General features: G+C 37.3%; 2 protein-coding genes across 2 annotated transcripts; both read left to right on the plus strand.

Annotated features, from left to right (window-relative positions):
• The first annotated feature begins 3,461 nt into the window (after positions 1–3,461).
• Positions 3,462–29,284, plus strand: KRT23 (keratin 23). The gene is made up of 8 exons (XM_081971012.1): positions 3,462–4,156; positions 14,520–14,602; positions 16,612–16,768; positions 24,033–24,194; positions 25,128–25,253; positions 27,333–27,553; positions 28,103–28,125; positions 29,027–29,284. Exons 1-8 carry the CDS (start codon positions 3,743–3,745, stop codon positions 29,125–29,127), a joined length of 1,287 nt encoding a protein of 428 aa, XP_081827138.1. The 5' UTR covers positions 3,462–3,742; the 3' UTR covers positions 29,128–29,284.
• A 25,295-nt stretch (positions 29,285–54,579) lies between these two features.
• On the plus strand, positions 54,580–68,548 carry KRT20 (keratin 20). The gene is made up of 8 exons (XM_081971011.1): positions 54,580–55,023; positions 61,008–61,090; positions 62,153–62,309; positions 63,402–63,563; positions 64,455–64,580; positions 65,303–65,523; positions 65,847–65,890; positions 67,808–68,548. Exons 1-8 carry the CDS (start codon positions 54,607–54,609, stop codon positions 67,903–67,905), a joined length of 1,308 nt encoding a protein of 435 aa, XP_081827137.1. The 5' UTR covers positions 54,580–54,606; the 3' UTR covers positions 67,906–68,548.
• Positions 68,549–72,089: the final 3,541 nt, after the last annotated feature.

The following is a 72,089-nucleotide window of genomic DNA, read 5'->3' on the forward strand; positions in this document are numbered from 1 at the left end:
GGAGGGAGGGAGGGAGGGAGGGAGGGAGGGATTGATTAAAAAGTAACAGATCAATGTTCCCAGGCTCATTTAATTGAAAGTATATTCCAATTTGGCGGAGAGAAAAGATTATTTCAAGAGAAGTTACTAAGCAAAGGACTCTGGACTAGACCACAAATAAAATAATATGAAGGTAACAAGAGAATCTCTGAACCCCTTTTTCCAGGCTTCTTGGTCTGTTGCTGATTCAGAATTCTGTCTGGGGTTTTCTTCTTTTTGCTGTCCGAGCAATAGTTGACTATGAAAGAAACAACCATGGCAATAGAGGAGAACTTAGTAAGCCGCCAACACAATAATTTCCTTTATGAGAATCCAGGTCTCCCAATATCAGGAAAATATGTTGTGCTCAAAGAGCCCTAATTCTAGCATACCTGACAACAACATCTAGAAACTTCCTTAGAGAGTCAGACTGTGAGTAGTGAATTCTGTAAGATACTTTCAACACTGTCCCCCAATAACTCTGTCAACAACTAACTATATTTAATCTGCCAGACAGGTGTGAAAGGCGAGTTGCCCAATTGTGCTCAAGCCAAAAAAAAAAGGATTTGGGCTACATTTCCTCTGTAGAAAATCACTAATTGACAATTACTACTACTATACTAAACAGATTTGTCAAGGCCATAATTTGTAAACTTGATGGGTCTGCCTACCTAAAAATGGCATGAGAATCAACAATTTTGGCAATGTTTTCCAATAACACAGACCCGTTGTAAGCATGGGACAAGACAAGTTAGAATTTGTTTAAACAAGGTGTTACACAGCCTGCCATTCTCTGTTTTATAATTAGAAACCACAGTGGATTTTTCTTCAAATTGTTGTTAGTGACTCTATCACACTTCCAGAAAGAAAAAAAACTGGAAAGTAAAATTACAGGGATCTTATACTTGAAAGCACAGGAAGAAAACATCATAGAGCAGATTCTGGAATTAAAGCTTCAATGTTTTGCCATCCCAGAAAAATATCTGCAGGTGCTACAATGGCCCTGTGTCTTACCTATCAGTATATTTGCTATCATTTTTTCCCTACATATGCTTTTTTATGCTTGTTTACATGTACTGGGTGCAAACTACATGAAGATGGATTTAAAATCAGCTCAGTACTTATAAACTTCCTCAGAACATATTTGGAGAAGGAGACAGCAATGTTTATTTTAGTGTTCTTTCCAAGCTAAGAAGCTAAATTGGGAGAAAACAGAAGAAATGATGAGAATTGTAGCCCAAGACTTTTAAAGGTCATCAGGTTGCAATTCATACCTAAGTGTAAAGAAATCCTAGTTGTACCAATTTTCTGTAAACTGTGGCAAGGAAATATCCAGAGCAGGGAGGCAAAACTCTTCATACATGATCTATAATAGGTACTGGGTAATCTTTATCAGTTCTAAGGAATACTCCCACATCCCAGTGTCCCTAATTAAAACCATCCGTTCTGAGCTCCAAGAGCTTCAACATTACAGCTCATTTGACCTTGAGAATGAAATTAAATCAGGTAGTCTTCAATTTACAACAATAATTGAGCCCAAAATGTATGTAGCTAAGCAAGACATTTATTGTGAATTTTACAACGTTACAACCTTTCTTGTCACAGCTGTTAAGTGAATCACTGCAGTTGTTAAGTTAATGACACAGTTGTTAAGTGAATCTGGCTTCCCCATTGACTTTGCTTGTGGGAAGGTCACAAAAAGTAATCTCATAATTCCTCGCTATAAATATGAGAGTTGCTACACATCTAAATTTTGAACATGTGATCAGAGATGCTGCAATAGTGAAAAATGGTCATAAAAGTATCGTTCTTTTCAGTGCCACAGTAATTTTGAACAGTCACTAAATGTTAAGGACTATTCTGTACACAATTTTTTGCCTGTGTAGTTAGTTCCATTCCTAGATTCTGGGTTTTGATTATAATAGAGCACTTTCCCCTTAACCTGGGCCTCTCCAGATGGCTTTGCAGATTAAGGATGATGGGAGTTGCAGTCCAATATATTTGGAGGGTGCCAAGTTATGGAAAGCTATGCTTGAGGGGAAAGAAATGTGCAGATGATGTTAAGTTTCTTGTCTGTCTGTCTGTCTGTCTATTTAGTAATTTTATATGCAGCACATTGCACATAGTAATTGATCACCGCCATGCCTGGTTAGTTAATTTGTTAGTCTCAGCCCCACATACAGGAAGAAAACTGCCAGCTATAGCTACTTCACTTAAAAATTTTTTTTTAAACTATTCTTATCTCCAAAGTAACTTCAAATATTTCTGACGTGGCAATTCTCGTGCTTAAGACTGAAGACTAAAAAATTACACTCTACAAAGAAAAGCAATAGGTGAAAATTGAAGAAAGTGTAACTTAACTTTTCATGGATTCATTCAACATGCGCAACGGGCTAAATTGGGTGTTGTACTATATATCCTGATCAATGGTGGGTTGCAGGCGGTACGCCCTGGTACAGGCATGCTGGAGCCTGCCCGGAGCACCGGATACCGTTCCAGTATGGTGCTCTGGAGGGCCCACCCATCTGCCCGAGGTCCTTACCGGTCTTTTAAGTCTTTGGCACTTCTGCGCATGCACATGGCACATACAGTGCCTGCGTGACCTCCGCTGAGTAGCTGGAGCACCTTGGAGGCTTGCGGAGGCGCTAAAATGCATGAGCATGCTGCACGTGTATATGCGCATGCTGTGCGCATCCATGTGGATGCCTCCGGGCCTGTTCCAACGGTACTGGTTGGAACGGGATCTGGAACCCACCACTGATCCTGATGTGAGATGCCAGCCATTATTTCTATATGTTGAATGAACCCTTTTTTGTCAAGCCATAATATTGTTAACTTGTTTTGCAATGTGGACACAGTAATTGTATCTTGGTAGCATGCTGTGTAAACCTGGCTAGAATATTACTCTGGAAGAAATTAAAATGTCTCCTTTTGCTGTCAGGAATGCCAACTGAGGGAAAAACGTCTATCAATGTATTCACATAAATTCACTGATTTATCTGACTTGGAATTGGTCCTATGGTGTACAGACAAATAAATTGAGAGGATAATTTTGTAGACTCCTGTAGAGAATGTGCATGTGTCAACGAAAGATTTATTGCACGGTTGCTTATTCTTGTAAGAGTGTACATAATAATTTGATTAATACATACAGTGTTTTGAGTGGTGGTGAGAAATGTTGTAAAATACAGCTGTTTAGAAGCTTTGTCCATTAAAGCATGACATCAGGAAATCTAATGCTTTTCAGGATCATGGGTATTTTTTGCTTTTCAAACAGCTTAACTTAATACAGAGTTCTGTGATTTAAAGTCACCTGAAGCAGAAGCTGGATTGTTTGGTTCTACTCCATACCCCTCCCTTCACTGGCCACACCTTACTGATAAAATGCCAAAGAAAGAAGTAGATGAAAAAAGAGGCGAGAGAGAGAAAGAGAGAAAGAAAGAAAAAACCGAAAGCTTTTACTAGGTCCCTTTTCCAAAGAATCACAACAATTGTATTTGCCGGCTAATCAGGCTTTTCAGAATTGACCAAGAGGAAACAACATAGCTGGTGATGACACAATCCTTGTTGGCATAGCCACTTAACAAGGTAACTCCCACAGGGAAAGGCTTTAAAAGTGCTTCAGGAAGGTTGAGACATTTCTCAGGCAGTGCCGGTGAGTCAAAAAGGAGAGAGGAAAAGAAGTGCTGGTAGTCTTAATAACCAGGTCTTAATTGACATCAGGATGAATTCTAGCCACGGCTTCTACCACTTTTCCTCTGGCTCCCTTGGAGGAGCTCCAGGATGCCTCCTCCAGCCTATAGGCGATTGCTACAGAACTTCCAATTTCCATGGAATAAGCAGCAGCCTTCCCATGCCTGTATCCTTTGGAGGCCCTGTCTGGCTGGCCTCTGATGCTGGGACAAGCTGGGGAGCCTTCAGTGGGAGTCAGGGAAACCTCTTCATGGGAGGGAACGAAAAGCGGACCATGCAGGAGCTGAATGACCGCTTGGCTTCCTACTTAGAAAAAGTACGATCTTTGGAGGAAGCCAACACACAACTGGAAGGCTGCATCCGGGAATGGCACCAGAAGAGGTCTCATGGCACCCAGCGGGACTTCAAGGATTACGAACATAACATCTCAGACATGCACGAGCGGGTAAGTCAGCAGAAATGCCAACTATCCTATTTTCTTCTCCAAATGATTGATTCAACCCAGCTGGCTAAATTAGAAACAGCTGAAATATTGCAGCCAAGGGCTATTTTTGTCATGTTAATAAAATAAAATATTGGGCACAAAAAAAATGGACTCAGAGAAGCGCAAAAGCTGAAGAAGCCTTAATATAATTATTTTAAAATGTAAGCACAGGCTGAAATTTATTCGTCTAATTATTATTTTTCCTGGGAACAGAGAGATGTTCACTTTTTCATGTAATAGTCTACATGTGGATGATAGGCTCTGAGGCAGCAATCTGAAAAGCACATTCATATTTATCTTTTATCTAGTATTTAATTGCAACATTTAGTTTTATATATCTTTTCTAAAAATAGCAATGGGAGCAAAGAAAGAAAAACTTGCATTCCTCGCATTGCAAAGTATTTACTGAATTTTACATAGAAGGTATTGCCATATTTTTCTTTAAGTTATTGATATAGAATGTACCTATTTTAAAAGATAATCATGAGGTGATCTATTCATATCATGATTTAGAGCATAGACTTCCTTAACAAATATTGAGAATAGATTTATGAATGAATTCTAAATCCTTGTTAAAACGAGTTAATAGAACAGCCACTGTTCTTTAGATGTGTTTTACTAGAAGGATTCTGTAAACACATAAAAGGAATGAAGCCATGCAGATTGCCTGTGCTCCTTTATCCCCAATATACACTGAATGGAGGAAACTTCAGGTGGGTTTATTTTCATTGTTATTCCTTTGGATTTAATTACTTAAATATGAGCCAGCTGCCAAAAAAGCCAATGCAGTCTAGGCGGCATTAACAGAGGGATAGAATCAAGATCACGTGAAATGTATAATCAGGAACACTGATAAAGTGGAGCTCCATTATTGCTTGTGTTTGGGTCAGGGCTGGCTAGGCACATGTTTTGGCCCCTGAGACTGGTATCAGTTAATAGGTCAGAGAGTGTAAATGTAGACATACAGGTAAGCAGTCAATCAAAGCTTATGATCATAGAACAACATAAGTAAAGTGAGATACAAACAATTTGTAAAGAACAAAAAAAAGTAAAACAAAAGTTACCCAGAAATCAAAAAGGCTTTTTAAATACACACACACACACACACACACACACATATATCACACATCACACACACAAATGTTTTAATTAACAATATACACATTTGCCCAGTCCATAAACATGAAGCTCCAGGCAACATACACACATATATCACACATCACACACACAAATGTTTTAATTAACAATATACACATTTGCCCAGTCCATAAACATGAAGCTCCAGGCAACATACAACCATAAACCAAATCAAAATATCCAACAATGAGAAGTAATAAAAGTAAATCACTGAATAATGGCATGAAGTTTTGTTTTCTTTGTTATTTATTTGCATTTTTATACCAGTTTTATATCTTTGATAGTTAACTGAATAAATTAATTTAAAAATATTCTTCTGCACTAGAGGCATAAGTACCGACACTCAAGGATGAGACAATCTAATTTCCCAACAGAGGGGATATTTGAGGCTTCAAAATCTTTTTGAAGGTTAACAAAGTCAGGGATAAAATCTCAGCATATACTCATCCATGGTTTTTTTAAAATCCCATTCACTCCTAGGAGTTTTAAAAAGGACTACTGTGCAAAAAAGAAAGATGGACCACTTCCCAAATTGGTGATTTGGAGCAGATTCCCTGAGATTATGGGAAAAATCCATAACACTCCCCCTTTGAAGATTGCTTGTTTCCCACTGTAAGAAACCAATGATTTTAAACAACATAAACCATAAATAATGGTTTGTTTTCTATGGTCAGCTAATTATGCTGATTTGTTGATCAGAGGCAATGGCAGGTGAGGCTGTGGTACTTTTATGGCTGAGGACATAGGACACATGTGCCTCACTTCCTGGGGTTTTTTTTTTTTTTTGCCTTATTCATAATACAATAGTAGCCCACTGCAGATCTCTTCACTCAGTGTTAAGTGTTTGTGAAAACTGTGATGGAATACAGACATGCAGCCACATCCAACTACATGTAATGCCTGAATAGAGTCTTGAACAAATAACCCATATGATAAACAGTAGTGAAACATTCCAAGAAAATTAAAAAGCAATCCCAGTGGATGAAATGCATTGCACTGGAAATGATCTTGGTCAATTCATTATATGAGCAAGCTGTGTTGAGAAAATACAGAAAAAAATTGATATTTTAAATTATCACTGGAAAGTTCAGCATTGTTTTACAGGTCTCACCACAATGCAGTCATAATTACTAGCTGCATCAGGTGCCAGATGCCAGAATGAACAGGAAGTGCATATGATGGTTGGAGGGCAGAGGAGTAGGTGCTGATGCTCTGCACCCATGAACTAATTAGTGGTTCTATGGTGAAGAGGAAATCTTAGTCCATCATTATAGTTGACATAAGATACAACTGCAGTTCTGAGCAGCTTTAATACGGAGGAGATCCATCTTGTCTTTTGCCCAAAGATGTTGCAATGCATGTAAAAAAAGAGCAGGGATGTTTTTATTTTGCATGGCTGCAACATTTCTAACTCTCTCTTTGTAGACATCACTGCCTTTGCCTCAGTTTATTTATTCTTTTGCACTATTCTTGCCTCTTGTTCTGAATACAGCACTAACATACATCTGAAGCAAATTGCTGCATACTTCGAAACTGAATGTTCCTCCATTAAATATATATATATATATTCCTTCTTCTAACTAAACGCCAGTGTGAAATTGCCAGAACTGCTAACTATTGCTGGCTGTTGTATCCTCACTTATCTCCAAGCTCAGGTCCAATAGTTATCTGTATTAGGGATGTTAGGGAATAGGAAGAAATTTCATCATGTGAGCACCAACCTAATTTGAATGGTACCCTATTAATAAAAATGAATCACCTCTTCTAATAATAAGTCAAAGGATTACTATTATTATTTGTCCATGTTATTATTACTGCTTCTTCTTATTCAATGATTCTGAGATATCCTTTTTCTTTTTTAGTAATCGTTCATCTGTCACTTATCACTGCTGTCTTGCTTTGCTTTAGGACTGATCTGTCTCTGTTTTTATATACATACATACATACATACATACATACATACATACATACATACATACATACATACATACATATATATATATATATATATATATATATATATATATATATATATATATATATATGATGTGTCTGTTCTCAACTGCTTTTTTGTAATGGGGAATCAGCTTTTAAAAACATGGCTAAAATGAAGTTTAAGATGCAAGGACTTTCATTTACCCTTTAATTCACTCAGCATAAGGGCAAGAAGAAATGAAGTTGGATTACAGTGTAATACCCACCAACAGAATTCATGTTTCCTGGATCTAGATGCCGACTAGAACAAAGCTGGGGGATCTATCTATCATCTATCATCTATCTATCTATCTATCTATCTATCTATCTATCTATCTATCTATCTATCTATCTATCTATCTATCTATCTATCATCTATCTATCTATCTATCATCTATCTATCTATCTATCATCTATCTATCTATCTATCTATCTATCTATCTATCTATCATCTATATCTATCATCTATCTATCTATCATCTATCTATCTCTATCTATCTATCTATCTATCTATCTTTCTATCTATCTATCTATCTATCTATCTATCTATCTATTTATATATAATCTATCTATCTATTGGAAAATCAATGTTTTCTTAAACATTGAGATTCATTTCTTCAGCAAATGACTTAAAACAATTGGAAGAATGCAGTACAAAAATGCAATGCCCTCAACTTTAAGAAAAGGATGTGCAAATTTGTATCTTGGGGGGAACACATGAAAACGCATTCAAATGATTTTTCATACTTTGGTAAAACCAACCGTAACTTACCGAATGTGGATATGAGCTTTATGCCAAAGAAACGAGAACCTTAGCAAAACTGAAACTGACAGATCTGTTTAATCTTATGTGACAGGCGTTTTGAAAAATCTTATCAGACTTTGCAGAGATTGTGGGCAAACATGTAGTAAGGGTTTGCCGGGGGGGGGGATTTTTTAATTTATAATTTGTTCTTAATATTTTTGTTACATGGAACTAAGTAAATTGTAACAAACTTGTAACAAGAAGATTATTTGTGAAAATGTTTTCAAATGCCTTTCTTAACAAAGGAAAATGGTATTCCCAAAATGTATATTTAAGAGGCAAATGGAGTCTAATTATAGCAATCAGATATAAAAACATTTCCTGCAAATGTTTGACATCCTTATAATTAAAAAGGAGTCCTTGTTCTCACAAAAATGAGAGGGAATATATATAAGTCCTTATACCCTCACATATCTCCAAGCTCAGGTCTAATAATAAGACTTGTAGTAAAACTTTTTTCAGCTAGACAATAATCTCTATAATTAATTAGAATAATGACCTATAACTTCACTTTATTTTGCCTTACGAGTTGGTCTTTGCATAAAGTTGCAGTTTAGTAATGAGAATAGAGAGGCAAAACCGAAGTCATTTGAAAAAACTTTGAAATATGAATTTCAGCAATGTTGCACCCAAGGCTAGATAATTTCAACGGCACAGTGATATCCCCTTATCTTTTTATTTAATTTTATGGGATTAGAAATGGATAGGAAAAATAGTGCCCATACATACCAAAACAATGTAGATATCGCTTGTGGCAACATTATCAGCATAATTTTCAAAAATCCCTTAGGTGTCCAATTGGTCCCATAGACATTCATAAAATTAAAGCAATTCAGTGCTTTATCTGGAAAGTGCTGATATGCTGAAAAAAGTCAAGACTATAGGAGGGGGAAAGTTAGTGAGGATGGTGGAAATCAATTCTTTATTGTCTGTTAAATGGAAGCTTTGAATAGCTATACCCATTTTGGCACTCATTTTGTTAGAATGCCTGTAATCTCATCTAACTTTTTCAGTGTATCCATTGGTTCAAAAAGGTTGCCTAATATTTGATTGGAGTGATATGATTCTGATCTCAAAAAAGAGGGCTGGACATTGTTTCAGCTTCAAGTTGGACCACTGTAGAATAATTTTCAGCACCTAGCAAACACATCCATTGTCAAGGAGGGTGATCTACAACAAGGAGGATGATCAACAAGATATACAAAATAAGTTTCATTCGCAATGGTTGGAAAAACTGAAAGACTAGGTTAGGCTTGTCATGAGAATCTATATGATTGCTAATAGTGAAAAATGACTGGATGGCACGTAAATAAATAATAATGTAGTTATCAGTTCATTCATTCATTCATTATGTGGGTGTACTTTGTGGCTTCTGCACACACCTGCAAACCAAACTATGCATGTATCTGATGCAGAAGTTCTCAAAAATTAGTTTGCCTTTATTCCAGTCTTACCACTCTTTCTGTCATGAGCCAGTAAATATATGCTCTGGACAGCTTAGTTGTAAAAACTCATCTTTGTTTTATTATAAACTTAATCATAGTATTTAAATAGAACAGCAGTTCCTGTCTTTCCTTGACTGAATGTCAATATAGACCCTTCCTGTTTACCACAATGAATTTCCTGGAGGAAATACTAAGAAACAATTCCAGAGAATTAGATACTCACACCCAAAACTTGGGCCATTTCTTGGCCTACGGCCTACACTTAGTCTTACATCTGCTGATATGACAGGTGCAAGAAACAATTGCACATCCACCTTTTCAAATATTAGCATGTTTGTATTTGGTAGTGCTGCAGATAGATTCTGTGATATGATGATGTACGGTACTTTCTTCTACTGTGTTTCTGGGAAGGGAATCTGAATTAATGGATAAACAGTCCATCACAAACATACTAATGGAAGTAAGGAATTTAATTCATCCAGGACAGTGTTCTGTGAATCAAGATTTCCATTTTAGTGAGTCACTTTGGCTTAAGAAGATATTCACCTTTCAATATACTCTTGGGAGGGATTTTCAGCTTCCTCTGGCACATCACGGAGGATTTACATAATAGGTGTTTGGCAAGATATTGTCTCAACATCACTCTAAACCACCCATAATCATAACACCACCCAATTTCCTTTTGACATGATTCATGATGAGTTTTGTTTCCATCTGGGTATCTGAAAGAAATTTCCCCAGGTCAAAATAGTTAATGACCCTGTGAGTCGGGGGAATGAGAAGAACAAGAGGAAAGACCCTTAAAATTCTTGGCTTTGTTTAATTCCATTGGAAATATTCCCTACGCAGATTTTTTGGGGGTTGTGGCAATATGTGGGGTATTAGAATGAGAAAAAGATAAACAGGTGAAGTGAGCATAATTTATATGTATGTCAGTGTAGCAAATGTAAGAATTTGACATTTAGGTTAAGGAATTTCATCTAGTATGATTTGCTATATGCCATGCTGCCAGAAGTCTAAATAAATTTTTTAGATGTTTCCTTAACCTAGGATTCAAAAAATATAGGTTTTAAGGTTACAGTTGCTACCCATTTTTATTCATATTATATCAGTTTTTAATGAAATATTACTAATCTCATTTCTGAACTGATACTGATCATTAGGAGCTCCTATTATGAGATATCTTTCTTATCTAAAAAAGTATCTTTCCTGTTTGATGAATGAATTTCCAATATAGATTCTTTCAAATCTCTAGTCTTTTGAGAGACTTTAGCTTTCAGTCAAGGGAAAGTTCTGTTTCTACCCATAATTTATATATAAGCAGAAATTCATTTTTTTTCTTTTGTAGAGATATAATATATAATTAATATATAAATAGGGACACGGTGGTTCAGTGTCTAAGACGCTGAGCTTGTCGATCAGAAAGGTCAGCAGTTCGAATCCCTAGTGCCATGTAATGGAGTGAGTTCCCATTACTTGTCCCAGCTTCTGCCAACCTAGCAGTAAAAATGCAAGTAGAAAAATAGGAACCACCTTTGGTGGGAAGGTAATAGTGTGCCTTCGGTGTTTAGTCTTATTGGCCACATGACCACAGAGATGTCTTTGGACAATGCTGGCTCTTTGGCTTTGAAACAGAGATGAGTACCGCCCCCTAGAGTCGGGAACAAGTAGCACAGGTGTCCGAAGGGAACCTTTACCTTTTTAATATATAATTATTGAAAGCCTTTGAGAATCATTATATTGTAGGGGCTTCTAATACAGCCCCTGTAAGTGGGTGTGATTTGCTGTTCTGCCAGGAAATAGCAAAGGATAAAGTCACAGGATTTTAAAATTAAATGTATGTATGTATGTATGTATGTATGTGTGTGTGTGTGTGTGTGTGTGTGTTACAACCCCTGATATGCCCAAATATGGGAGGGAGCTCACTCCTCCCTCTTTCTGTCCTTCGGCTCATCACAGAAAACCATCCAGGCAGAAACCCATATTTTTATTTTTAATGTTGCCTTTTTATATTTGTGTTGTATTTGTGCTGATAAATAAATAAATAAAGGGAGACTAGTATGGATCCATTTCAAGCTGAATCAGCTAAATTAAAAATAAAAATATGGGTTTCTGCCTGGATGGTTTTCTGTGATGAGCCGAAGGACAGAAAGAGGGAGGAGTGAGCTCCCTCCCATATTTGGGCATACCAGGGGTTGTAACACAAATACATACCTATTTCCCTGGCTAAGCTGATAAAGGAGGAGAGCCTGTGGTGTAGTGGCTAACAAATCTGCCTAACATGTAACACATCCCAGGTTCAAATCCCAGTAAGGGTATGGCTACCTGATGAGAGCTAAATAGCTTGAAATGGATCCATACTAGTCTCCCTTTATTTATTTATTTATCAGCACAAATACAACACACACACACACACACACACACGTGTGTGTGTGTGTGTGTGTGTGTGTGTGTGTGTGTATTCATTGTTATTTTGATACTCGGAGTCAGACTACTGGTAGTCAGGAATCTTTAATATATGTATGTTTATGATATGATTTTTTTAAAAATGAAATTATCACCACCCTTTCATAGTTACACGAGCATCACAATGCATGTAATAAGAGAGATGGATGGAGTTTATATTGTGACAACAATGTTTTTAGCCTGTTTTGGTACTCTAATCCTAACCCTGCAGGTGCCTCTACATTGTTGCCACTGCTGTTCCAGGTGCTCAGTACTTCACCTGTTTTCCAATATTATTATTATTATTATTATTATTATTATTATTATTATTATTATTATTATTATTATTATTATTATTATTATTTCTTGGATTTCTAGACCGCCCCCTCTCCCAAAAAGGGACTCGGGGCGGTGTACAGTCAATGCAGATAAAAATACAATCATAAAACAATTAAATGCATTTGGATGGAGGAGATAGGCTGTACAAGAAATAAATATATTCTAAAACCCTAAAAACATCCCCAATTAAAAACCCAAACCCAATTAAAATAAATCCCCGGGAGGTAAAACTAAGAAAGTGCCAGGCCAGCTGATTGAAATAGGTGAGTCTTTAACTTTTGACGGAAGGAACGGAGGTCGGTGGTGGTTCGAATGTCGGGGGGGAGGTCATTCCAGAGGGTTGGGCCCATCACAGAGAAGGACCTACTCCTAGGTGTCGCCCGCTGACACTGCCTAGCGGACGGCACCAGGAAGAGTCCCTCCCTGTGTGAGCGAATAGGTCGCAGGGACGTGTGTGGTAGGATGTGATCCTGCAGATATCTAGGTCCTATGCCATGGAGCGCTTTAAAGATAGTGATCAATACCTTGAAACGCACCCGAAAGGCCACAGGTAGCCAGTGCAGCTCGCGCAGGAGCGGTGTTACGTGGGAGTAACGTGTACTCCCCATGATAACCCGCGCGGCTGCGTTCTGAACTAGCTGCAGTCTCCGGATGCATCCCAAGGGAAGCCCCATGTAGAGGGCATTGCAGTAGTCCAGGCGAGACGTCACCAGCGCATGAGTGACCGTGCGCAGGGCACTCTGGTCCAGTAGGGGGCGCAATTGGCGCACCAGGCGAACCTGGTGGAACGCCCCCCTTGCCACGGCTGCCACATGGTCCTCCAGTGACAGCTGGGCATCAAGGAGGACGCCCAAATTGCGCGCCCGCTCCACAGGGGACAGTTGTTCGTCCCCTATGGCCCCTATGGTGTCGTGGAAACTGCTGCGCCACCACATTCTCAACAACCTTCGCCAAGAAGGGGAGGTTGGAGACTGGACGGTAATTAGCTAGCTCCATTGGGTCGAGCGAAGGTCTCTTGAGCAAGGGTCTCACCACCGCCTCTTTCAAGGCGGTTGGTAAGTAACCCTCACCCAATGAGGCGTTCACCAGGCCCAGAAGCCAACCAATAGTCTGTTGGTTACTGCTATTGCTTTCAGGATTATGGCTTGGCTAAAATTAGAAGGGTATTTTTTTCCCTTAATTTTAATTTCCTTAATTAATCTTCTCACCAACAGGCCTAGAGTTCTCCATCTTTCCATCCTTCACAAAATTCTTCTCAAACCTTGTATCAGTTTCCATTTTGATATGAATTTATCCGGAATGTGTTTCACAAATCATTGCACAAATTTGAACATATTTGAAATATTGCATCCCTTTTACAATCAATTATTGGAATCTGTGTAGTTATGCTTTACTATTTTGTGCTTTACTGAATTTTGTAACAAAGCTCTTTACTGGGAAAATAGGTTACCGAAAAGCATATGTGAATCACATGTTGGAAAAGTTAGTAATAAATAAAAATATGTTTTAGGGAGTAGTATTCATAAAACACGAACATTCTTAACGTTTTAATGTTCATCACATTCCAATCACAACCGAACATTAGCAGTTGCTTGCAAGCTTTCTTTCATCTGTTCTTATGGTGGAATATAATATTATGCAATTGTAATTAACATGTTTACCTTGCAATTATAATGAATATTTGACAGCTGGAAGAAGAACATTCACATCTGAAGCCAACCAAAAGCAAAACAAGAGGTGCTGAAAAGCTAATACATCCCAGCTTTGCATTTTGAGTTCCAAACTCTAAACAAGAAATCTTTTCTCAATTTTTCTTTCATTTTTTAATAGAAAAATTAGAAAATACTTACTGTAATTAAACATTGATATGGTTATATGCAGGCAGTGCCCAATCAAATAAATTAAAAACCCTATGACTACATTGGCATAATGTGCATTTTAATTAATTTCAGCATGTTTATTTTATGGCTAGCCATATTTGGCAAATCCAGCTGGTTTGCTTACATTTTGGTTCAGTGTATTTGCAAAATTAAGGACAGGGCTAATTCAGTGACTAAATTAATCCACGAATGCATTCCAGAGTGAAAAAGAAAATATAGTTCTCTTAGCCTACCATAACACCAAATCATGAAACTTTTAGTCTACCTCCATAGTGAGATTAATATTTTGTTATTTACAGATTGAGACTGGACGGGTTACCAATGCAGGCCTTGTTCTACAGATTGACAATGCCAAAATGGCAACAGAGGATTTCAGGCTCAAGTAAGTCTTTCCTTGAGCTTCTCGTCTATTCTTGGAAGCAGATGCAGACAAAAATGTAAAATTTGACTCTGATTCTTAACAATCCAAATATGACTAAAAAGATTATGCTTCAAGAGATTGAATTTGATTAAAATCACAATGGACAGTATAAGTTATACCATCTGTGGTATTGTGCTGCCTTTCCTGGATGCCAGGGGAGATGCCAGGGGAGATGCCAGGAATTATATAGGCAACACAAATTGCCTGCTTTTCTCATTTCCTCTTCTCTTGAAACAAGCTAATGACTGCTTGTTTAAGGTGAAACATCATTACAACTATGTTGACAGTATTAAGGAGATATATTTGAGAATCATATAACCATAGGTTAGGTTTACACAATATGCTTAGACAAGTCAATTAAAAACTTTATGCTTACAATTGCACAACATGCCATTCCTTTTCTTTTTGTTTCTGTTTTGTCCTCTTTTTTTCTGGCTTGGCCTGATATACAAGTACATCCCTTTTGGTTAATGTATGATTAAATGTGAGACTAGTCATCAAATAAATAGGTTACATAATATGGCTGTGAATTTGGACGAAGGTTTGGAATTATCTAGTCCAATTACCTGTCCACAAAGGTTCTGAAATTCAGGTTTATTGTTACATCTTTGAGAAATGACCCTCCAACCCTGTTCTCTATTTAGAAAAGCCCATCATCTCCTAAGAATTGAATGTGTTGTGCCACTAAACAATTTAATAGAATTCGTCTGGATGTTCAGCCAACTTTTGCTTTTAATACAAAATGTGTCATGAATTACATGCATCCTTCTAGACCCATATTTTGTGTAAAATTCTGTGCCTAGATATCACCCAGCTTCAACCAGCTTCTTTAAAGGATCTATCAAAAAAATTGACTTATATTTTCCTCAAGCTAATTTTAGTGTGCAAATAGTTAACCCTAATACAATTTAGTTAATTTCAGTGCAATGAAAGTTGTACAAGGTAACACTGTGATGACCTGCCCAGATCAAACTACAGGAGCACAGAATTATGTCTTATGCTCACTCAGACAATGACTCTTCTAGTTCAGCACTATGTGGATTAACCGTTCTCTATCTTGTGTAGTCCTGTTGTGTTGGACTCTATTGCCATAATTTTCATCATTCCCAAATTTATTTGCATGACAAATGTTAAACATTTGGAGAGCTATCAAAGGCTAATCTATTTTGACTGACAGTGTTTTTCAGTCTATCCAACTGCTGCAGTGTATCATAATCTGTCATGAAAAGTGTACTTCATGTTCCATATGAATGGAAGTTTATAATAGCATAACATACAATATTTATCAGGCTCTTTGGCAGCTACCTACAATGAAAAGCGATCTTTTTTCTAAGTATAGTTCTGAATTTCTCAAAGATCTGTTGAGATAAAAAGAGGTGGGTTTACAAGAATTCCAGTAACTGAACTATTTTCAATTTAGAACCAATATATCATCATGTATGTGAAGATGGAGTTATTCTGATTTTCTTTCTATCGGTCTTCCTAGGATTTGGGAAGGAGGCTAGTATATATATTGATAAGAGAGAAAGTATCTATATAACAGTCTCCTGTATCCTTATTAGTCTGCAAAGCAACTCTTACAATACTTTTGAAATCATGATTCTTCTAATGTCCAAAATAAAATAATAATACAGCCAAACTTATCACCCCCTTTATTTACCAATTTGTCTATTAAATTTGCATTTCAAATTAGTTAGACAGAAATCCTCTGGGACTAACTGTTGCTTTCTGAAAAACAGTAGAGTATTCAAATATGATTAGCAAGCTTTTCCATAATTGTGCTTTTCAATAAATGAAAATTATTCAGTGAAATATGAATGTCAATATATATTTTTAATGATAAAAGATACATGTTTTGGATACAGAAACAGTAATCATTAGTAAGCCATGATTCTAAAAGTTGTAGGTTCAATCCCAAAATGGAATTGCTGTTTCCCTCATTCAACTATATTACTTTCTCTTTGATTAAGGTATGAAGCTGAAAAAGCACTCCGGCAAAATGTGCAAAATGATGTTGAAAACATCCGTAAGGAGCTAGACAACATGACCATCATAATAACTGACCTGGAAATGGAAATTGAAGCTTTGCGTGAAGATCACATTCTCAAAAAAAAAGAACATGAGGCGGTAAGACAAACTTCTCTTTCTCCCAGCCATTTACGCACCTTACCAAAATCCTGACCATCTCATTATCTGTCTAGAAACCAATTTTGATAGCTCATGCTTATTTTAATTATAAAGTTAGAATAATAAATGTTGAATAAATCTAGAGGATACTAATAACTGTTTTGAGGACTGAAGGTTATGATTCAATATAATTTCCATTTTGTGAATTTTGTCTCTCAAGTCCAAAAAGCATCACTGCAGTTTTGGGACTTTTTAAGCTGATCTAAATATATATAGGTTGCCAATGAAATAAAGTGTTTACTTAAAATGGCAAGGATTAGAACAACTTAGTTTTGTAACTCTAACCACATCTGAGCAGACAAATGCTTAATATATTTAAATCCTGCCAATCCCAACACTCTGAATTTTCATTGTGCTTGTATAAGCCAGCACAGCATTCCTGTAGTTTGTATAGGCTAAAAGCCTTGATGAATCACGCCAAAGCCCATCTCACTCAACCTTTTTCTTTCTCACAGTAGCCAGAGACATGAATCTAAAGTGCTTTTCTGTTTGGGTTCCTCAGCAAATGTCCCCAAGATCAGAAATAATCTGAACTCATTAAGGCTTTGTCTAACCTCCTTTTAAAGTTAAACTTGTTATCAGCCACCAATGGGATATTGGTGCAGGGAATTCCATAGCACAACCGACTGTTATGAGAATGGCTTCCTTTTGTTGGTCGATAATCTTCCATTGATCAAATTCATGGGATATTTGTTGACAGAAAAACATTTAAAATATGAAGGAGCAAAGACAAACTTATCCCTATCCATGTTCCCTAAACAACACGGAATTTGAGAGTAAGGAGGGTGCTGTTTTACACATACTTGTTGCTGTTTATCATATTACTGCATTTAATTTCCTTTTAACTTGCAAATAATAACCCACTTAAACTGAGATCACATATGTACAGAATGCTGTTGGCTCTTTCATTCTCAAAAGATCATTGCTGCATATTTCAAAAACGAACTCCAGCTAACTCATACTATTACAAAGTCCTCATCTAAATGCCTGACTTTTAAAATTAATGTCCATGCCCCTTTATTGGGTGGGAGGAACCATTTATTCCAAATGGAACAGTTTCTGATATAAACCAGCACAGATGAAATACATTAGTTGCCCCATTGAAACTCCAATGCTAAATCCCACAACTAACTTCCAAAGGGAGCACCATGGAAATCAGAAAAGAAGTAAAAGATAGTGTTGCAAGAACTGGTGCTATTTAGTGCTTCAGAAATATTTTTAAAAGACTGTAGTTGGTTCCTCTCATGACAGTGACTCTGAATTTGGGGGCATTCTGCAACTTACTGAGTACAGCTTCGTTTCCTGAGGCAGCAGTTGGGGAGATACTGCAAGGCTGAGAACTTCACTAAACCAGTTTAGCGTGCCTCATAATTAGATTGTTTACATAGTAATTAGGTGTTTTCATCCAGCTGCTCCTTTAGTAATTATACAGAACCTTTACATTTTCTGGATAGAAATACAGATTTCTGTAAAATGGGTGATCTAAATAGAAGGAACACTTTCAAATTGAGAAGAGGAAATCTTGCATCCTACACTTTCTGTTTCAGATCTTCTCATACAATTTCTTTGCTTGTACAAGAGATGTCATAGTGACTCTGCATTTAATTGGTATGTGTGTCATCCTCACCATCACAGGGATCTCCAGTTAATGCCTCTTTGTATGCCAAACCACATACCTTCATGTCATCCCTTCTCTTCAATTTTTTGTCTGACATTTTTGAAGCCTCACCCTTGGAAAAAAACAGCCTGACTCAGATCCAAATTTAGCTTGTGTAGAATAGATCCATAAAATTAACAGGGCAGCTAAATTATCCCTAATTTAGGCATGATTAGTTTCAATAGTCTCCTCCAAGGATGACTAACTGAGGAATTCTAGGATTTGAAGAGCATTTTAAAACTGCTGAGATTGGGAAACATTGCTGTAGAGATATGTGAATCAGACTTCAAACCAGGCGTGGGTTGCAGGTGGTACGCCCCGGTAAAGGCGTACCAGAACCAGCCCGGAGCACCGGATACCATTCCGGTATGGTGCTCCGGAGGGCCCACCTGCCCGCCCTCGCTTCTTACATCCTTTTATGTCTTCACTGCTTCCACGCACACGCACAGCGCCTACAGCGCCTGTGCGATGCTCCGCTGAGCAGCAGAAGCATCACAGAGGCTCTCAGAAGCACCAAGATGCATGCGTGTGCTGCGCGCATCCACATGGACGCCGGCAAGCGCTTTCCAACTGTACTGGTTGGAACGGAATCCGCAACCCAGCACTGCTTCAAACCCATACTTGAACTAGAAAGAAGAGTCTTGCTTAGGAACTATTATGGTCTTTTTATTACAGATGCTAGAAAAGGCTTTAATAACAGAGGTAAACAGTTACTGCAGAGTCTAGTACTCAAAAATACCATATATATATGCAGATGCACAATCAGGTGCCTAGAAATAACAAGTTAGTAGAAAACACAAAAGGCTTGAGCAAAGATCAATGCCACAATAGAAGACAGAGATGCTGGTTAATGATAATTACATTAGGAGAGGTTAATATCAAGAGAAGAATCTTTCAGGGAGACTCAAGGCTTATTTAGAGTTGTCTACAATTGCCTATAGCCGTTGCCACATATCTATGCTGCAAAGGGGGTTGATGGGTAAACAGAATTTGCAGATACCTACAGATGGGCTGATGCCCACACCTCTCAACTCCCATTGTGCAAAGGTCTGTGCTGTGTGCTGATTGTTGATTGTTGATCTGACTTCTGTGCTTTGCTGTTTGAGGAACCTCTAGCAAGAACATTAAAATTCGTGGACATATAAAAAGAACGTCTATGCAATGATCCCCAAATGGCAGATGTATACTCTCATGTGCAATGCTAAAGAAATCTGCTCAAACCTTCATTCTCACTAATACTGTTGTCATTGCACAGATTACTCTGTCAACAATATTGAATAAGTCAGGCAATGGCTATCAAAAACATTTTATAGGCTATTCCATCTACTTTATATGAACGATCTGAAACTCTATGAGAAAACACCATCCAAAATAGAATCACTGCTCAACACTGTCCATCTATTCTGCTATGATATTGCAATGGAATTTGGACTTGAATATGTCACCTTCACCATTAATGGGAAAATAATGAAATAGAAGAAATCAAGATGCCCTAGGGAATTGATATCAAGAGTCTCAATGATTACAATCACTACAAATACATGGACATCCTTCAAGCTGGGAACATTAGGCACACTGAAGTCAAAAAGAATGTTAGAAGTGAATACATCATGAGAGTTAAGATCTTAACGTACAAATTCGGTGGAGGAACACCATCAAGGCAATTAATATCTGGGCATTAATACACAGCTGGAATAGTGAACTGGACTCAAGCAGAACTAAAACCCTAAATAGGAAAACTAGCAAAATAATGCATCATATCTTTCACCCATGCAGGAACATTGATAGACTCAATTTACCAAGGAGCATAGATGGGGATGAAATGTTGCAAGTAGATCAAACAGCTGAATAAGAAAAAAGGGCATTGAAGATTAACTGAAGGACAATGAAGAAGATACACTGAAGCTAGTATGCATTAAGGCTTACTGAGCACTGGAGAACCAAAATGGCCTACAAGAAAGACCAAATGAAGAATAAAAAGAGACATGATGCAGCAAAGTATTACTGTACATGTCTAACACATTAAAAAAATAGCAGGGCAAGCAAATAATAAGACTAAGAGCAATAAGTTGAAAAAAGAGACAGAGGGGGGAATTCTGGCTGCAGAAGATTAAGTTTAAGAATTAAATTCATACAAAGCCAGAATTAAGAAGCAAATGCCATCTCTGCAAAGATGTTGAAGAAAACAGTGGACCACCTAGTTAACTCTGCAAGTAGAATGTACAGATTGATTACAAATAACAGTACGACAAAGTAGCAACAATGATGCATTGGAAGGTATGCAAGAAATACAATTTGCCTGCAATCAAGCAAGAGTTGGTGCAATCCCAAAGCATCTGGGACACCATTTGAATACCATATGTTCTGATAAAATTATCACCATTGCAAAAGGTAGTTTTGCTTGGAAAACTTACATCCTGCATCAGACATCGCTATCAAACATCACCTTGGGAAGGACTTGATAGGTGGATATATGAGCCAAATTCAATCTAAATATCTGGCAGACTGTCTAAATATCTCACCTTAACTAAAAATAAGCAACAAACATTCTACTCACATACATAATCTGAACAGGTTTGAAGCTATAAAAGGCTAAGCAAATTGCATTTAAATGTCTTTTGCAAAATAATTAATCAAAATAGAGGAGGTTTAAAACTGATTTCCTTATCTAAGTGAAGAGGGGTGTGTGTGGAAGGATTATGGAAGGAAACATTTCTGAGTCCATTTCTTTCTTCTTGAGCTAAGTCAGTCAACTGGTCAATGTGTCTTAACACCTGTGTCTTCCTCAGTCTTAGGTCATCTATTAGAGATCCATGAGTTTGAGATTTCTATGTACTATCTTAGTTGTTCATAGCATTGCACTTTTCTGGATAGAGTTCTGCTGTTATTTTTGGGATCTGTTGGAGCCACTCTCCCAGCTTAGGAATCACAGCCCCAAGTGCTCCTATTATCACTTGATCTTTACTTTATATCCTCTCTATTCCTCCTTCAGGCTTTGGTATTTCTCCAGCTTCTTATACTTCTTCTTCCTAGTGTTGCTGTCACTTGGCATTGCTACATCAATCAACACCACTATTTTCTGGTCCTTGTCTACTACCACAATGTCTAGTTGATTGGCCAGTACCAGCTATCCATCTGGACTTGAAAATCCCATAGGATCTTAGCCCTGTTATTCTCCACACCCTTCTGTAGAATCTCCCATCTGGACTTGGCAGGTCTAACCCATACATTGTCAGGTGTTCCTGTATACAATGACAGCTACTTAGTTGTGATATTAGGTGTATGCTGTTCTTGTCTACAACTTATACTACCAATAAATGCGGGACTGCCTCTGAGATCTCTCTGCATGGTCTATACTTTGGACCTTGTCTAGTATGGTATACTCCTACTTCAATGGGATCTAGTGCTTAGTGACTTCGCTTGTGCTACTATGTTCAGGGCCTCAATGATGTCTTTTAGTATTACTCTTTTCAATCACTGGTTGGATTTCCCAATGTTAGTCTTATATATGGAAGTGTTATGTCATTTTTAAATGAAGATCAGAATCCTGTTTAACCAGCTAGAGATCTGGAATAGTATGTTGTGATCTTTCTGCAGGCTAATAGCTTGGATTTACTTAATTACTTTTTAATAGGCAGGAGTATAAACCAGAGACATAGTTGTGAGTTTATGCTGAACCACCCTGGCTCAAAAATAATCTGTCTTTCCCTGTTATCCTCACTGGTGTTTTTTTTTTTTTGCCAGGCTATCAAAGAAAGTTTTCCATGCTTAATTTTATTAATTGTACCTTATTAGCTCATTGGGAAGCCTTTGTGTTTTACTGAGATGGAACAGTGTATTCCAGGAAGCAGGTGGTAATGGTTACCATATAAAATAGATCACGGAATCATATCATCTCAACATTCTGATTTTGAAAGAAAACTTCCCATTGATCTTTCTCTTAATTCGTATTATGGATTGCAGATAGCATTTTCATCTTAAAACTTTGGAAAAACCATAGAAAGAGAAATAAAGTTGGAGAAACACTTTCTATTAATTGGTATTTGAACCTTCTCCAAATTAATGCCTTCTTAGAACACCAGAATTACAGTGGCAAAATTCCTGACAATAGAAACTTGGAAGAATATCTAGAGTTTACACAGGCTTTTCTTGTATCATTCAATATGATGCTCCAATATTCATAAAGAAGCAGGTCAATATAATATTTTCCTTTCATACTTACTTAGGTCCCTCTAAGGGGACCTGAGGAACAAATTTTCAGTTAAATTATGGTAGTTGTTACAACATTTCAGACCCTGAAGTTGATTAATCTCTGGCAGAATATAAATCAGTAAGACAAACTGGAAGAGGCAAGCATGCTATATCCTTGAGATCTTCCAGGTTTCCCCCAATAAACTGTTTACCATGCCAATATAACCTGGAGCAACTATATACTTTTCCCTAAAGGAGAAATATTATTTAACTTTAATAAGAAACTATGTGTCAAGATTGGTGCAAAGCATATTTCTATCTTTTTAATTAAGCCAGTTTCCAGGGTTGCGTTTTAGGTTCTTAACGTTTTTACCATCACACTCCCTTTAGTATAATCTCAATGTATACATCTCCCCTAAAATCCAACACTAAAATGAACAGATAAACTACTTTGGAAAAGGTGGATTTATTTTAGCAATGTACAACTAAAATACAGGTAGCCCTAGACTTTTGATCATAACTTAGCCTGGAGTTACAGTCGTAAGTCACTCTGTTGTTAAGCAAGGCATCATGAGACTGTGCCTGATTTTATGACCTTTCTTGTGATGGTGAAGTGAACATGGCATTCATAAATCAAATGTGATTGTAAAGTGAATGCACAGTCATAAAGTGAATGCAGATATTTGAAAAGCAAATGTGGCAGTTGTAAAAGCAAATCCATTGTTTGCAATGGATTGGGTTTTTTGCCAGATACCAGAAGATACTGTAAATCACAGTCATGTGACCAGAGGACACTGCAATGTGGGCCAGTTGCAAGCACCTAAAATGTAATCATATGAATGCAGGGGAGGCAGCGGTTGCAACTTTGAATCTGAGGCATAAATAGGTCCGTTGTAACTTCAGATGGCTACTAAGTGACTGATCGTAAATTGGGGATTATCTATATTCTTTGCACATCCTCTGGACTCTGCTGCACCTCCAGAAGAGCTCTCAGTGTGGGAAACCTTACTCTAGAGTACATGGACACATATAATTAGAACAATAATTAGAAAGAAGAAATCCTGGTGAGGTTAAATGCCTCAATCAGAAAAGAAGAATGAAGGTAGGATAGTTCACAAAAGGCAAATCCAGGATATAGCAGATGTGAGAAAAAGCAGCAACTTCCATTAGGATTGGAAAAAATAAACTTCTGATATCACAAAATCTTTTTATAAATATGCAGTGTTTGAAGTCTCCCTCCAGTTGTCTCCCTCCATTATTTGCCTTTTGCCTCAGATAGCAGCATACTTTTATTATAAATATTTTGAAGACAATTCAAATGTTGCTGAGGTTTTTCTTCATTTTTTTCATATACAGAATATGCAGGCATATGGCTCACCCAAAGACTTTCAAGTGAATGTGAAGGTGAATAAAACTCCACAAGAAGATTTGTCCAAGATCCTGGCAGGGATAAGAGCGGATTATGAAGCAATAATTGAAAAAAACCGTCAAGGTCTTGATTCTTGGTTCCAACAACAGGTATCCTTTCAGAAAACAAGATGGAGAAATCATATAGGGTTATAACTTTGATATCGTAGTTCTCTACGAGAGGAGTGGTCTCAATGTACAAAGGTTTCACACCCATTTAAAATGTACAAACAAGTTGTCTGATAAGATATGCAGAATTAAGAAATACCACTTCTTGATTTAAAAGAAAGCCCTCTAACATCTTCCTAAAATTTAAAGCTTCCTCTGTAACTTAATGCTAGCAAGTGTCAATATGCCGAAGTCCAATTTTCATGTATTCCATGTGTATATTGCATAAAGACTATTATATTACTGAGAAATTATTCTGCCTTTTAACTAAGTTCTCCTTGAGATTGTTGAAAAACAGTTTGCTTTCAAGATTTATTAAAAAAAAGATTTGAGGCAAATTTCTCATGGATGGAATATGGTGCCCCCTAACATGTATGTAACTCAAATTATTCTTAGAGATCCAGGTGGGTTCCAGAAGGCACTACTGCCAGTTTGCTCATGGGCGTGCATTGTGCGTGCTTGCTTGATGCGCAATGCGCACACATGCACAATGCAATAAAAATGGAAAAACAAGATGGCGCCGCCTACGGTGCTGCCCGGTGAACAGGCTTGGGAGCTTGGCAGGCCTGTGTCACTGCCAATTCCAGCGACTCAGGCCGCCAAACCACTACTGGTTTGGCTGAACTGGTCCAAACCTGTAGGAACCCACCACGGCCAAAGGTGTACAAACCATTTCTGTGGCAGTTGGCAACCTCTGAGTTCTCACATTTTCATTTAAAAGAAGACATCTGTTATGGAGTTTCTCAATATGAGTGCTGCCACCACTCATAGCATAAACATTCATACTCAGTGTCTTGCTGTAAAACTTTGTGCAGAATTCCATTTTTGGCTAGGTTTAAATAATTCCTTCATTTACTTTATTTTATGTTCACACAGATTGGAAATGAATATTCAGAGGGGCAACACAACCAGGAAGAATTACAAAACAGCCAAAAAGAAATCTGTGAGCTGAATCGCACACTGCAAACCCTGGAAATTGATTTTCAGACAGAACTAAATAAGGTGATAACCTTAGACAGGATTATTCTTTTCTAATCTTCTAATTCAAACATGAAGTCTACCAGACATGTTGAGTACAACTGTCATAATATTTGTCCATAGTGGCCATTATGGAAGTTGTAATCCAATATGTCTGAAAACACTGCTTTGGTAAACATTGTTGTAAACTTAATCTGTCCATGCATATTGTACTTTGGTTTTCCATAAAGCATTTATGGTTTGATTTTCCTGGGAATCTGTAGAGGGGGGTGGGAGATCAGATATTTTTCAATCAAATGCATTACAGTTGCCTGGGTGGATCTGTATGAATGCCTTCAGTTGGATCATTTATATCCAGGTGGTATGCCCTTTTTTTCTTTAATTGCAAGGCAAGTGAAAACAGATTTGCAAAATCAGATCAAAGACCATCAAACAGTTTACAGCCAGCAGATGCCTTTAGAAGTTCAGAAATAAGACATGCAAATGAAAGTCTTCTATATTTGTCTCAGCATTTGATATAAACAAATGTTTATATGAACATGGAAAGCCAATATAGTATAGTGACTAGGTCTATCCTTAGCTGCCATGGAAGTTCACTTGATGAGTTTGGCTGATCATTCTCCCTCAGTCCAACCTACTATTTTGTTACTACTATACCTGCTATAGATTGTTTCTATAGGAAAAAAAGAGAGGAGGGAGAGCTATATATATTGATTGTAAAGAAGAATATCGGTATAGTAAATAAATAAATAAAATAGCATTGTCACTTGAGTGGATTCTGGTGAGATTGGGCAGTCAAATAAATGTGATCAATCAATCAGTCAATTAATCAATAGCATTCTTAGAACTAATCTATCACCTTCATGGAAAATACAATTAACTGGATAATGTAGTGTTATGGTGCCAAGACAGGGTCTCTGTACTACTCTTGGGATAGATAATTCACAGCTCTCAATGTTCTGATCTGTAGCATTATTTTTATCCTTATACAAATGTAAGTTCTAAAATAGGTGTGCAACTTGCCTTCTGGGAAACTGGTGACCCCTTCCCCATCTGCCAATGCTAAAGCATAGAGGAGGTATATTTCAGCAAATGTAAGTGGGTGGGTGAGTTGAGGATGGCGACATAGCTTGCTCATTCTTGTTGAAACAGACCTTTGAATAGCATAGTATATTTTTGAAGGTGTCTGGTAGATCCAGAAGCAAGAAAATTCAAGATGTGCTTTTTACTTTCCTTGCCATTTCATTGTTGTATTACAGGCAAAAGACTCATTGGAAATGCTACTAGGATTTAGATTTCTGCTATAAATATATTACAGCTGAATGGATATAAGCTTTTAAAGAGCCTCAAGTCCTTTTAAAATCATAGGATTTTAAAGAGAGAACTATTCTGAGGTATCAGTCTCCCTGAAAGAGATATCCTAGAAAAGTAGGAATTTGCCTTTCTGGGCTAAATGCACAAAATAGGGTGGTGTGATTAAGTAATAGCAGGGAAGTAAAAGGGATTCTGCACAGGTACTACAGGTTGTTACTTCAGTTTTCTTATTATACATTAATCCCTCTTAAGAAACTGAACTGTCATAAATGGAATAATAAAATAAAATATTTCAGATACTGACCTGGGGCAATGGTAGGCCACCATAAACTCTAGGGGGGGGAAATGACAATCATTCTCCATAAGCAAAAAATTGTGCAATCAGACAATGATTAAATCATACCAACACTAATTAACACCATAAACTCTAGGGGGGGGAAATGACAATCATTCTCCATAAGCAAAAAATTGTGCAATCAGACAATGATTAAATCATACCAACACTAATTAACATGGCAGTTTGAAAAGACAAATTATTGCTTCAAGCACTTTACTTTTTAGATTTAAATAGAGAGGAAAGAAAGCCAGGATAGGAACGGAAAAGTAAATATCTCTCCACTCCGCATAAATAATAATAAACCTATAGACAGAATATAAATATATTATTTCAACAATGTTACAGACAAAGAGTTTCATTTACACATATCCAGCAAATAAGGGTATTCCTTGGTTTCTGTGTTGCAGAACAGTTTGAAAACATAACACTGTTGGCATGTTTCGTTCTTTCAGAAATTTGCCCTAGAAAATAATCTCGGAGAAACCAAGGCTCGCTATGCTTTCCAGCTTCAAAGTATCCAAAACCTCATCAAAAAATGTGAAGAAGAGCTCAGCAAATTTCGACATGATATCAAATGTCAAAATAATCAGTACAAGGTCCTATTTGGAATAAAAACACGTCTGGAGAGGGAAATTTCTACTTACCGCCAGCTTCTGGATGGTGATGTTGATGGGTAAGATACAATCAACCTCAGGCAAAAAAGGGAAATAACAAATTTATAATCTAAAAATTGAAGCTAGTGAAGAAACAATTCTGAAAGCAATTTGCAGCTCAAAATACATAGGTGGGCAAATGCTATCCTTTCCAAGTAAAATGCACTTTGAAGGACCACAACCCTTTTTCATAGACACTTGTGTAATGACCAGGCTCCCAAAGAATTGGCCAATTGTTCTGTCACAGGATTTTGGCATGGTGAGTCAGTTCTCATGAGATTTTAAGGCTTTCTTCCTGTCACAGTTGATCTATTTCTTTTTAAAGGGATTTCTGTTTTTTTTTTTAATGAAGAAACATTTTACAATTAGCATTCATTTTAGAAATAGCATAGAGGTGATTTCTAACCTGGAAAGAATCGTGTTTTTTGATGCAACTATTAAGGGCAAGAAATTAGGGCTTTACAGTACTTCGGATTTGAATCAAAAAGCTTCTTTGAACAATCTTAAAAGTGACATGGAACAGATCTGTACAGACCACTTTTACTGATATTGCTTTTATTGTTTCACAGGAAGGCCGGCACAAGCCTTAGAGGTAAATATAATCTAAATTACATTTTTGTAGGAAAAGTCTCAGACAGCCTTAGGAGAGGATTAGTACATGAATATAAGATTAAAGCTATCATCAACTGCCAATCATGATGAATATAGCTATTTCAGGATCAAAAGTAGCAAGCTGCAAAATACCTGTTGCTGGAAACCAAATGTGATGATATGTGGGAATGAGCTTGGGAGACAGAAGGATAAACTGCTGACTAGACAACCATCATGTAAAAGAGACCTTCCGTAAATGTCTAGGGAGATTCTCAGTAATCCAGATCATAATTGTCCCAAAGGAGCTTTTCAAGAGGCAACTGAACTTTGCCTCTTGTCTAGTTGGCTCTTGAAAAAGCACCTTTGAGAGATCTTTCCTAATTTTCTGGAGAGTAAAAGAAAAGAAGGGGAAAATACTTTCAGACTTGCAAGACTGATGCTAACCTTTAAAATAGTCCAATTAGAAGCACAAGAATGAATATTAGCTTTATCTTTATTGTAAGGTTACATTAATAGAACCTTGCAAGATTAAAAGTATTCCTAGAGCTAGCTGTTAAGCCACTGTGGATGTTGATCAATATGTTTTTTCACCAATCCATCATGGTTCTTCTTATAGTATTATATTATTATTAGCAATCTATTCATGTTCACAGTTGGGTAAAATGGCTCTCACAACTACATGCATCCTACACTATTATGATTGTAAGATGCAAACATGTTGCTTTTTCAATCTATTCCAGACTTTCAGGTTTGTGTCTGCATTTCAGTGTTACATTTCTACAACTGGGGAAGTACCCAACTGTCTGTTAATCCCATCATTCCATAGCTTAGTCTCAAGCATATTTACAAAATTAATTGTATAATGCTGCTTCTCTCCTAATACATGACCAAATTTCTCCCAGAACACAGATCAAGCAATCAAAACCTGAAGAAAATTGTGCAAGAGACTGTGGACGGAGAGGTAGTCTCTATGCATACTACTGAGATCAAACGGCAGGCATGATTTTCAATGTGAAGGAAAATTTACTTATCTGCAAATCGTATACAGATTTGACTATTTAATGAGAACAGTTCTATATATGTTCTTTGGGGATCCTGAATTCTTTTTCTCAATCTTTCATCCATATGTAATTTAATATGAATACAAAAAATTCTCCCTCTTCTGTTGTATGTGGTTCTTTAAAACCTAAAAATAAATAATTGTATCATTAATTTATTCTGGTTCCCAGTAATTGGAGTATCTAAGTTTGTCCATCAAATAACTTTCCTCATTCCATGAGCAAATACTGCACAGTTGTATCTCTAAAAGATTACCTGGCAAGTTATTTATGAATATCTATAGAAAAGTAAGAGGTGTATTACTTGTCCAAAACTTTCCTAGGCATGATTAAATTTTCAAGTAGATTCAAGAGAGAAAATTTGGTAAAAGTTTGAGAGATTCTGGAGGTAGGCCTGTTTTATAATGACATAAATGCTGAAATGTGGTAAAGACAAATCAATTGAACTATGGATGAAAATATTTCTGGTACATCCATATAAATACGAAGCTAAGAACTATCCACTAGAGATACCTTAATAATGGCTGGGCCTCTATACCCAAAGAGCAATAAACAGTTCCTCTGTGGCAACCTTTTTGATGGTCATCTTTCTTGCCTTTTGCTGCTTCCAATTGCTTAATCACACATTACACCGAAGCTTGATTAGCAGAAACTGACATTGGAAGGAGAAAAGTTTATTCACCCCACCCCACCCCACCCCACCCCACCGAGGAGATTAGTGGGGAACTACTGCCCAAACACAGGCTTCATAGGGATTTGTTCAGTGGTGAAATTCATTTTTTTTTACTATCAATTCTGTGGGTGTGGTTTGGTGGGGGTGGCAGGGGAAGGATACTGCAAAATCTCCATTCCCACCCCACTCTGAGGCCAGCCAGAAGTGGTATTTGCCGGTTCCCGGGAACTACTCAAAATTTCTGCTACCGGTTGTACAGAACCTGTCAGAACCTGCTGAATTTCACCCCTGGATTTGTTGCACAAATCAAATGCCTTGTTTAGATGGTTACATCATGACTGCATATTCTCCTTATATTAGTGATTGCTGGCATTTACACCCTCAAAATGTCCTACACATGGAATCAGGGAATTTTATAGATAGGTGGAGAGGTCATTTAGTTGTATTGAAAGCAAGATCTACAATGTAGGAGGAAAATGCAACATTTCTGAAAATGGCCATCCCACTTCCAACAAAGAAAGGCTTTCGAGGCCCTTTTTCAAACAATTCTTTACATAAATGACTTTAATAAAATTTCAGAGAGAATGCAACTTCTGAATACCAAAACAAATAACCCTTTTATTTTCCCAAGAATTACCACAAAGGCTTGTTTCGGAAAAGAAACACCACCACCACCCAATCTTTCCCATTTTAGCATGCTGTGGAATGACATCATTTTTATGTCCCCTCCCAGAGTTTGGGAGGGAGAAAACTGGAGTTCCATGGAAGCTGAGTTTATGGTTTTTAAAGTTGCCCATAAAAGGACAGCAACAGCAAAATATACCTCCATAAACCAGTTCTTTCACTGAACATGTCAAGACCAGTTCATGATCGCAACTTCTAGTTGCATAAGGAAGATTCCGAAAAACCTTGAATGGATTACCTAATGTTTTCTGGGGAGAACTGGTAATACCAGATAGATAACACTGGGTGAATTGATCTATTCTTTCAGATTAATATCCAGAACCTACCCATTCAGGTAAATTAAAATGGGCCTGGTTTCCTAATGCTGTAACATTATTCATATACATATAGACATGCTATTAAAGGAAAAATGATGGCAGAGAAAGAGTATGAGACTACAAGGCAGGTGATCAGAAAGTAGATTGCCTATCAGCAGTTCCCAACTTTAGTATCTTTAGGTGCATGTAGTCCAACTCCCAGAATTCAAAGCTAGTGTGGTCATTGCCAATAATTGTGAGAGATAAAGTCCATACCACTGGAAAGCAAATCAAGAAAATAATTTATTTTAAAAATTAAAAAAACAACACTTTATATTGGCTATAGCGAATATAATAAGGGAATGATGACTTCTGGAGTGATTACACCAGCGGTGGGATTCACTTACCTTCCCTACCAGTTTGCAAATGTGAGCTCACATGCCACGTTTGCATGTGCGCAGTGCTCACGCATTATGTTGGGGTTGGGTGGGTGGAGCCTCCCGCCGCCGCCCCTATCAGTTCGCCCAAACCGGAGAGAACTGGCTGTATACTACCTTTGGATTAGACTAAAGAGTTATCTTAAAGAGAGATTTCAAACTTATTGTTTTTCTTCCAGTTTCTGATTTTCTCAAATCTGGTTTACCCAGCCAGACATTTTTCTTTTCAAATCACTTTGTTCTTTTTTTTTTTTTTTTATGAATTTGGGAATGGATTCCTCCATAAACATTTTGCTTGTAATATTTCCTGAATAGGTTTTGAAAAGAATTTTCCCTCATATAAAACAGGTTATTTAATTTTTATGAATATGTATGTATGTGTATGTATGTATGTATGTATGTATGTATGTATGTATATATATATATATATATATATGCACACACATACATACACATACATACATACATACATACATACATACATACATATTCATAAAAATTAAATAACCTGTTTTATATGAGGGGTTTCGGGGTTTTTCCCGCGTAGAATTGGAAGTATCTTCACGACGTTTCGATGAAGTCTCATTCATCATCTTCAGGTTGGTGCTTCTGGCTTGGTGCATCATAATTATATAGACACATACGTACAAACGCAGATGCACACATTGGTAAACTGTATTGGAAAATTAAACAACCCAGAATGACACAGAATGTGGCAATGCAGACACTGTTGAGCACAAGATACTACATTCGTGTAACCCAATTCCTTGGCAAGTGGTCCTTCTGACCATCCAAGTACATTTCAAATTGCTGGTTTAGCATCTCCAATACTCTACACAGCATTATCTCCAAATATTTCTGCTCATTCTGCAGATCTAACAGGATGAGCATTCTCCAGGTCCTCTCCGTTAAAGTAGTACCCTGACTGTCACAGTGCCTGCTTTTTGGTTCAAGGTCTCCACCCCTCCGCCCTGCCAAAATCCACCTCTCACTCCACGTACCTCCCATAAGGTGTTAAAAAGCTCTCTTTTTTTGCCTCATAGACTGTTGGTGGTTCATCAAATGGAAGTGATTTATTTGGACCTCTCGTTCCTTATATATTGACCATTGTTGCAATTATTGTAAATCCTTTTGGAGTTAATAAAACTCCAAAAAGACTTACAACAATTATAACAGTGGTCAGTAGATAAGCCACATAGAATTGTTATAACAGGATGGGGCAGCCATAAAAATGGTAACAAACAACAAATAAATAACACTTTTATTCCATCTGGCATGAAAATAGGGTAGAATGAATTTAAAAATAAATAAAAGGACCCCTTTGTATACCAAAGTTATCAGTTCCCCATGTAACAGAATAACAGAGTTGGAAAAGACCTTAGAGGTCTTCTAATCCAACCCATCTGTTAAGGTGCACCCATGTTAGCGGATAACTCTTATATATTTCTTAAAAAGTTAAGCAACATTCCCCCTGACCCTCAATCTATATTTTATGAATTCTATTATTAGGTGTGCACTAAAGTGACAAAGCATTCCCAAGCTGATTGTAAAACAGGATCAGTTGCAAATATACCATACGTAATCTAGAGTTTGACCTCATTTAAGCATTACTTTTTGCTTTCGAAGCATACTGAATCCTGAAAAGTAATATTCCCTGAATTATCTAGCCCTAAAAGAAATACAATTTCCAGAGATGGAGCGATTTTACTCATTATCTACTTTCTTCTTATTTTTATTCTTTCCACAACTAAAGTCACCATTTATTAGAAAATGTTTTGAGGGAACTGGGATAAGATATTTACACAGCAACCAAACCCTTATATGGTGTTTCACTGTGCTTTACTGGATTATTTGATGTGATGACATCTGTGAGATAAAGACTTTGTACAATGTTCAGAGGTTATATATTTTTCTAACAAAGCAGAAGCTGTTGAATAGCAGATTCTGTTTCCTGTGTTGTTATGGGTGGGGACTGACGTCTATTCTTGAACTAATCCAACATTAGTCAAATCAATTATCCACTCCAATGCAATCCACTTCAACTTTTCCTAGCCTGATACCTCAATTTAATCTGCCTTAATTGGATAAACCGAAAAATAAACATAGAACTGGAAATGAACAACTCCCTTTATTTCGCCAGCTAGAGAACATATTTACCACCACAGTTGGAACCTGAATTCCCATTGCTAAGCAAAGCAGTTAAGTGAGTTGTGCCCAGGTCTATGACTATTTTGACATGGTTGTTAAGTGAATCATGTGGCCATAAACCTACATTGATTTTGATTCTCTGAAGCTGGCTGGAAAAGTGACAATAGAATCAAATGTCCTGGAATGCTGCGATGGTCAAAAATACATTGCTAAATGCCTAAATTTTGATCACATGACTGCGGGCATGCTGTGATGGTTGTAAGTGTGAGGATCTGTTGTAAATCACTTTTTTCAGTGCTGTTCTAACTTAAAATACTTGTTAAATGAATGATTATTTTTAGGTGAGACAAGCGGAAAACAAGTCTAATAAATACATAAATTGAGGACTGACTATCTGTGCTTATACCTGTTCTCTGGATGCCCACTTACAAGGCAGAGGCTACTTTCTTCCAACAGCCTCATAATTATATAACATCTAGTAGGAACAAAGTGGTGCCAAGATGGCAGGACTCCAGAGTAGATATATACCTAAAGGGTATAGTTAAGAGGCATGATACAAATGTTGGAACACTGGTTTAAAAGAATCAGAAATATGCAGACTAATATAGATCATCATTTCAGGAAGGATCAGAGCAGTGAAACATCAATCTAGATTTAAAATGATTTTACTTCCTGACTGTAAATGCAAAACAGTCTCAGTCTCACTCAGAGCTTAGTGGCTCGCAGAAGAAACGTAATCAATTGATTCTCATACCTTGCAGCTTACTCAGTCCTGATACCATCCATGCCTGTGCTCTACAAACACAATTAACCCAGGAAGGAATCTACATACTTATTTTCTATTACACAGAAAGCATCAAGTTTTTTTAAAAATATACGTCAGAGCAAATGCTTGGCATTACAAACTGATTGATACTTGAGGAGTTTAAGGTCTGCCAACTAGATTATCTAAGTAAGCATTACAAAAGCCCTGTACATTAAACCAGGATTATTATTCTTTTTGTGGGAAGGGAAACCCTTAACCTGAGAAACAGCAAATAACTGAAAACTATCTCATCAGTTCATGACTGATATAAAAATTAAAGCAGAGACTTCCAAGGACATATTTTACACTTATTGCTATCTTTATTTTTTTACTTCCATCACAGAGACTAACTTTGATTAGCTTGGGTAATCATGATCCAATAGAGTGATACTGCAGTTCATTTGACTGATACACAACGATAACGCAATCCCCTAAGGAAGTTATTTCCCCTCAGGTTGATGTTTCAAAGGGAATGTTTGAGGTAGCAATATAAATAGTACTTAGACTTATATACCGCTTCATAGTGCTTTACAGCCCCGTCTAAGCAGTTTGTTGCCCCCAATAATCTGCATTCTAATTTTACTGACCTCAGAAGGACGGGAAGACTGAGACAACCTTGAGCTGGTCAGGATCGAACAATTGGCAGTGGGAATGCAGAGTGAGCCTGTAATACTGCATTCTAACCACTGATCCACTATACTCTTAGAAAGGTAAGAAACTATGATAGAGTTTGAAAGTTGGATTGTAGTTCAGTAACAGAAAACATGTTGCACAGATTACAAATGATTTCACAATTCTATCACAAATGTTAATAGAATTATAAGTATTTCAGAATTGATATCAAGAAACTTGCCCACTTTCTGAAAAAAATAAAATTATCTATGGTTTCTATGAACTCCTTGAGATTGGGATTGACCTTCCAACACTTTTCTTTGTATATTTAAATCTCTGCCCTGTGATTAAAGAATTGCAGATATTGTCTCATTTCAACAAGGATTCAACCATCCATATATGCATTCTCATCTACCTGCTTTTGTAGGAATTAGCAAAACAATTACAAAAGGACAGGAAGTGAAGCCACACAATAATGTTAAACATATTTTCATGTGAGGCATCTAAGTTGACATATTTTATGACTCAATGGACCTCAGTTCTTTTCAGCTCAGCCTAGGGTTAAAAATTAAGACAAGAATTTCAGTGAAACACCTGATGTGTTTCACAGGGAAGTGGAAACTAATATGATTTTCCTAAAATGATAGGTAAACTATCTTCTGGAGTCCAGAACTGATATGTTTATCCCTGGTGTTCGCAGTGATATTCTTCAGCCTTACAAGGAGATACATGGACACCAGCTTTTACCACTGGGGATATAATTTTGAAATAATTTGTAATTCACGCAAAACATGTGGTCTACCATGGAATTACAGCCAAGTTCAAGAGTGTTTTTTTTTTTTTTACCCTAAACGTTCTCTTTAGAAAAAAGAAGCCTACTTAAGAGTACATGTTGCATTACATTGTATGTCAACTATGGGAAATAGCAACTAGCAAAAGTACTCTGACAAAAAACAAATGGGTGTTTTGCTTTGACAACGTACTCCTTTCAAACTGTTTCATGAAGCCACACAGTTTCATCTTGAAGTAATGATTATATCGTTTTATTTAACATTGCTTCTGAGGTCTTCCCTAGCATGCCTATAGCCAAAACAAGTTTCAGTTTTGCCGGCAAAAAACATTTTGGTGAAGTACATTGCATCATTATATGCTCACTAAGATCAACCAAGTCTTACCTCTGAGGCATAAAGTGTTTCATAGAAGCGAAGTGCAGCTCCCAGGTCAGCATGACAGACTGGGCGTTATTCTTTTTGGAGAACTGAAAAACTTGACTAAAATAGAAGCCTGTGAAGGGATCAGTTCTTTGGAACTCCTCTCTGGGTTAAGGAAAAGAGAAGGATCACCCATGTTTAGCTCCATATGCAGAGAAGAAAAGAGACAAAAAGGAATTGCTCATGGTGTTTCTGGAAGGAGACAGAGAAAGTGATAAGAAATCAATTTGTGGGACTCTATTTGGGAGGAGGGGGCTAAAGATCAATTTTTTTAAAAATGAAAATGATTTATAAAATTATCCTCTGTTGGATAAGGGTTAAAATATGTGTGTTATGATTTCTGGTAATAAAATGGGATTTCTTTTTTACCACTTTTGTATGACAAGGTTTTAAAGATTTGGTAATAGAGTTTCATCTTTTCTTTATTTTTTAATATATATTTTTAATTTGTATTAAGTTTTTCTCTTTGAAAAAAAAGGAGAAAATATCACTCCCACAAACTGGCCTATTTATTAACAATGCTGTCAGTGGGAAAGAGACATGTATCTTTAGAACATAGACACAGGTAATTCCTCTCATGAAATGACTAACATATAAACTGATCTTCAAAACAGGAAGCAAAAATTAGTAAATGTTTTAACTGCTTAATATGTATTGTGACACTTAGCAAAATTGAAGTCTAATATAGCTAATTCTACATTCTCAAATAATTAAGAATCTAAATAACTAGTTACTAACCATCTGGTGTATTAAATAAGTATAGTTTATTTGTTTGATGTTTAAAGTAGCAATGGATACACAGGTCTTTCAGACAAATGGCTATCCAACATCTTCTTAAAGACTTCCAGTGTTGGGGCATTCACAACTTCTGGAGGCAAGCTGTTCCACTGATTAATTGTTCTGTCAGGAAGTTTCTCCTCCGTTCTAAGTTGCTTCTCTCCTTGATTAGTTTCCACCCATTGATTCTTGTTCTACACTCAGGTGCCTTGGAGAATTGTTTGACTCCCTCTTCTTTGTGACAACCCCTGAGATATTGGAACACTGCTTATCATGTCTCCCCTAGTCCTTCTTTCTATTAAACTAGACATACCCAGTTCCTGCAACCGTTCTTCATATGTTTTAGTCTCCAGTCCCCTAATCATCTTTGCTGCTCTTCTCTGCACTCTTTCTAGAGTCTCCACATCTTTTCTACATCGTAGTGACCAAAACTGAATGCAGTATTCCAAGTGTGGCCTTAGCAAGGCATTATAAAGTGGTATTAACACTTCACTTGATCTTGATTCTATCCCTCTGTTTTTGTAGCCTAGAACTGTGTTGGCTTTTTTGGCAGCTGCTGCACACTGCTGGTTCATATTTAAATGGTTGTCCACTAGGACTCCAAGATCCCTTTCACAGTTACTATTGTTGAGCAAGCTACCACCTATACTGTACCTGTGCATTTCGTTCATCTTGCCTAAATGTAGAACCTTACTCTTTTCACCATTGAATTTCATTTTATTAGATAGTGCCCAATGTTCAAGTTTGTCAAGATCTTTCTGTATCTTAAGTCTGTCTTCTGGAGTGTTGGCTATTCCTGCCAGCTTGGTGTCATCTGCAAATTTGATGAGTTCCCCATTTATTCCCTCATCCAAAACATTGATGAAGATGTTAAAGAGTATGTTTCTCAGCTCCCAATGAGCAGCTCGCAATAACTAAAGCAAAAGAAATAAAATTAATCACAAATACAAAAATAAAAGATGGTGAGAATAACAAACCAGACAGGAACAAAGCAAAGAGCTTCACTCTCCCTCACCAAAGGTAAAAAACCAGGTCTTCAAAAGATCACTCTAAATAATAACAGCGTGGGGCCTAGACAGATCTCAGGAGAAGAACTAACACTCTAGGCAGATTTAAGTGCTTATAGTGAAAATGTTCTCAAGAAGAAGTTATACTTTCTCCTGTATGTTTAGAAGGGGTAGGTATTGAATTTGATTTTGTGCAATTTCTCATTTTGCTAGAAAAACTATAATGAAAGTGGTTCTCAACCATTTCTTCACCATGGACCTCCTTTAATACCTTTTGTGGCCATGGGTCATGGTCACGGACTTCCAAGACTTAACTCAAGGTTTAAATCATAACATTTCTTCAAGCCTTTGTGATCCCGTGTGATGACATTCTGGCCCTCCCAAGAATCCAGACCACAGGTTGAGAACCACTTCTGTATACTAACATCCATATTGGTCTACACAGCACACTATACAATGCTCATTGACCTACTACAACAACAGAGAATTTTGGCAATCTCTAGATTTCATCGTAAGAGATTTTAATGGACAGGGCAAAACAACAAGGTTTTTTTAAAAAATAAAATAAGTCAATTTCTCATTAATTGCACAAGAAAGAACACTGTATAAAATTTCAACTAATTACTAACCTCTATTGGCTGTTAAGATGCCAATATAGGAGCGTGACAGGTTCTCAGAAAAAAAACATTGAATGAACAGAATATGCACTTGTTTATATGAGGCTAGATGAAAATGGAAGGAGCAAAACAATCATTGAGTTCCTTAATAACACTATAGAACCAGAAGCAACTAAGGTAGAATTAAAAAAAAGGAATATAATGTAGGTTTCAGGTTCAATTACTGAGTCATGAGTTTCTTTCAACACCACCCCCACAAAATGTTTCTTGAATGCAACACATTAAAGCAATATTCATGGAACCCAATATTCACCGCATCATAATTTGCTTCTTTTGTAATCTCTCAGGAATCTCATATATCAGGCTCCAAAACTATATATTTGCCAGGTTCAGCTCAGATGGCTCAGAAAGAAACTTTTAGGCTTTATCAGTTGTAAAATATTAAGACAATAACATACTAAAGACACAATAGAATTTGTGAATAACATTACATCTGAGCTAAGCAAGACAAACCGGTTATTTAAAAGATTAATAATTTATGACATCTTTAAAGATCACAGATACATTATCACATTAAGCCCTTGTGGATCTTGGCTTATTTCATTAGTTACATAGGAAATGGAACAGATGCGAAAACATACAAGTTCAAATACATTAAAAGATCAAGAGAGATTTTGGGGTTGGGAGATTATCACAATAAATTAATGTAGAAAGTGTAATGATCGGGTCTCAGGTTCTGATCTGCATCTGAAGAAGCTGCTCAGGCTGAAACTGTGAATTGTTAGTCTCAGGAGACACCATGCTGATCCAATACAGGTAGTCCTTGACTTAGAACCATTCATTTAGGGACTGTTCGAAGTTATGATGGCACTGGAAAGTGACTTATGACTGTTTTTCACACTTATGATCATTGCAGCATGTGATCATGTGAACAAACTTTTGCAACCTTCTGACAAGCAAAATGAATGTGGAAACCAGATTCATTTAATAGCCATGTTACTAACTTAACAACTGCAGTGATTCGTTCAACACCAGTGGCAAGAAAGGCCATGAAATCAGCAAAATTCACTTACTGTCTTAGCAACAGAAATGTTGGGCTCAGTTGTGGTCATAGGTCTAGGACTACCTGAACAGGAACTACCTGGATAGCTGGAGCAGTCAAGAGAAGGATGATATAATTCCCCCCAGCTCCTGAACATGGTGAGTAAAGAAAAGAACAGAACTTGCAAGCAAAGGAATAAATCTTTTGATGAGTGATAGCTGATCGCATCCTGATATAAAAAATAGTTCAGATCTATGTTCCCTTTTCTGGAAACAATCTCCGTTGTGTGACATTCATGTGAATCCTGTTTTTGTGAGAATTTGGACCTCTGATCTTTGAGCTGGCTGACAATATTGACCTGGCTCTTGCAATCCTGGATTGTTTGGGCTGTTCTTCTGCATGCTCTTATTGAACCCAACTCTTGGGGTAAGCTTCTGTTATGTTTACATTGCTGCTATCTCATCAGCCTTGAAATGAAATTGCTAATTTCCATAGTAACCATGTTGAGTATGTGTGATCGGAACCTGAAGTAGGATAGAAAGAGACCAATTGGTCTATCCCACATGGCAGTTTTCTTTAGTCTAGTGACCTCCAATTAATGGGGATTTAAACCCATCTAATTCCTATTTGACTGATTAATAATGTTACTTGTAAATTCTAAAAGTTGCAGTCCCAAAACTTCTGGGTAAAACTAGGTTGGGGATGACGGATTTATGCTTCAGAAAATGGAATTTATACATGTCTAATGTCATTTTTTTTACATTCCCGCAAAAGAAAAAGATAAAGTATGCTAAATATGATTTCATAAAATAAACTGATAAAAACATTTTTAAGGGTGGGCACTGTGCTTTTCTGCTATTGCACCCAATTAAACAAGTTTTTCAAATATTTATAAAACCTGTGAACAATTTGTATTGTAGAATGTATCCATATCACAGATCTCATTTCTTTCACAGATATCAACTAAATTCATAAAAAAAAATATCTTTCACAATTTTTTTTCCTCCAAGGAAAAAAACTTAAAATTTATTTTCTAATAAATCGTGTTTTTTCCTCATACTTTCACACTACTTATTTATTTATTAAACAAATTTATATAGCTGTCCAATTCACATATAGGTGACTCCACGTGGCGTATAACATTTAAACTCCAAAACATAACACACACATATACACACATGACAACAACAAAAATCAACCATTTGATTGGTTTCATCTCCATTTGTGGTCCCTAAACTTGCTGACAAAAACACATTTTAATCCATTTCAGAAAAGCATCAAAGCAGGGGCCAACTGTGAATGGGGGTGGGGGGAGCAGTGTTTCATTGAGAAGGAGCCATCATTGAGAAGGTTCCTTTTTCTGGTCCTACCAGATGTACATCTCTAATGTACTCTAGATGGGTGGGTATAATTGGGGTGGGTGGGTGGAGATGGTCCTTCAAATAACCTGGTCCCATGCCATGTAGGGCGATATTGAAGTGTATCCAGAAGTAAATTGCCAGCCAGTATAGTTTCCACAAAAAAGGTGCTACATCTGAAAGTCGAGGCTTGCACAAAACTGTTCAGGACATTGCATTCTGAACTAACTGAAGTTTCCAGATACTCTTCAAAGACATCTCCATGTAGATACATTACAATAGTCCAGCTAGTCCAATAGTGATTCAAACCTATTTGAATCAAAAGCAAATTCAGCAATAGCAATATCATTTAAATTTATATACCACATCATAGTACTTTACAGCCCTCTCTGAGCAGTTTACAGAGTCAGCATATTGCCCCTAGTTATCCAGGTTCTCGTTTTATCAACCTCAGGATGGGCGGCTGAGTCAACCTTGAGCCAATCGGATCGAACTCCTGGCCGTGAGGAGAGTTAGCCTGCAATACTGCATTCTAACCACTGGATTCAGGAAGACACAATGTAGACGTAGTCCTCGGCTTACAACAGTTCACTTAGTGATTGTTCAAAGTTACAATGGCACTGAAAAAAGCAGCTTATGATGATTTTTCAAAGTTATGACTGTTGCCACATCCTCATGGTCACATGATTTATATTTGGACGCTTGACAATTGATTCACATTTACGACGTTTGCAGTGTCCCAGGCTCATATGATTATCTTTTGGGACCTTCTGACAAACAAAGTCAATGGGGACTTACCAACCGTGTTACTAACTTAACAGCTGCAGTGATTCAGTTAACAACTGTGGCAAAAAAGGGTTGTAAAATGCGGCAAAACTCATTTAACAAATGTGTCATTTAGCAACATAAATGTTGGGCTCAATTGTGGTCATAGGTCAAGGACTACTTGTATTTATTCACTGGGCAAAAAAACTGCTCTGTACTCAAAACACTGAAATGGAATAATGAAAAGAAAATAAATCAATAAATCCCAGCCCATGCTGTGAAGAGAATTGTCATAGATACTATTCATATGAATGTTTGATTTAGAGACAGTTTTATCAATCTATTTCCAAGCCAAGTGATAATATAGAATGAGCGAGTACATGGAAAAAATGCAGCTATTTTAATAAGGTGCTTTATATGTATTGCAAAGCCATTTTGCCTTCTCTTATTTATTCCTTTTCCCAGTTTCTATAAACTACTCATTAAGAGATGGGAGGCAAAGAATGGAACTGTAAATATACTTGTCTTGCTCCACTCTTCATCCTGGAATCCAAATTTCTCTGGATATTCTGGGGACTGCTTTGTGACCAAGCAATCCTAACAATGTGAGAAAGTAGACCCGGTCATCAGATACAGTAATTGTCTAATTAATCATTTAATTCATAGGTAACCATTCATTACCATTTGATTCCCCCAAATATCACTGTAAATCAGACAAAACCCTTAGGTACCAACAATAGTACATCATAGATCCTAATGATTGTACTGTAATTTTAAAAAAAGCAGACAGACTAAAGGGTGATTTTTTTCTAAAAGGAAGTTGTATTATCTGACTGCTCTGATCCTATCTGTATGGATATTGGCTAGGATGAGTCAAAAAGAGATGCAAACATGTGTGATTACATTATTTATCAGGAGGAGGAGGAGGAGAGCGAGAATTCATTCAACAGTGAGGTCTGAGAAACAAACACCTAACAAATGACACTACCTATCTGCATTTTGCTGATAATTCCCATATTTGACTATTGGGAACGTCTCCCCTCCCCCCCTCCAAAAAAAGAAAAATAATTCTAATTCTTGATCTTAAATTATGTTCAAAGTTAATTTACTGTTCAAATTTGGCTACCTCAACCAAGGTGGGAAGAAAACCTGATCTCAATCAATTTGATCAGCTTTGAAAGGTGTCTTAATAAGCCATTTTTACTTCTTCTTTCAGATATCTGATAGGCATTGCCTTCAAACAAACTCTTCCCAAAGCATAAAGGTGCAAGTCAAATATTTTTTTCCCCTCAGAACAATGAGACAGCCATATCTTTAAAGTTTTGACAACTGCTTTAGGGACTTTCCAGGTTGTTTAAGCCTGATGCATGCAAAAGAACTGCCCAGTTACTGAAGATCTCCTATTGACTCTTTCAGGAATTGCTTAAGGCCACCATTTGTCAAAGTGTTCTGCAATAAAAACCCTACCTCAGAAAAAAAAAATTGAATCCCAACAGCTGAAATAAATACCTTACATTTCGTTGCTCCACATTGTTCCTTCCAAGCTGTTGCCTTTTCCAACCTACTTTAGCTGCGCAGCCCTTTTACAATGCAGGGTTTTCTCTTATCACTATAAGGGTGTTTTTTTACAACTGGTTAAGGACAAAAGGTAGCCTATTGTTGTTAGCTTCAGCCAATTTTCTCTCTCTCTCAGTTTGGAGCAGGTTCTTTAGGCCCTAGGGAGAAAGGTTTATACAAAAATGACTTCGTTTATTTCAGATGGCTATTTTTCACTTCCTTCCCTTGTTCTATCCATTTTAAATTTGGCTCTGTCATAGCTAGAATGACCCCCTCAAAATCTTTCCTGGAATTGGATTGTAAAATGTTCTCTCCTTCTGGGTGCAAACATAATAAAAAATAAAAACATTGTTACTTGAATACTGATTCTGATTGAATTCACCATATTTTTTCTCAATTTCAGAGAGAGAATGCCATCTTAGAAGAATGAGAGAGAATCAAAACAATGTTGTGCATTGTTCTATTTGAGGTACATTTAAATTTCCATGTCCCTAACCGTGACTCTAAATTTTTGGCACATATGATATCAGAGTATTCTTTAAAATTATGGATCTTTTGTTGATTTGGAGAGTAGATTGCCAGGCATAGTTCACATTTCAAATGTTTCTTTTCCAATTTTCTCTTTAGGAACAATAAAGCAATCAGAAGTTAATATACTGCATAGCAAAAGAAGACAGAGGAAAAGCTAAATGAAATTCTCCCTGCAGAAAATGTTTGCATCAGTTAATGTGCAAACAAAAAGAAGGGAAATGGCGACCTCTAGTGAGAAAAGAGAGCATGGACATTCAAAATACTACATGGAAAGAGGAAGCAATACTGGATTAAGAATACTTAAATCATAGTTGTGCACTTTCTATTAAGGTGTACGACATCTATTGTAGAAACATAGCTATTTGTGTCATTGTGTATAAATTCTCTATTAAAAGACTAAAGTTTGCCAGAGTGTTTAAGGACCCTTGTAAATTCCTCAGCTGCCAGATGGAAATAAAGATGAACTTTGCAAAAAAAATAATAATAATAATTTGCAAATATGCCAGGCAAATGGCTGGCATACAAATGAAACACTTCGATATTGCTATGACAATTGCTATCTCCAATTAATTATGTTTAAGACATGGAGTAAAATTTAAAAGGGGGCTGTTAAGATGGAAGAAATAAAAATTGTCCATGTTGGGGAGAATCTCTGTGATAAAATAAAAGTTTTTGCCAAGAATGATGCTTTTGTTTCAGATAATATGGCTTTGATACCTGCTGTGCCACATAAACAATAACAGAAAAATATGTTTCTAGGGCAAGGGGTGAGGGGAAGCCATGATAAATGTGTTACAAAATGCAAAGGAAAGAGAATGGCTGTCTTTATTGGATTCAAAACTGTTCTACTTCTTATTGTGTGGCCTGGATGAATGAATGGATGTTGCTTAGAAAGAAGACAAGACTTTTAGAGGTAAAAGATCATGGCCGGTTTGGATAGCATGGAATATCAGTCTCAGGAGACACCAAGCCAAGAATCAGATGAGACTGATCAAACACGGGCACCATCTGGACAGCAGGAACAGTTAGATACATTGAGGACATCCGGCTTCCTAGCCCACACACACACCCAGTAGAGCAAAGACCAGAGGGACCTTGGTCTATGTGGCTAACGGCCAAGTCTCTGAATTAGTGACAGTTGGCTGAAGCCTTATTTAAGAAGCTCCTCCTGCTGGAAGTAACGCTTGATTTACTCTCATGTGATCACCTACAAAAACCTTGAATGGCTGACAACCATTTCCTGTCCTCAGAACCCTGAATTTGATTTGGGCTATTCTAAAACAAACTATTCAAGCAAACTTCTCTTTCATTTACAGTCTTTGTTTGCTAATTATTTCTTCAGCTTTGATGTAAATGTGTTAATTTCCATAGCAATCATGTTTGATTGTAAGTGCTTAAAACCTGAATAGGATAATTTCAATATATGATTACTATGGAATATTATTATATGCATAAAGTTGAGAAGATTCAATGAGGGCCAATTCAGTTCAATGATTGGTGAAACTGGTAGATCTTGCTGAGATGAATAAACTAACTTTTTTGATTAGAGAAAAGGCACTACCTATATTTATTGAGGACTGAAAATCTCTTAATGACATTTTGTATAAAATGAACTTGTAATTTATGGTTTTGATGATTAGATAAGATAGATTATAGAATGCTCTCTCTGTGTCTCTATCTCTCCCGCCCTCCCTCTCTCTGTCTTTCTGTCTCTGACTCTCTCTGAATCTGTCTGTCTGTCTCCCTCTGTGTGTGTTCTGCTTTGCATAATATAGGAAACCACTGCTTTTCCTCTTTTTTCCTTTATTTTTCTTTAACTTTTTCTTTTCTTGCACTTTTTGCTTTCTCTTTCCCTTTTTTCTTTTTTCTTCATTACTTTATATTAGTTGGTGTTAGTTTTTAATCCTTTTTAAGATTGTGTGTGTGTGTGTGTGTGTGCACACGCAACATATATAGGCAATCTATTGTAATTAAAGATCCATATTTTATTTATTAAATTGTTTGCTACCCAACTTGCTTCAGGGTGACTTTTTAAACATATGACTTCATGTCCTAGTCCTTTTTTTTTTTCAGAGAATACCAGAACCTGAATATAGAGAAAGGGAAAATATTAGAGCAAGGGGAAGATAATGAATTTAATAACAATAAATATGAGGAGTAAGATTTCTGTAGATCTTTGGAACTTTTTTCTAGACTTGTTTAATTTAAAAATAAGAGGGAAATGGGAAGGAGAAGCTCTTCTTTCATGATACTGATTTAAAAGAATGGCTTAATTGCTGGAGACAGGCTGAAACAAGAATCTCTTTCAGTGAGCACAGAACATTCCTTCAGGCACAAGGTAGAAACCCACAGCGGTAACTTGAAGCAGAATCTTCCACCCTGCAAATGTCTAAGATAATATATCTTTGACACAGGACATGTTGTACTATGCATCCTCTGACTGCATCTGGTGATCAATAGAAGGGTACATCTCATGCCACTAACGGGATTATGCTTTGAATAAAGTTAGCACCTACCCCCCCTAGAAGAATGAAATGTTTTAGGAAATATTAAAAAGGCAGAATATTTCCCTTGAGAGAGAACTAGAAATCTTAAGAGAGACAGAAACTCAGCTCCCTACCCCCAGCAGATATTTGGTGCCCATTGAGGACTGGGCCAGCCTATCTACAAAGCAAAAGACCTCAGCTCCAGGGTGATGGGATTAAGACATGACCCTCCAGGACATAATAGGATTATCTATCAGCAGAGCTCACCACATGGCACACTCAAGCCTCTTCATTACATCAGTCCAAGTTTCAATCAACCTTAATTCAGACAACCTCAGCTGTGACCCCTATTTATCCCTCTGGGAGTATGACAGCCAATAGAATACATGCCCTTGCCACAAGAACAGGAAGCTCAAATTCAAAGTCAAATACCACTCCACTCTCCACTCCATGTATTCAGCTGCATCGGGACTTCAAATCCATGTTTGTCCTGTTCATCAATAAACCATCTTTCCAATCAGCCTCCATGTTTCCAGTGTCTTTCTCCCCACTGGAACTGAACTCAGATGGATATTTCTTCCATCAGCTTTATCTGGAAAACAACTTTGACTTAAAGACTGGACATCCTTTTTAATTAAACATTAATTATTTCATAGTAAATGTGATAAAAAAATATTTTCCTTACTTAAAAAGGCTACTAAAGAAATCTTGCTCAGTTAGATCCAGATTGAGTCCTTCATAAATATGTGTACCTTTTGGTACTTAGCTCCCATAGAAGTCTGAACATGTACAACAACAAAAGTGAGATATTGTTTTTAATCAAATCTGAATTTCTGGAACCCGAAGTTGGATTCCATCTTTTTATATCCATACCCCTAACTTTCAGGAATGCTGTTTATTACTTAATGTTTAATCCTAGCCTTGAATATCTCTCCCCCCCCACCCCCCTTCCCTTTTCTGCATTACACTTCAGGGTGATAACCCTGGGGTAATTCTGAAAATGCTGAGAAAGATCTTAACTTAAAATATAAGATGGTTGAGAGCTTGCTGTTTGCTTTGATGTGCTTACAGTAATTGTGTGTGCTTCTATAAGAAGTTCTTTGCCTATGATTACTCTGGCAATTGAGTTCTGCTCAGCATGAGAGTTCTGCTTCTGGTTTCATGAGATGAAGCAGAGTTTGTGCATATGAAACTGTTTCTTTTTTTAATGAGAACATTCAAATAAATTTATTTCACACAACTTGTCAGACCCAAAGAACCCATAATGGCACAAAGAGTTACTTCTGGGTAGTTCAATTATTGTTGTTTGCCTTACAAGCATAAATCTTGCTAGGCAACTATTTGCAATAACTATTGATACACCTGTGGATTGCTATGGAGGATCTGATCTTGCTGTCTTCCTGCCCACTAGACATTCCAAGCTCCACTGTATGTTTGTCACCAGGGAAAGGGCCCCTCCCTCTCACGACCAGCCTACATTCCCCCACACAATTCCATTTATTCCAACATGAATCATCAGCAGACTTTATAATTATATCCTCAGTTTTATTATTCCACTGAAAAGAATGCAGGAAATAAAAGCCTATATTTTTGCTTCACACATATACAGATCGTCCTTGACTTACATCCATAACTGAACCCAAAAACAGTCATAAACGTGAAAAATGGTCAAAAGTCACTTTTTTTTCAGTACAATTGTAACTTCAAATGGTCACTGAATAAACTGTTATAAGTGGAGGACTACCTGTATTTATCAAAACAGACCTTATTGTCTGTGCAGTTAACTTTCCCTTAATTTTTTTTTAACAACTGTAACTGGAATGGTCTTTCTCTTCAGGAAAGATATGGCTAGAAATAATAGGGAAATCTGATCTTAATGGTATTCACTATCAACATTAATGTATGAAATAACACTATGTATTACTCCATCTTTTTGTGGAAAGGGAAGGCAAATATTGAATGTTTTGCAATAATTTCTTAGAAAACTGTAAAATGCATTTAAAATTGGTGTTTTGAGAGAAAATAGATTTAAGCAAGTGTTTAAATGAGTAAATGCACTGTACAATATCTATTTAGAGTAGAATAACAGAGTTGGAAGGGACCTTGGAGGTTTTCTAATCCAACCCCATGCTCAGTCAGGAAACCCTGTACCATTTCAGACAAATGGTTGCCCAATCTCTTCTTTAAAACTTCCAGTGTTGGAGAATTCACAATTTTTAGAGGCAAGTTGTTCCACTTGTTAGTTGTTCTGTCAGGAAATTTCTTCTTAGTTTAGGTTTCTTCATATAATTTTTTTACTACCGGTTCACTCGTGCTTGCATATGTAACACTTCTGCGCATGCACGGGTAGGTGGAGCCTCCTGCAGCCACCACTACCGGTTTGCCTGATCCGGGACAAACTGGAAGCAACCCACCTCTGCTTCTCTCCTTGATTGGTTTCTATCCATTGCTGCTTGTCCTGCCCTCGGGTGTTTTGGAGAATAGTTTGACTCCCTCTTCTTTCTGGCAACCCCTGAAATATTGGAACACTGCTATCATGTCTCCCCTAGTCCTTTTTTCTATTAAACTAGACATACCTAGTTCCTGCAACTGTTCTTCGTATGTTTTAGTCTCCAGTCCCCTAATCATCTTTGTTGCTCTTCTCTGCACTCTTTCTAGAGTCTCCACATCTTTTTTACATCGTGGCGACCAGAACTGAATGCAGTATTCCAAGTGTGGCCTTACCAAGGCATTATAAAGTGGTTAACACTTCACGTGATCTTGATTCTATCCCTCTGTTGATGCAGCCTATATTAAGATGCATATTGGAGATGAACATTGTTTTTAATTTTTTAAAAATAGACTCGTCTATTGAGTAAATGCATGGCTTGAAGATAGACTGATTTCTCAATCATCTGTGCCTTTGTTAAAAAAAGAAAGAAAGAAATAGCCCCTTAATAGGATAGAGATAAAATACAATTAAGACAGGCTACTCCCATTTCATCTGGAAAACAGCCAATCTTCATTAGGAAATAAGATCTGAAACTATCATCTGCCTATTTGTCTGTCTGTGTGTGTGTGTGTGTGTGTGTGTGTGTGTGTGCACGCACGCCTGCCTGCCTGCCTGCCTGCCTGCCTGCCTATCTATCTATCTATCTATCTATCTATCTATCTATCTACCTATCATCTGTCTATCTGTCTGTCTGTCTGTCTGTCTGTCTGTCTGTCTGTCTATCTATCAGCTGTCTGTCTATCATCTATCTATCTATCATCTATCTGTCTATCTATCTATCTATCTGTCTATCTATCATCTATCTATCATCTATCTATCTATCTATCTATCTATCTATCTATCTATCTATCTATCTATCTATCTATCTATCTATCTATCTGCCTCTCTGCCTGTTTATACTCTATCTCAGGTAGACTAGCAGATTCAGAGGATTCCAGTCTCCCCAAAAAAACTGTCATGACAATGCAACCAACAATGGCACATTGAAAATGGTATATGAACACATTCCTAAAGATAGGATCTTTAACCATTACCATTTAAGGTCTAGAAAGACCTCACCTACTTTACCTCCCAGTTTTGTCCCCTATCAATGTTTATTCATAAATAAAATAAATACTGCTGGCTTCTTAACTTTCTTATCTAAGAAATTTGATGTCATATACATCAGCCAGTTACACCCACTTTCCAAAGCTTCCAATGATCGAACTTTCACCATAGATCCAAATAAATTATCCCAATTCTTCTAAAGTCCAATGTAAGTAGTTTTTATGAACTAATGTTGTGTTGAAATCTGCCTTAAAGTTTCTTAGAAATTGTCTTGTTGCCCCTTTCTATTTTCTCCTCTTAATTTCATGGTTTTTGAAAGATCTTTTTCCATTTTTTTTCCTTTTGATCTTATTTTATTTCTCAGGGTTCTGAGAAGTAAAGAATGGAAATCAACAATAAAATCATATGGTTAACATTTAGTTCTTTTATTTATTTATTTGGCCACCCGACTCCATTCTTAATTCTGTTTGGCAGCAGGGAAAAAAAAGACCATTGGATCTAGATTAATACAAATATTATGCCAAAAATACTCTGGAAAAGAAATACCAACAAGAGTTGTGTGCCGCAGTGATTAGAATGCAGTACTGCGGGCTACTTCTGCTGACTGCAGTTTGGCATTTCGAATCTCATCAGGATCAAGGTTGACTCAGCCTTCCACCCTTCCAAGGTGGGTAAAATGAGGGCCCAGATTGTTAGGGGAAATAGGCTGACTCTGTAAACCACTTAGAGAGTGCTGTAAAGTGAAGCACTATATAAGTCTAAGTCACTTAAGTGCTAAGTGGTAACATTGTCAAAACAAAGAAGGGGTCCCTCAATTCCTCTAACTCAAGGCTGTGGGAAGAGCCAGATTTTAAGGACATTTAAATAGGAGAGATGGGCCATGAATATTTGAGGAGACATTGTTCCAGAGGGCAGGTACTGCAATAGAAAAAGCATACTTCTTAGGTTCCATGAGATGACACTGTTTAATCCATAGGATCTGGAGCATGACAATTCTACCCAATCAGACATGACAGGAAGAATGTACCAAAGGAGCATGAAAAATTAAGAGTACAAATAAAATAATATTTCCATTTGCAGAAATTAGCAGGTTTTTTTTTTCAAAAAAAAATGAACTGGTGAATGACTAAATTTGGAAGAGGGGGCTTTAACCACAACACACAGATGCTCAGGCACACTTTATATCTGATTCATGCACTTGAAGCTTTTTTTTTTTCATTTCATCCCCCATCAACATTTAAAATAAGTTTAAGTTAACTTCTGTACCAGTTTTAAAGTAGTTTTTTTCCCCTTTAAATGAGCAACGTTCCATGCATACACCCACTCACCACAGAGCACGATCAAATTTCTACAAATTGCAATGAAGCTTTTTTCTTGCCTAGATGGGTGTGAAGTAAATTTGGAAAGTGCAATAGGAACTTCCTTTCCTATCTTTTATTAGTAAGTTTACTAAGGGAGGGTTTCTTTGAACATTCTGAATCTTGTTTCCCTGTGGGTTTTTTTTTTTTTTTTTTTTGGCCTATGGAACTAGATGTTAATTATTCATGAACTCTTTTCACACATTTGGTTGTTTAAGGCTTAAATTCTCTCTCCACAATCTCTCAGATCATGGCATGTAAAAGATTTGCTGACTTCCATGGGTGGCTTTGTCAGGTGAGCCACAGGAGATGGGAACAGCCTGGTACCTCATGACAAACATGGACTATTGCAGGCACACCCTTCTTCTCAGGAAGAGGAAGAGTTGGGTCAGCTGCTAGTTCAGTTGTACCTGGGCTTTCCACACCCCAGCTTATGAAGCAGCTGTTTAATAGTCTAAAGAACCTGCCCATTAAAGCAGGAGAACAGCTCCCAGTATACCATACACTTTTCCCAGCTTGCCAAATGGTTAAGTGAACATTTAGCAGCTGGGGTCTCAGAGAGTTGACTCTCTGGCATTAATGAGCACCTCTACAGTGTGACAGGTCTCCTCTTTTGATGTAAATTGTAAAGCAGGGGGGGAAGAGTTTGCCATCTTTCAAAACTTGGTATCTCCCCAAGCGGGTGTCACTGTCCTGACTGGCAGATTATTTCATTCTAGCAGGTGGCATTCAGAACACAAATGGGCAATAAAGCCAGAAAGTTTCACCACTCATTTTACTCAATACACTCTGCATATTCAGAATCCAGCTGTCAACCCTGAAGCCATTTTGGAGCATCTTCAGGGCTGCCAAAGCAGGGCTGGCTGGAGCTGTGGGAACGGAAGTGGGGAGATAGAGATAGATGGGGACTTGCAACCAAAATAAAATTCTTTATCCTGGGAACCAAGGACGTTCTCACCAAATGCTGGGGAGGAGTGGACTGAATCCACCTGGAGTTTGGACTGTGATTGGATTGGACCATGTGATGGACATATGTACTGGTGGGGGAAAAACTTTGGCTATTAATTTGGGTGGGGAAAAGCATTCAGAGTTGGATTTTCACCAGATGTACCAATATGATGTGCCTAGTACATTTGGACTTTGATGGGCACCTTGGCCTTGGAGTTTTGATTGTGTTGCGTCTGTTACTTAGAACCCTAACAACAGCTCCAAGCCAAAAGAGAAGCAATCATGACTGCAAATTTGCTGCAAGTAAAATTTTCTACCAATTTTAAGATGGTAAACAGCACTTTAGTTCAAAATGGGGAAAGATCTAGTCCCATGCATAAAACAGATAAGTGGAGATAAGATGCCACTGCTTGATATATGATCATTGCAAATCCCCATTGAAAGTACATTTTGCTTCCTTTTTTAACACAGTACTTAGCAAAGGCACGCAAATATAATCTCCCATTCTCTTCTGTTAGTTAAACTAACAGAAACAAATCAAAAGATCAATGATTAAAATTTAATGAGAACGTGTATATGTATGTGCCTTCTAGCTAGTGTTGACTCCGGGTAGTCCTCGACTTACAACCACAATTGAGTCCACTATTTCTGTTGCTAAGTGAGATATTTGTTAAGTGAGTTTTACCCCATTTTACAACCCTTTTTGCCACAGTTGCTAATTGAATCACCTCAGTTGTTGAGTTAGTAGCACAGTTGTAAGTGAATCTGGCTTTCCCATCGACTGCTTGTCAGAAGGTCTCAAAGGATGCAGTAGGCAGAGTCAGCTTGAGCTTCCAATACTGCATTCTAAACCACGATTTAAACTATTGCATCCAAAGGAAGTTTTTCAATAGAACAGGAACTCCCTGATTTTTACTAATTCCTCTTTTGCCCATTGCAGGTTTTCTGGGAATTGAAGACTTTTATGAAACACTGTAGATGTTGCAGCAAGCAGGGACTAATGTTATGGAGAATGGAAAAACTATTATGGATACAAACCAATTAACATTGTCAAGTGGATTAAATATTTTTTTTATTTATTGTTTTATTTTCTATTAAATGTATTTGCCGTCTATCTTACCTTGAGGCTTGTCTGGGCAGCTTACAGCTGTTTACAATGTAGAATTATGAAAAATAAACATAGCAATATTAAAACAATGAAAACAGTAAAAATAAATAATGAAAGTACAATGTGAATTTTTTTTAAAAAATGGGTGGGGAGGAAGCAGGATTAGAGGTGCATTCCTACCAGTTCAGACCAGTTCGGCCGAGTAGGTAGTTACTCGGCCTGCCACACCCCCGAACCAGTTCTCTTGGTGCCACCATAGGCACCGCCATCTTGTTTTTTGCTTCTGCACATGCAGAAGGATGCACAAGTGGGGGTGGGGGAAGCAGCTATTAGTCTAATATCCACTTCTAGTGTGGTACTTCCCAGGCCATCGGCAGAGCCATGTTTTGGGGCTCTTATGAAAGGATAGGAGAGAGGGGCAGGGTTTAAACTAAACTAAACATAGTTCAGAAGTAGCTTAAGGTCATTCAAGAAATGGATCTGGCATTTTCTTTTTTCTTTTTCTACTTTGGCATCTGAAGGATTTTTTTTTAATCACATTTTAGCAGAAAGGTTGATAAGGATGGAGGGCCAGATAAAAAGGGCTTTGTGGAAGATGTAGACCACAATTCTTCTACTGACTGAGATTTAAGCTTAGTGATGTTTCAGGGTCCTCTTCCACCTTCCCCATTTACCTATGATTTTGTGAAATGGAATTTTGTAAACAGAAATGTTCCAGCCAAAAATGTTCTAAAAGCAATGTTTTTAAAATGTTTTCTAGGATCTGGGAGAAATTTATATTAGTTACCATATTAACTCATTTTGTTCATTTTTTCCTATATACAGAAAATACGAACACAAAATCTTATGAGTTTTAGATTGGTAATACTGTACCAATATGAATTAATCGTGGTGCTGTTCAATAATCCACAAATTTGCATCCTCATGAAAATGTATTTTGCCCAACTTACCTTACTTCTATTTACTGCCTATTATTTTACACCCACTAAGATGGATTCATAACTTCAGAAGATTCGGAAGATCTTATTCCTAGGGAGGTTATGTGAAAATTAAGATTGGAATTAGGCAGTAATTCAAGGCAAACATTATTTAAATAGAGATATGAGTATAAACGTTAGCCTTCCTATTGACATTTTCCTTTAGTTTGTCCTGAGGGAGAGGCCTCGTTATACAAATTATGGTTATAGTGAAATAATCACAAAGAAGTATTGATTTTTTTCTGGATTTTGGACTTTGAAGCACAAAGGCTGATTAAATGCTTCTTTTATTGCCAAGCCATAGAATGGAATAAAATAATAACAGTGCCAATTTCCCCATAACTGTTATCAAGAAAGGTGGAGTTCAGCCGTGTCAACCCTCCTTCTTTACACACAAATAAAAAGGTCCAAAACTTCCCTAGGCAGCATTTTCTCCTGCAAGAGCTCTTGATATATTTTATTCCTTAGACACATTTATACACACTACCAATGGCTCGATCTGGCAGTGTCAATTTAAAAAATGTCTTTTTTGAAAACAGTGGATCTTCTGTCCCTAGTTCCTCCTATAGAACAACATCCTTTAAAAAAACCCGAACACCCAGTGTCTATGGAGGAGCAGGTGGCTCGGGCACCCGAATTTCATTTGGCGGTAACTACAGCGGTGCCCTTGGCAGTAATTTGCTACGCAGCACTTCCATAAATGAACTGCTGCTTACAAACAATGAAAAATCTACCATGCAGAATCTGAATGACCGTTTGGCTGCGTACCTGGAAAAGGTGCGCTCCTTGGAAAGTTCGAACTCTGATTTTGAAAGGCAGATCCGGGAGTGGTATCAAAAGAGTTCCCCTGTTGCCAAGCAAGACTATAGTGCCTACTTTAAAGTAATCAAAGAACTTCAAGATGAGGTAAGATTCTCTTTCGTTTCTGAACAGTTAACGGCATGAGGCAGTTAAGAGTAGACAATGTATTGTTTCTAAAGGCAAGTTATGTTGCAGTCTGATCAAGGATATGTCACGGTTATGTCATTAATCTAATCATTGTCTTCTAACAATAATATTACAGAATGTTTATGAAGGCATTATAAGTGCCTTTCTGTAATTGAATATTGTAGGGCTGTCAGATGCCTACCAATTGTGCAGTAAAAAGAAAAAAAGGTGGATAGCTCTGACATTGTATTGTTGTATATCTAGTCATTCTAGGGCAGGGGTCTGCAATCTTAAACACTCAAAGAGCCTTTTGGACCCGTTTTCCATAGAAAATAAAACACCGGGAGCCACAAAACCTGGGTGGGCGTGGCCAACTTGATGTTACTCCCTCCCACCCAGGGACATGACCTCCCCCCAGTTGTGCCTACCCAGGTTTCGTGTTTTCTTTTCTATGGGAAACAGGTTTCTCTGATTCTCTCTCTATCTCTCTCCCCCACTCTCTCCCACTCTCCCCTCCTCTCTCCATCTCTCTCTTTCTCCCTCTCCCTCCTTCCCTCCCTCCCTATCTCCCTCTCATCTTTCTTTTTTTCTGGTTATACATTTTTTTTTATTTTTTTCATTTTCATAACATATAATCACATTTATACTATTACATAGCCAACATCGTATTGTATTATTAAATGTTTACATCAATTCATCTTACCATCAACTCTCAAAAACAATTATTGGCTCGTCTGCTCTCCATACACCATATTTGTACCTTATCTATCACTTTCTTCTCCTTCTCTCCTCCCTCTCCCTTCCTCCTTTCTTCCCTCTGTCATCCTTCTCTACTTCCCCTTCCTCTCTCCTTCTCCTCTCTCCCCTTTTCACTCCTCCTTTCTTTCCTCCCCCCCCCCCGCCCTCTCTCCTATCCCTCTCTTCTTCCCTTACCTATCTCCTCTACTTCACACTCTTCATTTCATTTACTTGGTGTATTTCAGCTTCTGAGCAAGCTCCATTTTATGTTGATGGTATTTATAATTCCTTTTCAATATGCATATTTCATTTTAACATATATCTTCCTCCTCCTTTTAAAAAAAAATAGAACAAAAAAGTATACATATATTATATTATAATAGTCATTGTGCTTTTAATCCCCCCCCCCCCCCCGCCAAGCCTAATTTTGGTCGAGATGTAGACCTGGTTACAATTCCCAGCTGTTCTCATCATTATATTTATATAATTATACATCCTTACTCGCCCTAATTTGTGATTCTGTCTTTAAATCCGAATAGTTTCCCATTATAAGTATATTTCATGTTCCCTCTCCATTTTTCCATATCTTGGATTAGATTACTGTTAATTGTCTATAAATAGCAATCCTTATTGTTCAATGTTCATTACAATTCCCTTAATGTACTATATAGAATAACAAGCGGTAAACATCTCACTTTGTTCATCATCTTAAAAGTTCTATGTATGTCCATGTTTCATATATTTTAACCCATCCTTAATTGTCCTTCTATTGTCATATTCAATCAATTAACAACTCAGTTTAATTATCATGTATAAAAGTGAATCACAAACCTCTGCTTTACAATCTCCCCATATCAGTTTCATATTTTTCCATATTCCATATATTTTAATCTTTATTTAAATATCTTGTTAAATATTAACAAGATATTTTGTTATCATAATATATTTCAATTATTGCTAATTATTTCATTTTTTCCATATCAAATAAAAAGATAAAATCTAAAAACTATAGAACAACACCAGTTAAAAAATTAAAAGCAACATAAACCTGGAACAAATCTATGCTAATGTGCCATTAACTAATGGTTTCAAAAACATTTACTACCATTTCGGTGGGTGTGACTAGGTGGGGGGAATGTGACTGAGTGGGCATGGCCAACTTGATGTCACTCATGCACACTCAGTCACATGACACACCCCACCAAGCCATGCACACAAAAACGAAAATTTTTGACAAATGGGGGAGGCGCCAGGCCGGGGCTCTTCATTGTCTCCCGGACAGTGCTGGGGTCGAGCCAAGCAGCCTGCTCTTGAAGTGGTGGCTGTAGCTGTGGCCGATGGGCTTGGTCCTGGGCTCTCGTTCCATCTGCCCAGGATGCTCTGTTTGCTCCGTCTGCCCAGGAGACGGAGCCCATGGAGAAAGAAAATGGCTGTTCAGGTTGTTTCAGGGCTCCCGGAGTGACTCATGTGCGCAAGGCGCTTTGCTGGAGGAGGCGGTGGTTGTGAAGCCTCAAAGCTCTCGGAGCGGCTCATGTGTGCAGGGCACTCTGCTGGAAGAGATGGTTGTTCAAAGCCTCAGGGCTCCCAGACCGGCCCGTGTGTGCAGGGTGCTTTGCTGGAGGAGGCAGTGGTTGCGAAGCCTCAAGGCTCGTGTGCAGCCAGATCCAGCAGAGTGCCCTGCACACATGGGCTGCTCCAGAAGTCCTAAGGCTTCACAATCACCACCTCCTCCAGTTTGGATGCAGCTGGAGACAGCCAAGCTCCAGGAGCCCCGAGGCTTTGCAATCACAGCCCCTCAAACTTGGGTGCAGCCAGAGCCAGCTGAGCGCACTGCACACATGGGCCGCTCTGAGAGCCCTGAAGCTTTTCAACCACTGCCTCCTCCAGCTCAGGCACAGCCAGAGCCAGCCAAGCTCCAGGAGCACCGAGGCTTTGCAACCACCGCCTCCTCCAACTCAGGTGCAGCTGGAGACAGCTGAGTGCCCTGTGCACAGGGGTTTTTGGGCACCCAGCTTGCCAGGCTTCCCCTGTGCCCATCACAGCTGCATTGGCAGCAGCTTTGGGAGATGCTGGCCAGCACGTAGGCATGGGCAAAGGCTAGACCCCTCTGCAAAATGCGGGAGGCTCCCCACACTTCCTTGGCTTGTCCACCTGCAGCTGAGCCCACTGCCCTGAGTCAGTGGACAGAGGCACCGCAGGGTGCAGCTGGGAGCATGCTAACCTTGCCCTCCCCGCTGCCACTCCCTCTCCTCCCACCGCCCTCTCTTCCTGCTGCCACTGCTCTCTCCTCCCGCTGCCCTCTCCAGCATGCAAAGCTTGCTGGGCTGCAATGTTAGTGGCTTCGGAAGATGCTGGCTGGTGGGGAGGTGGGCTAGGTAGCGCGAATGCTGCTTACCTGTGTGTAGGCACAAGGAGGCAATTGTATGGATGCACATGGTGAAGATGAGGCAGGGTGAACATCTGAGCGTACCGGCTTGGCAACCCACACCCAATTATCACTACCGGTTCTCCCGAACTGGTCCGAACCGGGAGCAACCCACCCCTGCATTAGTACCACATTAACTATCCCCAATGCTTGGGGATAAAGCCAAATCTTTAAAGCTTCAGAAGGCTAAAAGATTAGAGGTCTGCTAAACTTTAGGGAGCAAGATGTTTGACAAGGCAGGGGCTGCCATGGAAAAGCCACATTTCATAATTCCTGTTAGATGACATTTTTGGGAAGTGGAAGGAAGGACTCAAGTGTTTGCCAATACTCACTATGTTACAGAACAAGAAAAACATCCTTGATCAAGGATGGCATTATCATAGCACTATTTAAAATGCTGTGAGGAAGCAATTTTTATTTCACTACTTCAACATTTCTAAATATATGTGGCCACATAGATAAATCAACATCCATAGTGAGAAGTGTTAGAAACCTATGTATCATACATATCACACAACTCATACGGTTCCTTGTCTAATCCTGCATATTTAATTTCAGAGCAAATACTATATATGTTATTGTGTACCATAATTGTTTTATTATTATAGTACTCCTATGACACTTGTTCCTCTCATTTTTCTTTTCAAGTATCCAATTGTTTTGAAAGTCCAAAGTTTGATCAGAAATGCCTTATGTGTGAGATTTTTAATTAATTCATCACACCTTTCTTGTAACCATTCTGCAGCTATTCTAATCTCCTTCATGATATTATATTCAAATCATCATAATCATTTTAGCCATTGTCTATCCACTGCAGGATGAAGGCCTCTTCCACATGTTTCCAAGCAATATGGTCCTGAACTTTCTTTTGCCAAATGTTCCTGCAGTACTTGCTGATATCATTGATCCAACTTGTTTTAGGTCTCTTTCATGGATGCTTCCTATTAAGGGGGATCCATTCTATGACTTCCTTGGTCCACCTGCCATTGATTCTTCTTGCTATGTGACCAGCCCATTTCCATTTCAATTCCTTTACTCTCTTGATGATATTCTATTTTTTTTTTTGTTCTCTAATCCATGTGCAGGTTTTTCTATTTTAATTTATAATGCCATGTATCTTTCCTTGGCTCTTTGTACCACTTATAGCTTTTGTATCAATTGTGATGTTAATGCCCATGTTTCACTGGCATATTTTAGAGCAGGCAGCACACTAATAGAAAGCTTTTCTCTTCAGGCATAGGAGAAGATTGTTCTTGAAAATTACGCTTAGCTTGCCGAATATCTGGCAACCACATTTAATACGCCATTATTCAATTTCCTTTATTGTATGATCTTCCATTGAGATCTGTTGGCCAGGGTATACTGTATGTAGTGATCTATTACGTCTAGTTTTTCTCCATTTTTTTAATTCTTTGGTGAATTTATTAAACATAACTTGGCTTTCTTCATGTTTATTTTTAAGCCAAATGGTTCTCCTACTTTGGCAGCTCTTGTATGTGTCTTTGTGTCTCTTAGTAAATATATTCAAAGTTATCTGGGTGGTACTGTTTACTCAAGTAGTGGGAGAGGTAGTCTATATGTTACTACAGTTTCTATAGCCTTGATAATCTCATCACTATTTGGAAAAACTAACTGAAATAAAAATCAGATTCGATCTATAGCATATGTACTCCTGCACTTCTTTCACAGAAAGGATTTCCTGTGAAGATGTTAAGAAATGGAAAGTCAAATTTATTCTAAATCTGCAGTTTAGTCATCTAGATCAAGAGATGTTTGAAATGAGAAAGAGGTAGTGGAGTAAAATAGACATATTGGTTCAGTAAACAGTTTTTAAAAAGCTACAGGAAAGATTTATTGCCTGAAAACAGGACAGGTAAAGTTGATGTCTAAGCTAGGAGATCCCATCACCTGTGTCTCATCCTTTTTTACCTTTTTATTAGATTCTCCTACTTTATATAAATATTTTGTAATATGGATTGCAAACTGCTTTGAGAGTTAACAGTACGCAAATACTAATGCTTGAGACTGATGAATGAATGTTCCATTCCCAGAATTGGTCCATGACATTTTACTAACATAAGGATGGCTAGGTAGGGAATAACAAGTGCTTCATACTATTAGAAATTCCCCAATTCCTGGGTTACAGCAAAGGTACAATGTACACATTAGACATTTTAATCACAATGGAACGGATTGTATATAGAAGGGCATCCCAATTACAACACAATTTAAGAAATATTTTTCATTGACTGTAAAATATGTGGGTACTACCAAAAGCTTTGTTTCAATGATGACTTTTATTTTACATACATACCTACCTACGTACATACATACATACATACCTATGTATATGATATTATATTGGGCTTTAGGACCACTGAAAGATGAGAATAAGATAGATGACATCACACAAATGCTGGACAAACTTTTATTTCAGATGCTGCAGTTCTCAGGGCCTGTCCTACATTCAAGTACTATTTAGCATTTACCACCAGCAACAAATAGTGCTAGCTTTGTGTCTCTTAAGCAAGTGCAGTGGAAAATATGTTCCATCACCAATGTATATGGAATTAGCAGTCAAATAATAGTTCATCTGCAAGAGAATGATATTTAAGGACACTTCCACATGTGAATGTCCAAATACTCAAACAGAAAAGGATGCTGCTGCCTTTTAGATAAAATTTGAAATCCAGTTGAAAAAGTGGTTTTTTTAAAGTATTTAACTTCTAGTTAATTATTCTAAGGACTCAAACCAAAAGAATAATGCTTTGCTTTTTTGTTATATTTTATTGTTTCTCAGATTATCAAAGCCCGAGTAGATAACACCAGGATCATATTGCAAATTGACAATTCCAAGTTGGCTGCTGATGATTTCAGAATAAAGTATGTATTCTAAAAAAAAACTATAGAAAGCAATCAACATTTTAGAGAGAACTACTTCTCCTACTTTATGAGGCAGCTCTTCCCCCAGATCCTCAGCAGGCCAGCAAGCTTCTACTAACAGCCTGTGCTCAAAATACAGCTGGTCCATAAGCTCCAGAAAATAGCAGGTTTGAAAGAGTCAGTCTTTACCAATTTTTCACAAACCCCAGTAACTAAGTGGGGCATGGGTAGAGAAGGGTTTTGACAATTGGCTATGCTTACAGGTCAAGCCATCTGTTGAAATCACTTTTCAGTCACAGTAGCAATAGAGTCAATAAGTGATGTCCTGCTATCTGGTAATATTTGTAAGACAACAAATATTTTTTTAAATGTATCTGAAATGAACTGAAGAGTTGATGTGCTAAAGAATAATCTAAAGAAAACACATTACAACAGGTTTGACTAATGCTGCCTTTCAGTAGACTACATCTAGATATTTCCAAGGGAGTAGTCCAAGGTTAATATATATAGATATATATATATACTTGAGGGTGGTTGGGTTGGGTTTTGTTTTGTTTCTTTGTTTTTTTGTATCCTGCTCAAAATAGCTTTGGCAAACAACCTACAAAGCATTCAAAACTGAATTCACACCGAGATAAAGCTATTTTGCAACAGATTAATTACACCATAAGTAGAATGTAGAGAAGGTTGATCAACGGCATCAAAATGGCAGTTGTGAGTATGTGATTGTTGTTAAAAGGAACATGGATTTAACCACCCAGTCACACCCACCATTTTAATCTGTTGCTGCTGAAGCCCATGACCAAAACTTAGTAACAATTCCAACAATGTATTTTGTGACGCCTTAATACTTACAAAATGATTACAAGTCTTGTAAAAGAGTTTAGAAAGTGGCAATTGTTTGGGAGGATCTACTCCAAAGACATCAGAAAGCAGAATTTGAAACCAAATTATTATTAAGAAGCTAGTCAGATGTAAAAATAAGATGGAACTGGTGGAGAAATTGATTATTTTGCAATAATCTTGACTTGTTATACATTTTTTTCTAAAAAAAATAAATAGATATGAAACTGAGTTGAACCTGCGAATAAATGTGGAAAATGACATCTCAGGGTTACAGGGACTAATTGATGAGCTCACACTAGTTAGGACTGATTTGGAGCACCAAATTGAGAATCTGAAAGAAGAATTGGCTTATCTCAAGAAAGAGCATGAGGAGGTAAGGACACATCACCAATTGAATCAAAGAGTTTGAATGTTCCTCCTATAGTTTGTTATTCTAGTTATTGATCTATAGAAGCTACAGATGTCTTCGTTTTGACACACATGGTAGAACTAAGCCAGGAAAACACACACACAGAGAGACACAAAGAGAGAAAGGACTATGTTAGTCAGAATCACCATAGAACATCGTTCCATGCATGAGGACTTTCAGAACTGACTTCAGAAATTCAGATAACTAAATCAAGATGACAACAGAATGATATTAATACTCTGACTCTTTGCTATGAACTAGTTATTGTCTGAACTTTTGCAGCCCACATTAGTTTAATATATTAGGCTATAAAGTCCAGCGAATGAAGAAGTCAATTAGACTATATGGCCTAGTGAATGAAGAAGGGTTATAGAACTGATAGCTTTTTATAGGCCACAGACAGAAAAAATATATTGGAAAAAACAACAGTATCTTAGCCATCAGAACTTACATTGGCTCCCAATAATGGGTTACTGACAGAGATTCACTAGGCCATATAGTCTACAGTAAGTGACCTTTGACTTTCCTCAGCTAGATCTTCATGGACTCATGGACTGACTCTAGATTTTAAAGCCTTGCTTCATGATTCTTTTCATGGTTCTTTATCCTGGACTGGATATCTCTTCAATAAAGCATATATAGGATTGAAAGGGCAGCTCTATAAACTAGGATACTTTATAACAAGGGTCAACTTCCTTGTATTTCTGAGATGTCTTCAACTTTCGTCTTTCCAGCTAGCATGAGCAATGACCCATGATGGAGATGTTAAAGTTCCTGGAAATCAACAGGTTCTGAAATTTGCTTTAGATCTGCATTTCAATCACATTTCCTCTAATTCTTCTTCGTATTTTCTTCTAAACTGGCTATTGAGAATTAGAAAGAATCTAAGATCTGTTTCAATCCCATAGTAATTCTACATGATGGCTGGATAGCTATTTGGCTAAAAGGCCAAATTTATAGCTCAAAATACTTTAATGGAATATAGGAACTGATAAGAATACATTTTTTTCTGAATTGATCATATATTTAATTAATAATTTTTGTAAACAATTATAGGAAATAGCAAGATTACGTGGACAGCTGAGTGGGAATGTTTCTGTGGAGGTAGATGCTGCTCCAGGCATTAATCTGGGCGAAGTGATGGAAAAAATGCGTGAGCAATATGAAATCCTGGCTGAAAAGAACCGTCAAGAAGCTAAGGATCAGTATGATAAACTGGTGATGTTTGTTATTATATTTAATACTTTGCAAACTACAGAAACTTTATTAAAGTTTTGTTTGTGTTTCTTCCTGGAACTCATCTGTAAAACAAGTCATTAATTGTTCACAAACTGGAAATTCAAGCTAAATTTCCCTGAACCCTTATTAAGCACATTGGCCCCACATAGAAAAATGCAGGCCAGCTTCTTTATTTGGATCAACACATTTGAAATTCAAACACTTTTTAAAAATTTATACATACTTTTTCTTCAGATATAAGGAATGGGTGGAAGAGGAAAAGTATGCCTGTGGTTACCGTATTTGTTTGTATCCATCGATTTGCTTTAGAATGAGGTTAGAATGAGGATGTCCGAAGTAAAGGCATTTGAAATACTGAGTTTTGTGAATTCTGATATAAACCAACCTGATCTAATTCTAAAATAGCCCTTTTCAGTCCTTATAATAGCAATAGCACTTATATACCACTTCATGGTACTTTTACAGCCATCTCTAAGTGGTTTACAGTGTCAGCCTATTGCCCACAACAATCTGGGTCCTCATTTTACCCACCTTGGAAGGATGGAAGGTTGAGCCAACCTTGAGCTGGTGGGACATGATCTGGCAAATTACAGGCAGCTGGCAGCCAGCAGAAGTAGCCTGCAGTACTGAATTCTAACCACAGCCCCACCGTGGGTCCTCAAGTAGTAGTTAGCAGCTGCAGTATTTATTACTTTTGTATTCCCTTAACTGTGCAGCTATTAACAAGACACCCTTAGGATGTATCAGAAGCATCTTTCTATATCAAGTGAAATATTTTAGATCTCGAATTAATTCTCTTAAACCTGTTCCCTGTATTACAGCATTATTTGCCTTGTATTCACTGGATTTTTTAAAAAAATTGCATTTCAGATTGAACAATTGAATGTGGAAGTCACCACAACTACCCATCAACTTGAAACACACAGACATGAGATTACAGACCGGAGGAATATACTCCAAAGCCTGGATATTGAACTACAATCTCAACTGAGCTGGGTAAAGTCGGATAATTAAAGTACATAAGGTTGCTGATCCTTTTGTTGATAATTACTTCTGTATTTAATGCAATGTGTAATCTTAAAATTCTCAGCAGCTATTTAATTATAATGTTTTATATTTACACAGTGGCAATTTTTGGAAAGCATAAAATCATTGGAAAGTCCATAAATTATGTGCTCTTTGTATTAAAAATGTATTTGATTCATTATGTAATAATGTAGGGCCAACCACTGATTGCTAAAGTTTTCTACAATGGTATATTCACCAATGTTGACTTCATTTGAAATTAGTTGGTAAAATAGCAAGCAAGTTGAAACTTTATTATTCAGAAATAGTTTCAGAGAAACCAGGATTATATACTAAATAATATGTGGTAATGATTGGAAGAGAGATGGGCAATACAGAAGTATGAAATATAAATAAATAAACAAACAGATAAATAAATTCAACCAGCTTTAGCTATATACTATTTTAGTAATATTTTTTTAAAGCCCATGAGACTGGGGTAATGCTTCTTGTATTAATCAAAGAAATAGAGTCCCACACTTTTACAACTTTTATCAAAACTAATAGCATTGCTAAATTTATCATGATCATGAACTGTTGCTGAGCAGGTAGGGAGAAGCAAATTCTAATGAAATTGACACCCTTCAGTCTGGAGGCCAAATTTTAGCTAGTGTCAGTACCTATCCAACTATACATATGTTATATTCCTCTAGAAAACTGAACTACAGAATAAACTGGCAGAAACTGAAGCTCATTACAGAAGTATATTGGCTCAAATTCAAATGGCCATTGGAAACATTGAGGCCCAACTAATGCAGCTGCGGAGTGACATGGATCAACAGACTACGGAATACAGCATCCTCTTGGACATTAAAGTCAAGCTAGAAGAAGAGATTGCTACTTATCGCAGACTCCTGGAAGGGGAGAATTGGAGGTAAATAATTCAGACCAGATAAACTTAGTTGGGAAAGTTAGCAGAAAGCCATTACCTAGGGAAAAGATTCTATAAACAAAATGGGTAAAATCTTCAAGTTGCCAAGATTGAGAAACTGTCCTGGCAAATGGAAATGAAGAACTAGGACTTAACAAACACTATGACATGCAATTCCTTTAAATGGCCATTGCTGAATTGATGCCCACTTGAGCTGTGCTTTAATGCTCAGACATTCTGGGAGCTGTGAACAGCACCAGGTTTGTAAAGGCTGCCTTAAAACAAAACCAGGGGACTGACAATATACATTGTTTTTTTTTAAACAGAATGATTGCTTCAGATTTAGAGACAAGCAAAGAAGCTGAAAAAGGTAAGGGTATGCTCAACCCCCATTGAAAGGTTCACCACATTAGTGTTTTTTTTTCCATTGGAGGTACAATTTCACTGGAAAAGAGATTTTATTGCAGACACCGATTTCCCCAGAAAGATACCAATATTAGTTTTCATATACACTTGTTTGCAAGATGGGAAGCTATACAAATTAAATAGATAAATATCAGCCTGAGTATCCTACCTCTAGAATAGTGTTTATCAACCTTAGCAACTTTAAAATGTATGGACTTCAACCCTCAGAGTTCCCCAGCCAGCATCCCAACTGGGAAATTCTGGGAGCTGACATACACATATTTTAAAGTTACTGAGGTTGAGAAACACTGCTGTAGAACATTCTATAGTCACCCATGCGCTTGTGACGTCCCGGCTGGACTACTGTAATGCTCTCTACATGGGGCTCCCCTTGAGATGCGCCCGAAGGCTGCAGTTGGTTCAGAATGCGGCCGCGCGGGCAATTGCGGGAGTCTCTAGGTACTCCCACGTAACACCTCTCCTGCGCGGGCTGCACTGGCTACCTGTGGCTTTTCGGGTGCATTTCAAGGTGTTGACTATCATCTTTAAAGCGCTCCATGGCACAGGACCTAGGTACTTGCGGGATCGTATCCTGCCCCATACATCCCTTCGGCCGATCCGCTCTCACAGAGAGGGACTCCTCCGGGTGCCGTCCACGAGGCAGTGCCAGCGGGCGATGCCCAGGAGTAGGGCCTTCTCTGTGATGGGCCCAACCCTCTGGAATGACCTCCCCCCTGACATCAGAACAACTACCGATCTCCGCTCCTTCCGTAAGAAGCTTAAAACCCACCTGTTTAGTTTAGCTGGCCTGGCCTAATCCCAGTTTAGTCCCTCAATTCTGCACTTTTAACTTTTTAGGGGTTGGTTTTAAGTTGATTTTTAATTTTTACCATCCTGTACAGCTTTAAGGTTTAATTTGATTTTAAGTGTATTTATTCTTTGTATATGGTTTTTAATGTGGTGCCTGTACACCGCCCCGAGTCCCTTCGGGGAGAGGGGGCGGTCTATAAATCAAATCAAATTGAAATTGAAATTCTTTCCACATATATTTACACTATAGCCTCCTGGAAGCTATGTGTGCTCCATTTCTTATCAAGTGAAGAATAATCTAATGTCATTTTGATGCATCCACGTTTTAGATGATTTGGCTGCTCACATTAACAGATTGATGTTTCTTAATTTTTATTCTTAGTATGATATTATTTTAGACTTTATGCTACATTTTTTTTCATAGACCAGGAACACCATAAGAGAATATTGTTCTTTTCCCACCTGTTGTCTACATTTTAAAAAAATTGGGGAGGAAACAAAAGGGCAGATAGAAGAAAATATTTGTAGCTAAGGGTTGAACTGGATTAAATAAGGTTGAACAAGACTAGGGGACAATTGCACTCCTGGAAGCCTGAAAATCCATGCTCTTTTCATCCAGGATCCCTCTTTTGGCTCATCAATTTTATATTCTGTAAGCTGCCTTGAGTCGCCAAGGACAAATAGGTAGCAATATAAATCCAATCAATCAATCAGTCAATCAATCAATAAGGCTAGTAAGCAGAGTTTTCCCTGTGTGCAAATGATCACATCAGGACCCTCTGCTTGGAACCCCTTTCTCCAAAGCTGCCCTTGCTCCCTTTGATTCTCTAGTTAGATCTTTATAGCTCTATATAAATTTAATAGGTTTATATTTATATCTGTATTTAGCCACGAAGCTTGTTGTTCCAGAGGCTCAGCTTTCATTTCCATTATATTCCAGTCATAATATGATGTGACATTAACAGAAATTAACAAGTTTTTTAAAAATTTTACTACATCACTCATACCAGCACTGATACAGTATCATATTGTTGCTTGTTGAATGACTTAATTTTCCTATCCTTATTTCCAGAAAAGAATAAAACTCTGAGGATCAAGACTGTGATCGAAGAGATGGTGGATGGAAAAGTAGTATCCTCCCAAGTTGATGAGAGAGAAGAGAAGATGTAGAGTCAGCCATGAAATAAATGGCATGCTCTGTTTGTAACAAACATAAAGAAAGAAAAAATGATTTCAAAAATTGTCTTCATGAAGGAAAAGAAAATGCTTTGCTGTAACTTTAAAATTATCCTCTCCAATCCACTATTCTCCTAATTTCTACCGTAAAGGAGAGCAAACAAGATTAATTTAAAAAGAGAAAACTGCTCTAAAGAAATGATTTCAATCATGTTATTTATACATAATTTCTTATTTTCTACTTTAGTTAAAAGAAGAGAAAGCTCTTTGTTTCTTCATTGATTGCATAATTGGGCACTTGTGTTAAAACCTTTTGACTCACTGGATGATTTCCTCAATGTTTCCCTTGTGGCAAGGGATAGGCAGAAGTTTGGGTCCAGGGAACTGCCCCAGATATTGGGTAAACCCTTTCAGTTGTGCCCTTGAGCATGCCTAGCCCTGTCACACACAGCACTTAGCCATACATCCAATCCATGTCACTCCACACACATTGCTTCCTCTTGTAGTCATCTGCACTCCTTAATTTTAAAAATTAATTATGACAAAAGGGAAGTCATGACTTTTTCTTCCCAGCAAAGAAATAGTTTACTATTACTGTATTCTTACTGCTCTAAATTCATTGTATGTACACACACACACACACACACACACACACACACACACACACACACCAAGGCTAAGGCTGGTTTCATAGGGAAAATGGAAGAATTCACTCGCTATTCAAAAACAGCTTCTGAGATGCAGACATGAACTGCAAATGGACCAGTCCTGTCTGAGGAAAAATATGGGTTGATTGGTGGTGGAATAAATCACTCATGATTTATGTTTTCTTAATTTTAATGTAAATTTAGTGAAACTAATTGGAAGTTTGAATCTTCAAACTCACATTTATTAATCAAAATAAGTTGCAGAGTAAAACTGGCTCCAATCGAATTGTTTAATCAGCCATTTAGAGATATGTGTTATATACCTGGGCCTTAGATGTGGATTCTATCTTAAAATTAAATAAGAAAAAAAGGACTATTTTAAAAACACAATTCTATCTTTTTCTGTAAATGTAGCTTTAAAAGCTTTTTTGTTTGACTCTCTCTTCTTCCTACAATATATGGTATTTAATTCTACAACCAAATACACACACACACACACACACACACACACACACACACACATTTTAAAGTAGAATGATTATATCTGAATTTTTAAAAACCTATAAATTGGAAAATCATACGTTTATTTCAACAGCATGTTACAAATCTGGTTAATTTGTGGGGGCAGAAGAGATATGTGCTTAAGAATGTTAGGCCAATAAATATGTTGGAAGTTAATAACAGAGTTGTTGTTTAGGTAGAGAAGAAAATATGAATTACAAAAAGCAGAATTTGCAAATGTTATCTGTAGAAATCTTTTTCCTTTTTTAATTAAATGTTATGTATGGTGGAATCCTTAAGATATTGATTTGACTTACTGGCTACATACTGACTGGTTTAATAAATTATGTTATGCTTGACTTGATATTTATCTAAATACTTATCCATAAACCACTTTAGTCAAAAAATAGAAGTAAGAGGAACTTGGGGGGGAAAGGTCATATAATTCAGTAGTTTTAGAGAAATTGCATGGTTTATAATAGTCAGTACTGATTTGATGGCACATAATCAAAGCTGAATTTCCTAAAATACATATCTTATAATTTTAAAAATGAATTTTAATAAATCTCTGATAAATTTATTATTGGAAATAATAAGCAGAAAAGCTAATGGGAAAAGATACTCAACAGGAAATGGGAAAATATGCTTAAAATGTGTGTGAGAATTCATAAAGAAATAGGTATTAAAAATACCTAAGGGGAAGTTAACACATACTACATTAAAAACAATTAACATTGCCTGGTCACCAATAAATATTAATAAAGAGTGTTGAAAAGAAGACAAGAAGCAACTAAAGAAACTGAGAAAGAAAGAGAGCAGAACTGGAGAAAAGAGCAAGCTTCAGGCAACAGGAGATGTATTCAAATTTTTAGAGGGGAACTGCATCATGGCTAATAGTATTATGGCAAATTCATAGCATAGAGATCATTTTAATAGACAGCACTACACAATATGTATTATGTGTTAATACCAAGTTTGCTTTTTTACTCTCTCAAGTTTATTTCTTTTTAAACTTATTGGTTTGTTTGTTTACTTATTTATTTATTTAGGCTGCCCAACTCCTCTCAGTTACTCTAGATGGCTTGCAGGGATGAAAACTCAATTAAAAAGCCAATAAAAAGCAATAACCCCTACCCACCTGGCAACAACAATCAAAGGAGCCATTTGGTGGATTCCATCCCACACTGGGGTCACAAAGTCCATTGGCAAAACCAGGTTCTCGGGGCCTTGCAAAACTGTGTCAAAGTGGTGTGGAGCAACTTTATATCGTGGGGGGTAATATTTCACTGGGATGGAGCCACTATGGAGAAAGCCCTTCTTCTGGAATCTGCTAGATGGAGCTTTTTAAGAGTGGAGACCCATATCATTCCTTGCCTCCCTGCTCTGGCAGATTAAGGAAGATGTGACTGGGAAAAGATGGTCCTTCAAATATTCAGAATATCTAGGTCAAATGTCTCGAGGACTCTTGTAATTATTTATCTAATATATGTAATAATATATCAGTTGTAATTTGCTGATACGGATTTTCTTCTGCTTACTCTTACTCACATGCACGAACACATGCACACGCGCACACACATTTTCCCCAATAAAATACATAAATATACAAAGTTTTCTTTTGAAAAAGTCTTTGATCAATTTGATGTATACAGAGAAGCCAAAGAAAACAGTGATTGGTTTCACAACCATGAGTCATTATTTCATTCTATAAAAAAAGGATTATTGCAAATTCTTTAGCTTCCTCCATCAATACCAATCAAAGAACATCCTTGTGAAAACCACACCCATAATCCACAGATCCATTATAAAATGATATACTCAAGGTGACATCACTGTCAAGATAAATAAAAACCAATGCAGAAACTAAAAAGGTTATGTGTTTGCTGTATTCATTATAGTATAATGCCTTGACTGAGTTGTAGATCCTCTGTACTTAAACATATAAACAAAAATCTAATAATTATTCTTCAAAGAATAAAATAACATGGCAGATCTCACATTTCAAACAGTTCCCAAATCATCCTAGGATAAGCTTCCTCTGCCAGAGCATTGTATGTACAGGATATTCATTGGTTTGTTGTTTGAACAAATATGTCCTAATTTCACTGCTTGAATAACATAAATCCCCATTGTCACTTTTATTCATTTGCAGCAATTTGATCTGCTGTTATTGAACTATTATCTATTCTTAAGTTTACTTTATATTCTCACTGTATGTATATTTGTCTTAACTAGTAATTTCTGAGACAGGTTACTATTAGCTTCATTTTATTCATGGGAAAAGGGAAGGGCTTTTATGTCCTAGCATAAAAGCCTTTGGCATTGAATGCATGGACATACTAGGTGCATCTAGATCTTAGATATGGAGGGAAGGCATCAAATGGCTTGAAGGAACTCTTTGCAAAAAAACTGAGTGGGTGAAGAAAAAATACCCTTCACACTTGCAGTGTGAAAGGTGGAATGGAATGGATAAGGCTGTCTAGCTGGAATCCTAAAGAGAAATATTCTACATTGTAATGAAAAACCCAAGCCAAGAAAAATGAAAATAAGTGGCTATATTTTTTTATGATTAGGCTGAGACAAACGAATAGTAATTTGTTTTTTAGATATGCAGAAGGAATGAGGACAAATAATGTATAGTGGATTAATAAACCTGGAAATAGTTTTGCTTCAGTGCTACCAATGGATTACTTAAACATTTATTTCTATTACACCAAATGTAACCCTATTAGGAGAACACATCGGGTGAACCGGTAGTGGCAATGGCGGGAGGCTCCACCCACCGGACACTTCTGCACATGCGCAGAAGCTTTTGTGAATGTGCAGATGTGTCGTGAGCACGCACTTGTGCATGAGCAAACCGGTAGTAAAAAAAATGGAAACCAGGAGGATCTAGCGTCACAACGACACAACATGTGATCTTGGAGCTCCAGGATCGCAGTTGATACTTTTGTCATTGGACGGTCCTTTTGGACCTAAACCGTCCTGCAGAGATGGTGACAGGGAAGAGTACGTCCTGCTGATCTCAGG

The sequence above is a fragment of the Natrix helvetica genome (assembly GCF_964273705.1).
Source record: "Natrix helvetica genome assembly, chromosome: Z".
NCBI classification, from domain to species: Eukaryota; Metazoa; Chordata; class Lepidosauria; order Squamata; family Natricidae; genus Natrix; species Natrix helvetica.

What these genes read in the sequence shown, in the direction of transcription:
- KRT23 (XM_081971012.1), top strand. Translation starts at nt 3,743, where the DNA reads ATGAATTCTAGCCACGGCTTCTACCACTTTTCCTCTGGCTCCCTTGGA. An exon ending in ACAGAGGATTTCAGGCTCAA is followed by an intron (nt 14,603 to 16,611) that starts GTAAGTCTTTCC and finishes TCTTTGATTAAG; the next exon opens with GTATGAAGCTGAAAAAGCAC. An exon ending in GGCCGGCACAAGCCTTAGAG is followed by an intron (nt 28,126 to 29,026) that starts GTAAATATAATC and finishes AATTTCTCCCAG; the next exon opens with AACACAGATCAAGCAATCAA.
- KRT20 (XM_081971011.1), top strand. Translation starts at nt 54,607, where the DNA reads ATGGCTCGATCTGGCAGTGTCAATTTAAAAAATGTCTTTTTTGAAAAC. An exon ending in TCAAGAAAGAGCATGAGGAG is followed by an intron (nt 62,310 to 63,401) that starts GTAAGGACACAT and finishes AAACAATTATAG; the next exon opens with GAAATAGCAAGATTACGTGG. An exon ending in TACAATCTCAACTGAGCTGG is followed by an intron (nt 64,581 to 65,302) that starts GTAAAGTCGGAT and finishes ATATTCCTCTAG; the next exon opens with AAAACTGAACTACAGAATAA.